Here is a 72,089-nt window from a genome sequence, read left to right as displayed (position 1 = left end):
ATGTTCGCACTGCATTCCTGTTCCTTACCTGCGACGCACGTAAAAGACAGACACGTAAAATAAGAAAGAAGTAAATAAACGAGGGTCCGCTAAGTCGCATCACGTGAGCCAGCTGAAAAACATCTGACACCTACATGACACGATTTAGCATATGCACTGCCACCGCTGGTGATGAAACTCCTCCAGCCCAACCTTCATCACCAAATAAAGTCACCGTAGCTTTAAATAGGTTGGTCCGTTCCGTACGTTGTAGTCCAGCGATTCCACTCACAAAGTCCAGCATTATTCTTTTGGAAGCTTATTTTTCTAACCGTTGGGCTTTCAAAACTGATTTTTTTTTTCAAACAACCGTCAAAGGCGACACCAAAAGACACGGACGAAGGTAGGCAAAGATCCAAGTCTTGGACCACACGCCGTATACACCATCTAAGGCCATTTGAAGCACTGCGTGGTCGGGGATTTTGTGCAGAATTCCGTCTCAAAAATGGAGGAAGGGGTTTCAATTGATGGGCTTTCAATGCTTTTTTGTGGACTCTCTAGCACATGCTTTTTTTTATGTGTGGTGAGTGTAGGAGACCGTTGGTCGTGCAAAGGGGTTGGAGGCGGTGCTGGAAAACTTGGGGTACATGATCGGGGCAAAAGAGCTTTGCTACATCCCTACTGTCCACCCTTCACTATGCAGTAGCCTATCACTAGCCTATCTTGAAGCGATAGCAGTGCACTCGTTTTGCAAGTTGACATCTTATGCTGCATGTCCATAGTATGTGTGGTTCTTGAAGCAGCCGAGTAGGAGGAATAAGAATTCATTGCACCATGGCTAGAGATGCCCCCCCCCCCAAAAAAAAAAAAACACAAAGAAAAACTGAACTTTTCGGAAAAAGTTTTTTTTCTCGTCTCCGGAAAAACTGCGCAGAATTTCCAAAAGACAAAATTCAAAAATTTAAATTTTTGTGCCTTCGATGCGTTCCAACCCGGCAAAGTGCCGTATCTGCCTGTAATCCGTCAGCAACCACCAACTTAGAGCTCCGACTGGTTTCCCGAAGCGATCGCCATCGCGTTCACACAATGTCGGAGTTCTCGTCGGAGAGGACGGGTTGGTTCGTTTACCTATCACTGAGTAAACAGCAGTCTCATGGGATGCTCTGCTCTGAATTTATGCCTAGAGGGTGAACACTATTAAAGTTTCTAGCTCATTGTATACAGCGGCTTGGCCGGCAATGCTTCGACTCAGCAGTAAGCGTGTTTGCATCCGTTTTTCCAATTTTTCGGGGACAAAAATTTTCGGAAATTTTATATCTCTAGCCACGACATCAACACACATCAAACGAACAGTGAAAGCAGCAACCAAAGGCCAACAATAAAGTTCACAAACAGAGAACTATCACAACTATGACGCTAAGGGTCATCTAAATAGTAAGTCAGAGATTGGAAATATCTGCCTTACATATTCTTATGCATCCAATGCACGCACACGTTTTTCGGAAAGCAACTTTGAGAAATACATCGGTAACAACATCATTCACATCTCAACATTGTACAGATTTGCAGGGCTAAAAGGGACAGGTATGATGCTTTTGTGCCCAATGAGTAAAAAAAAAGTTTATGTTCTTGATCAAAACGGTACCAGTACGAGAGCAAAAGGACAAAAAAAAAAAAAACAAAGGGTGTCACATAATGTTACACACTATAAAAATGGAGGCACGTGTATTTCACGCCGAACATTATACAAAGACAAAAAAGTGCCCTTGAAGATAAGGGTAGCATATCAAATCTTGAGGCAAAGAGAAACAAGAAAAATATATATATATATATATATATTTCTTGTGATGTATGAAGGTGATGTTAAAGTGACGAAAAAGAAAGGTGACAAACTGCATATCAAACACGTGCATGCTGATTTTCTACTTAGTACACTTGTTATGTAAATCAAAGCACGCCTTTCACATTTAACAATACATCCTTGCCATGAACAGGCATGTGCATAATCACCAGCAACGTTGACCACGTAAGGTTGTTCACATCCAATATGCAGGAATATGGACGTTTGTGTGTCAAAGCGTTTGCGAGAAGCAACCTCTTCAATGTGTGCAATGAATAAAAAAGTAAATCTCTGTAATCAAAAAGTAATCTTGCTAAGCAAATCACACATTATTAACATAATTAACATTTAAGGTACATCCTTGCCACGAAAAAGACATGTGTACACTCATGAGCGAGTCTGACCCGGTGACGTCACCCACTCTATATATGCAGGAATATGGATGTTTGTGCGTTAAATCATTTGTGAGCAATCCTATGATATGAGTGTTATCACATTATATATACACACATATTATAACACATATCATTATATATAATGTTATGAGTGATATATAATATGAGTGTCCTTTTCAGCGAAGTCTCGCACATACTTGTAGAACACATTCGTCATTGGGTCTGCATCTGCTTGTAGAGCACTTATCTTCCTTCTCCTCGCTGGTGATGCTTTTAACTCATTATGGACATATGGTTCCTGTATGAAGAGAGCCATCATGTAATTGAACATTCCTTTTGGTTATCATCGGAACAGTTGCCAAACGAGCACTGCTGCCTTCCTCACTCGTGGAATAGCTCTGTCTCGTGAACCTTTGCCAGCTACACTTAAGATGCAAACACAATGTTAAATGGAAGATACATGAAGCAGACTTTCTTTTAAAAACCCGCAAGAAAAAGAAAATCACAACATTGTCAACTGGAGCAACAACCCAAGAGAACATGTTGATGCTTCATGCCTCAAATATGCAATGAAAAAAAAAAGTTGCTCCAGGGATACCAGTGCAAGAAGGCACGTTGATGCCTCCCAAATTTAAACACAAAAGTTTCTCCAAGGTTAACAATGCAAAGTACGTATTCATACAGATAACAGACTGAACGCCTGAGAAATAGTGAAAAAGCTTTCCCTCAGGACAACAACAAATTATATATTGATGCAGACGACAGCCTCAACAGCTCGCCACACCTTGTACTCATTTATTCACCTCGTGCGACCTACGCATGGGAGTCGTGACGTACGAGAACTGTAACACGCGATCGATTCCAGTGTCCCGCATCGAGAAGGGGGTAATCGGGAGTCAACTCTTGAGCACGTCCAGCACTTACTCTTAAGCACCACGAGTCAAGGAAACAAACCCACCCACCAGGGTGTCTACCAAACTACAGACTTCAAATTCCCTGACTGTTCCAGGTTTTCCTTGACTATTTCGAGCGAATTCCCTGACGAAAAATAAAAGGGAACTTGGTACATGCTCCTATGTTCTGATACAGATCCCTCAGTCCATCTATATGAAGTATTAGCGAGGCTTTCCCACTTTTCTGCCATCATCATATACTGGCGAACTGCTACTCGCGGTAACACTGCCGCGGTATCGCCTCTCAAGCACCAGTCGACGCTCTTGATCCGCCGCACATCATCTCCGCACTTGCCCGCGATTTTCCCCGATTTTAGCCAGTTTTTGGCCAAATTTCTCTGACAATACCCCCGACTTTTCCGGTCGCGTCAAAATTGCCAGGCAATTCCCTGTTTCCCAGGTCTTCCAGGCTGGTGGTCACCCTGAACCACAGACTTCAACCCTAATCGGCTTCAACCTCATCCGAATGGTACTGTGTCTGATCCTCCCGTACGAGTGCACTCCCACAGACTGAGTAGGTGCTTCTCTTCTCTCTGTCCCGTTTCCAGTACCAGTTCGCCATACAAGGTCAACACCAACACGCCCGGTTTTTCACTCCGAGTAGGTGCGACTCCTCTGAGATTGATGAACTCTTGTTGAATGCCCATGAAAATATTTGGCCCTTGAAGATCACATTATATGATATTTGCATACTGTGTGGTGCTATGTCTGCCCACAGTTTTTGGCATTGTAACGAATGCTATGCATTGTATATCAGCCTACAGCAATGACAACGTTGTTCAGCGTGTACACACCCTGCTGATGACTACTTCTACTTTGATTACAACAGCATTTTTGTATTAAAGGCATGTCAAAGCATCGACAGCGCTCTGTGCTTCTGCTATTTTGTGCACATTTTGCCATGTGGTGTAGATTTCCAAGCTGCACAAGGTGCTTAGCCCTGCACATAAGTGCCCCTACATACTGGCGGTTGTACAGACAATTACTGAACTCAGCGCAGGATTCAAAATATAAAATTACGTGCCAAGGATCTATGTACACAGGTGTACATACACTAAACATAATAGGCACAGACCACTGAACTCTGCATGGCTGTCCATTTACAAATAACACAAGAGCTATGTGCAAAAGTGAACTTTGACAAATCGTGCGCTACACGGGAATGAAAGAATTACGAGAGATCATGTGTGATCTAGGTTACAACTGAAAGCATTGGATAGACAACAGAATCATGCATATCCTTTTGCATGAAAAACAACTTCTGGTTACATAACTGCAACGTGCAGAGATAACGAACTGTCTGGCTGCCTGCTGGAGTGCCTTCTGACATAACGTACTACTTCGTATTTCCTAATTCCTTTGTCGTGCAAACCAGAACAGTCACCTCAGAAAAAAGTTAAATAGATCATCATACACCGATGGAGAACACAAACTCAATGTGTTTGGCACCAGTGTGTCCAACACTTCACGCAGCTTGGACCTGACCGCTTAGGACGTGAGGAATGTCTTGACGTTGGCTTTGAAGGCTTCCTCACACGCACCCACAAACGTCGCAAAGGTAGGAAGAGGAACCGACAGCTCCAAAGTACTGTCCACATTCTTGACACTCAAATAAAGCAATAGCTGGCTACTGTCCTGCATTCCTCCGAAGAATGTCCCGTGTTGGACTTTGTGGTTTGAAATTCAAAAGACGACGATGGCGAAGAAAACGGCTTTGAACAGACACAAAGTGCGCAGTCAACGTACGGCAAACTCACAGCTAACAACATGGAGAGGGACAGGAACCGGAAGCGTACTCGGCGCTGTCTATAATCTTACGTATTACTGGCAGACCGCGCGAATTGCTATATTAAAAACATGCATATTGCATTAGTACACGTACTATTCGCGTCTACGATTAAATTATTTTTGGTTGCCTTCGTAGTTTGCCCCTCAACAACTATGCTCACATGTGTATCACGAAGGGAGCAGGGTTGCTAACACATATTTCGTATTTTTCCCGCCTTCGCTACCATTTATATTTACCTTGCAAGGGGTAGTTAGCCAAGATGAGCCAAACAAGCAGACAATACGAAGGGAAGGGTCTGAAGACGACAGCCACTGATATTTCGAACGGAGACCGTTCACTGTCACAGAGAGTCGAACCGAATCCGAACTTGAACCAAAACCGGAACGGAACCGAACCGAAAGAGCCGACGCCATCTTGGAGCTGAACCGGAACTAAACCGGTAAAAGTACCGGTTATCGGTTCAAATAACGGTTCACACGGAATTAAGTGCAAAACTCGGCGTGTTGTGCATGAACATAAAAACTATTTTTCGTATTTTTTCTTTATTTACTACCTTTTTAGACTTCCTTTCTCTTGCCGAAAAGGTCGTGCCCTGAAACAATGACTGTATTTTCTCGAGTTACGAAATAGCAACAGATAGTAACTGCAAACTGTTAGGAGTACTAATGTCTATGACGTATACATGAATACATATAAGAATTAGGCGAATCAGCGACAGTATTGGGCAGTAGTCCATAAGTGACATATACTATAATATACTAATCACACTCAGCTATACAGAGGGTGCCCACCCTAGCAATAATCGGAATAGAAATAATCGCTGGCACATAGCACCGTTAAAGCGAAACTGACACTCTCCCAGGACGTTTGTGTCACAAACAGGCGCTGTATTGTAAGACCAGTTCGTTTGCAACACAAACATGTCAGTTTTTGTGTTTTTTTTTTTTTTTTTTGACAGGGCTCGTGTGTTCGATATCATACAGGATGTCCACGCTAAGTGTGAACAGATTTTTGAAAAATATATCAATCACTTTTTCCGAGATGAAATCAATTGCAATATAGCATATGCTGAAGGGCACTCCCTAGGGGGGCATTAACAGACTCCTAAGGCAATGTCTTAATTAACTTTCAATAATTAACTTTTTAATTATAAAAGCTACGAAGTTGCTCCAATGAGAACATCTGATCCCTTCGGTCACCAGATACTAAAACCGTTTTCAGAACAAAAATCCGTTCGGTAGATCGTCCGCAAAAAAATCGTGAAGGAGCGCGTTTTTTCTTTATTTGGTTTATTGCGGATCTTCAAAGAAGCGGCTTTCCTTTACCCCCAGTGTGAGAGAGTGAAAGAGCACAGTGCCGCCTCATGCGTCGAAGATTAGCTTTAACTTGCGGAAACAAAACAAAAACACAAATCTATCGGGTGACTCTATCGCGACTGCCCTTATCTTGGGCTGCATTTTCTGTTTTCTTTTAATCTTTTTCCAGGACGTAAGAGGCGATAGCGTGCTCTTTCATCCTCTCGTATTGGGGGCGAAGGAAAGACGCGTCTCTAGAGATGCGCAATGAATAAAATAAAGAAAAAATGGCGTTCCTTCACAAATTTTTTGCGGACGATCTATCGAACGGATTTTTGTTCTGAAAACGGCTTTGGTATCTGGTGACCGATGAGATCAGATGTTCTCATTGGAGCAACTTCGTAGCTTTTATCATAAAAAGTTAATCATTGAAAGTTAATTAAGACACTGCCTTACGAGTCTGCTAATGCCCCCCTAGGGAGTGCCCTCCAGCATATGCTATATTGCAATTGATTTCATCTCGGTTGTAGCTGGAAGCGGTAGTAGTTGCGTCTGGCGGTGGATCGTCTTGGAGGTAGGCGGGCTTGAGCCTATCGATGTCGACTGGTTGCTCTTTACCGTTGACTAGGATACGGAAAGTCTTATCACCGCGGGCGATGACGCGGCAGGGGCCGGTGTAGGGGGCTTCCAAGGATCGGTGTACGGGGGGGCGAACGTACGAAAACGTGGGTGACGAAGGCGAGTTCTCGGGGTATATAGAATGGTCATCCGACGGATTTTCGGACCGGGAGAGGCCGAGGTTGGGAGAGAGTGGACTGGAGTCGGGCGAGGAAGTCCAGGGGCGAGTCCAAGTGGTCTCGAGGGGCAAGAAGCAGCTGCCCCGGAATTCGGAGGCTCGATCCGTAGACCATGTCCGCGGGGGAGGAGTGTGAGTCCGCCTTGGCGGCACAGCGAATACCGAAGAGTATCAAGGGGTGGTGATTATGCCAGTGGGTGCGATGCTCATATGCCATGATGGCAGATTTCAGATGACGATGGAATCTCTCGACGAGCCCGTTGGCGGCGGGATGATAGACGGTTGTGCGATACCTGGTTGTTCCCAACATTTTGAGCATGCAGCGAAATAGGGAGGATTCAAATTGTGCTCCTCGGTCAGTTATGAGTTCGGCTGGGGTCCCGAAACGTGCGACCCAGGTGTGCAGTAAGGTGAAGCATACAGTTTCGGCGGTGGCGTCCACCATAGGAGCGGCATCGGGCCACCGAGTGTACCTGTCTATGCAGGTGAGTAGGTAGCAGTAACCGTGTTATGAAGGAAGCGGGCCGACGATGTCCACGTGAATGTTGTGAAACCTGTGATCCGGGGGCAGGAAGGCGGCAAGGGGGGAGGTCGTGTGACGCTGCACTTTCGCACGCTGGCATGGGACGCAAGACTGGGTCCATTTGCGGATATGATTCCTCATGCCAGGCCAGTCGTATCATGATGAGATGAGGTGGTGGGTGGCACGGACGCCACCATGGGCAAGGGAGTGAAGAGTGTCGAAGACCCTGCGCTGAAGTGTGGCCGGTACGAAGGGGCGCGGCGTAGCGGTGGAAACGTCATGCTAGACGTGTTTTTAATTTAAAATTACGTTCGCTGAGTGACCCCTGGTTTGCCAATTCCGAACGATGCGCAGCTACCCAGAGCTGACGAGCCGCAAACACGGCGAAACACGTGTCCTCTGGTGCTGTCGCATCGTTCCATGAGTATCTGTTTCTCTGCGTGCAGCCATAGAAGCCATCTTAATCTGTAATTTTGAATTAAAAACACGTCTAGCATCATTTACTTGTTTATTTAATGGCTTTTCCCCCTCATTATAATTCACTGGCTTGCACTGTGGCATTGAGGAGTGCTCAGTCACCCTCCCTGGTGTATATCGCTCGCTGAGCGACCCCTGGTTTGCCAATTCTGAACGATGCGCAGCTACCCAGAGCTGACGAGACGCAAACACGGCGAAACACGTGTCCTCTGGTGCTGTCGCATCGTTCCATGAATATATATATATATACGCTGCTACTAGAGAATAGTATCAGCTAGCGGATAGTAGAAGCTGCCATCCGCTATATACTAGAGAAACAATAGCCGGAGCTCTTTGGCTGCTGTGTAAGATAAGGTGGGCCTCATCAGCAGTACGCAGGCAGGCAACGTTTGAGCGGATGGCGTCAGAAGGTCACGTAACACGTGATTCCTCCCGTCAGGGTGAGCTAAGTCACCACTGAAAGCCCAGTGCAAAGCCAGTGAAGTATACTAGGAAAGATTCCCAACTCCGTGTGCTAGCTCCGGCTTTTTTTTTACAGGGAAAAAATTAGCAGGAGTTTGACTTACATACATATGTCATACGTGCAGCCAAAGAGCTAGAAGTCTCATTCATTGCTGATCATTACAAAGCAGGGATAATACAGCTTACATCAACATGTCACCGCCTCCTGCTGTTCATACTGCTCATAGCCACAGTTGCTAGAGGGAAATAAAAAAAAAAGAAATAACTGTCCAGGGTAAGGTGCACATATCTCAGAACACGCTCTATCCACCCACACGAGTGAAGTTGGTTTCACCTGGTTGCATGCGTGCGTAAGGTGAAGCCCATCCCTGTGAACAAGCTTAGGACCGTTTTTCGTACAGTACGTGCTTTGCGCTTCAACATAAAAACTGACTTCAATTGTTATCAAGCAGAATGACAAAGAAAATCCACAAATGATGCTATGGAGTGAAGCGCGTTCATTCTTAGGAACGAAATTTGCCACTGATAGTGCAAGTTCAATGTGCATTAAACACAGGGCAAAAAACTCATCGTGAACCTATGTATTGAAGCTCGCACGCGTTCGAAAAAAAAAAAAAGGCTGAGCAGGAAGACCCACGTGATCGAGAAAATATCCATAGTTGATGCTGTGCAGAGAAGCTGGCTTGAGAGAAAAACAATTTGAATGATCAAGAAACCCTACAGAGCTGTGAAGCTTGGGCTCGTTTTTGTTTTAGACAGCGTGCGTTCACCTGAACCTACGAAATTATCTAAATCAAGCAGAATGACAAAGCATGGTGGTGCTCTGCGCTCTAGCTCAAGATTATTTATCGCACTGACGCGCAAACGCTTATTAAACAAAGTGGTTGATACCATGCAGTGAAGCTTCGCACGTACTCGATATCAAAAAGAAGACTGAACCCAAGCTAACTATAGAGAAACACAATGCACATTGCCTAGAGAGGTCTCCCAGAACATTCCGGGGAAAACATAGCCAGCTTATATTTCACGCAATACACCTCGCACGCGTTCCTTCGAAACAGAGCACAACTGGAAGCACCATTAGAAATATCAGTTCAGGGTGATCACACAACGTCGTATAATGAACAAGTTCATCTCGGAAAAATGGGCTTACCTTAAGAGCATCACAGTTACAAACATCATGCACACAGATTCACGAACCTGTCACGCGACGCTGTACAGCAGGGCAGGGAAAGATTGATTTCCGCCGCGTTGGCAGGTCTCACGGTTTTAGCCTGCCCGCGCACATCTCACACGCCGTAGCTACGCATACACAACACAAGTTTGAATGCATGGTCCGTAGATGATTGCGACACCCATGCGCCGTTACAGACATATCAAAATATCGCGCATCTTCCAGGCTTACAAACCTACCCCGAAGTCTACAAAGCGTAGAAGAATGTCTACAACTTACCGTGCTGGGTGCCATCCGCACAGAAAACTAGATAGCCGGAACACAGGCGCGTAATATACCCCTCGCGGTTCGTTCTCCCAACACGGTCAGTGAGGCCGGCTGTTTAATGTCAATACTGGCACGTTCCCGCGTGGTTGTAAATCACGTTTTCCGAGAAAGTGGGTCACTTTGCGAATGAGCCGACTGCCTGCCACAGTGTGTTCCAGCCATCTGTTTTATATCAAAGCTTCCGCAGTTTGGGGTCATGGAGTCATACAACGTGGAGCGGCGTTTGGTGATGTTGCAGGAGGGTGGTTTCATTTATAATTGAATGAAGTCCGCCGGTCCTATTTTTCATTTCTCTCGAACAGAATATATGTTATCCCACCCACAAAGAGCTGCATAAGGTGCCTGACCGCAGGTCTCTACGATATTTTGTTCTCCGTCCACGGCGCTACGAAGCAACCGGCGCGATTTCGCGGCTTCAATTTTTTCCAACTTTGTGACCTTGTATCTCTTAAACGAGATGTCCCATTTGAACGAAAGTTTTTTTTTTTTTTTTTTTTGCTGACGGAGTGGATGGTGCGCGTTTCACCATTGGTTATTAAATTTATATGGTCAAGAGCAACGTATACGAAAAAAAATCCCGAAAACGCAACATAGAGCCTTTTTACCGCACGTTTGGAAGGTCATGGCCGAGGCCGTAGATCTCCAACTGCGATGTTCTTTGCGTGAGCTGAAAGATCTTTTTTTTTTTTTTTATCTTGGTGTTAAATACATTGCTTTATCTTCTGCCATTACCCCGTAACAATGCTGTAAACACGGAAGTGTAGGGAAAAATTCTCATTTTCGCGACAGTTGTTACACAAAAAGGACATCTTCAAATTTTCCGATATTTTGTTCTGACATAGCTGGGACATATTTCTTTCAGGATATGGAATAAAATTTTTGCTTATTTTGGTCCCAGGGGACGCGCAATTTTCTTTCCGCACCCCAATGGGGCAGCGCTCGCAGGCGTCAGACATGCGTACAAAGGCTGGAATTCTACCCCACCCCCTGTCTTTTTTATATTCATTTTTTGCTTTCGATGAGGGTGCCGTCATGCCGAAGGCCGACTACAGTAATATGCACAGATCACTGTGATGTCCGCAGACAAGCAAAAGTTCGTTGCTTAGGCTTTCCCACTCGGTTAATCCCTTTAAGGTTATGTGCTTGAAGGAAATCGAACATGGGAACATGGCATTTGTAAATACTTTGGCGTAATTTGGTGTAATTACTTTTTGACGAACCGAAGCGCGAGAGGTCTATTCTCTCGTAATTTTGATTTGTTATTTGCTGGTATTCTGGTCTTCCTGGGAATGATAGGACATGTACGGTCCCTTATTTCTTCAAGGTGAACTCCTTTTAGAAATATTATTTGAAGGAGTTAGCCTTTCAATGGGTGAGAAACTCGGGGCGCTGCGTGGGAAAAGACGGTCTTGACGCGTCTGCGGGGTTCCCGCCGCTGTCCACATTGACAAGGGCCTTGCTTTCCTCGATGTTACGTATGGATTTCGTTTTGTCGTCGGCGTAGCGTGTACTTCTGCGCTCCTCATGCCAGCCGTAGCCACACCAGAAGTCGACTATACCGCCCGGACTACATTCAACGACACAAGAAAAAAATACCCTGGAAGTACAAGAACTTCTGGCCGGTATCGTTGATAGTAACAGGGCTTTTGAATACCATCTTGAGCACCTTGGAGGCAGTCACAACACCTACAAAATATGTGTGAACTGCTACAACACGTTTCGACTTCAGGTTGCTCATGCAGGGCCTTCAAGTGAACAAGATCTCCCGGCTTCAATCCCTGACGATGCTGACTTCAGTGACCCCACCGAAATTGAGCAGTCTGTGAACAATAGCATATCAGAGTGGACGGAGAAGAAAATATCGCAGAGATCTGCGGTCATGCACTTTTTGCATCTCTCTGTGGGTGGGACAATTTGTTTTTTTTTTTCAAAAGAAATAAAATATGTGACCGGCGGGCATCATTGGATTATAAATGAAGCTACCCAGTAATTTCGTGTTTGTCAAGGTAATCGAGCGTCTTATCTGGTGAACTAGCCCTGTTGATATAATTCACCCGGGATATGCACCGCACATTCGTTGCTTTATATTATGTATAATCGCTGACAGCCTCGCAGGCTATGCTTGGCAGCCTTATCCGATATCTTTTTTTAAACATAAATTAGTATAAATAAAACAATCCTGTACCTGAAATGATCCAGGGCTTTAATCGTTATTTCTTGGGATGGAACAACCGAAACCGCGAATCTTCAAATCCTAGTCAGGAATTCGAGATCGGGGAACCCGAATCAGAGTGCCCGAAACTCCTAATAGAATATTTTGAATCCACCATCCACGTTTGTTGGCTGCTTTCTCTATAAAATTTGCACCTGTGGAGACCGCCGAAAGCCTGGTTGGCTGGCGGGTGTTTTCTTGTTTGTTTCTGTATTTACTTTGCTCTCGACTGGATCAGTTGAGCCAGCAACCCTTAACTTATCAGTTTAAAACTACCACGATTTTTTGTTTTTCGTTTTGATTGTTTCTTTGTCTTATTTTATGTATGTGTGAGTTTATGTATTTCCTGTAGTCAGATGAGGAACGCCTTAAATAAATTACATTTTAGAAGTATATGGGTATGTTTTCTCCTGAAAGTGAACTATAATTTAGTTTGTTTCTCATTAAACAAACGTCGTAGTCAACACACATTGTTGGTAGAATGCAGAATTAATGTTGAATATGGCTGAACAATGCAGAACGCAAATTGCGAACATTGGTTCCGCGCCGATTTTACGTAGTAAATTCAGCATGTGAAATGTTTTACGTGAATATAACGTGGATTTGTTGCACGCAAATTAACAGTAGATTGTCATACGTAAAAAGAGCGTCGAAAACTGTAATGAAAATTCACAGAAGGACAGACGTCGAATATACAACTTTGCTTTTGCGAAAATTTTGCCTGATACCTTTAGCAAAAAGGCTCAAACAATGTGGGTCAGGTGCGCATGCTGTTCAACAGCGCTTTACCAAGGGTACTTTTGCGTGATTCTGCTACTGTTAACGTTGCAAGAGATTGTACAAAGAAAATATTAATATGGTAGTAGTTCAATACATGAGACACCTATAGCCGATGGGAAACCAGTAACTGCTCTCCCAGTAATCCGTGCACGGTTATTTTATCAAATTCAGAGCGTCTTGAAAACCCTACCTATAATCAAATTCCCTTTATGTCAAGGAAAAATAATTTTTTAAAATAAAAAAAATAAAAATTTTAAAAATAAAAAAAAGAGTTTTTGCGTTCCAACCCCCTTTTCTCAGCATCCGCCTTCATCCCATCCTCTTAACTCTACCCCCCTTCCGTCTGAGACCCCTCACACCACCATACCACCGCCATCCTGGCGCCAGGCCAGCCGGTCACGGGCGAAATCTGCGCAGAAGGCGTATTTTTTCGTCAGGCGCAGAAGAGAGAAGCACGTGATGCCCTAGCCCGTAGCGCGGGTTGTTGCGCCGTTGCAGCATCCGCCGGAAGCTGCCGTTTACGCAATTGTCCAGGGAAAATGGCGGGCGCCCAAACCACGTGATCCCCAGGAGCCACTCACAGCGTCTCTGCTGGCCAGCGCGGGAAAAAAGCTGGGGCCCAGTGCGCATGCGCAGACCGACCTCCTTTCCCAACCTCCTTCACCTTCTCTCCTCAGGCTTTTCGTCTCTCCCCTCGTTCCCCCTATCCCCCCAGCCTCGTCCGTTTGTGGTTTCTCTTCGGCGCTTGCTGTCTTGCTGTAGAGCAACGATCGTGCTGTCCCAAAGCAAACAATCAAAAAGCGGTGGTGTATGACAAATCAACTTTATTTGTCCTCGGGAACTGCCTCGAAAAAGCTACAGTACATATCTTTTTACGTCTTGTAACAGGCTTCACTGTTCACTGTTCTTGTGGAGCTTTAGGTGCTTCGACATCGAAGGGCAGTTCAAAAGCCAACGCTGAGCTATGTGCGTCGTTGTTGCCGATGACTGCGGTAGAACAAAACCCAAAATATATTGATGATGCGTAACTCTGCACGAAAATCACTGCTACGATAGCGCAATCGATCTTGATTTCGTATTTGAACAGCAAGGCATTCGTCACGAATGTTCGTAGATCACAGTGAATGAACGGCTGCGACGCGCATGAGGGGCAGCTAGCATAACCACACATAATTTGATTAACGGCATATCAGAAACGTACAAGTTACGGCAATGCACTGCACAATGAAACGCGGCTAACGTACCGAGTGACTCGTAAATGTTGTACGTAATACACTTAACGTGATAAACCTGCATTACTTCCTTCAGTCACAAAAAAGTAATCAAACTTGTCTTACCGTTCACCTGCAGTACGTCGGAAAGAGCGCAGACTCCCTCTGTGACGATTTCTGCGTCCTTTGGAGGTGCAGGGATTCTATGTCATGTTCGTCTTCCCGCTGTTGTGATGATGAGGTGGATGTTCCATTCCGTTCTCACATTAGCAGTTCGCCACAATCTAAATCTAAAGCATTCAAAACTCTCAAAGTACCCCCTAGCGTCTGCGTGCACAACGGTTGCAGTCCAAGAGAACACGCGTCGCCGGACAGACGCGATGTCTCCTGTCGTTTTTCTCTTTCCTCCGTTCGGCTGCTTCCGTTGAGCGGTTCGCGCGTTCGGATGCTCGCTCCTCAGTCAAATGACTCTCGCCCAATCAGCGCAAAGGAAACTGACGCCAGTTTTTTAGACCAATGAGCATCCAAATATTTACACATATATTGCGCAGCCAATCAGAGATCGTTAGCGTACGCGCGCCGGTGGCGACATTATTTTGGAGGCGGTGCGTTTACTGTTCCAGACGCCGCTGGAGGATGCGGTTGAGGAACATGACGGCGTCTCGATGTCTTGGAGGAGTGCTGTAATTTCCAGCGCGAACAGCTCCAGCACTGGTTAAAGTTCGTGATGCTTTAAGTGATTATACCTCGTGGGTAACGGATGCACCACATGCCGCCACAGTCTATACAGGTAAACGACCGTGGTGTCTTTGTTCATTAGCGTTTGTTTGAGACTCTATCGTTCCTCCAGTCGATTGAGTCCACCGAGTTGAAATGCAAAATGAAAACGATCGTGGCTGTGCTTGTAGGCACATTAGTGTGCGTGTGCTACCTTTAATTTGTGGTCCATTCACTCTACTTTTCATCTTACGTGTTCTTTTAGGACTCGGAAAGTGTGTCTTTGAGCAAGCTTGGAATCATTTACCCTCTAATGCGCTACATGCAAGAATGCTACGTAAATAGTAAAATTATCTAACGCTGACATGCCTCTATCATGTCTGTGTCGTTTTTCTCAGTGTGCTTCGACGGCGGAACTTCTACTTGGCCGGTGAGTTCCAGAGATAGTAAACTACGAAGGAACAATGAAATCGGTAGCCGTTCATAAGGCGACAAGGGACCAGAGACTACAGTGGCGTAGCTAGCAGGAAGGACACGAGCTAATTATGCAGGTGAGTAACATCGATGATCCTTATTTACACAAGGCGGCGATATTGTAATCGTGATCTGTATAAACGGATGCTGTGTGGTTTGCAAACATAAATAACCACTGAGTGATCTTGACACAGGTATGATCAGCTGATCAGTTAGCACTTCACGATTTTTTAGAGATGCAACACCCAAGTGCCTACGTGTACAGATAAGCAGGGGACCCAGCACAACCACAAGCCAATAATACAGAGGATGAACACAAGTGCTATAGCACATTCAAGTCAACACCTTTGTCATATGTGCGGTGGGTAATAAAGTGGTTCTATTCCCCACCTTCCTGCGAAATTATTTCTATACCAGACTTGGGATGTCTAAAGGGACATTTAAAGTGTTAAGGGGGTATACTACAATAGATGCAAAATTACATTGAGCGTGTAATTTTTATCGTCATCACAGCGTTGGAGAAACGTTGTAAAGCGCTGTTTATTTTATGCTCTCATGTCGTACAATCTGGTAAGTTGTATTCACATATAAACATAATTTCATATACGTTAAATTTACGTTGATCGGCACTTGTTAAATTAACGTGTTTTCGAGCGGGCATTTGGCATCATGATTTCACGTTCGCTTTCATCGTCGATCCAACATTCATTTTGTTGATATCCAACGTTTTTTTTTCCAATGTCGATCGATGATCTATGTCGGATTTACAATAGTGTGTTGACTGGGTATTACATTCTACTCCAACAGACTTTTCTGCAGAGATTTTCCCCCTGGCTTTTTAATATCAATTTCTTTTAAAAAAAGGTTCCAAAGATTCGGCATTCGTAAGACTCGTAAATTCGGCCCCGGCAAATTCTAGATCCGTCCTATCCATAGTAATTTTTCGCTCTCGCTTGTTATTTATCCTCGAGTCCTTCCATGCTGTTTTAGAAGTAACTTGCTCACTGCCAAGCCTGTGTGAAATGTGACACTCAGACGAAGGATAACTCTCGCGCTTTGTTTGGATCGCGTCATACACAACTACAGAGATATATGCTAATTGCAACTAAGCAACGGAAGCGGTAGCGTTGCTGCTTACAGTCTACCTATAAGCACCGTATAGAAGGAAAATTCTGGAACACGAGAGAGGACGGCACGAAAATACAATAAATAAATCATTTATTTTAGAATACCGCTGGTTCCTGAAGGGACCATGGAAGGAGTAGGGAAGGTAGATTAATTAGAACATGCACATATAGCACACCCATATTGTGACGTCAATTCGAAAGATACTTGGAAAAGGGTCGCGGTAGAGGGGTCCCAAGTTTCCTTTCGGTGACGATTGGTAACGCGAGTGATCTCTGTACCGGTAGACTCAGCTAAGGAGTAGCATAGTGCACTGTTCTTCTAAGATAGAAGAGCGCCTATTAAGCGCACATGAAAATTGCATCTAAAATTAGAGGGATGGTGACCCCGAGATATTTGTACTAGTGCATCTCCTGCACTAAGCTCCCTTGCAAGTAGAAAAAACATTTTTTTTTTAAGACGGGGATTGGGGAGTTCCATTGCCAGGGAGGATGCTCTTCCTCATTGCACATGGTGATGAAATAATCAGACCTTCGCAATAAGGACCCAAGTCCTATGGTATCCAGAAAGACCTTGAGAGCTTTGAGAGCAGAACGTAGGTGGACCTGATGTGGTCTCGGACCAAACAGTTTTGTGAGGGAGATGCCGGGGGAGAGTCCAGCTCGTTACGGGATTCCGAGAGTACGGGTCGGAAGGTTGGTGGTGTAGGCAGTGGTGAAGACTGCTCTAGATCTAATACAGCTCACCAGAGGAGCGTCAACTGGTCGAAAGCGTCAACTCCACTGCGCTGTAAAAGCGAAATCCAGGCGCATTCGGTGAACCGATGCGGTATCTTGACGAGAGGTTCGGCGAGGCATGCGGAGAGCCAGCTGATGACAGCCCCATCTTAAGTGAGAAAGGTGTTGAATTATAGGAAGCCGTCGCTGCACTTTTTTTTTTCAATGTGCTTAATGTGGCGAGCCAACCGCAGGTCTCAATCCAGGACCACACGAAGGAAGCGTTGGCAACCTACAGGCTCGAGCTTCTTTGCAGCAACCCAAAAAGGGAAATTTCCTCATAGCCTTGTGAGTGAAAGGGAACTCGAGGCACTTTTCGAGCGAAAGGTCCAACGCAAGTCTCGTGAGGTACAGATGGACAGCTAACGACGCTGAAGGGCTGGTCGTAAACTAGCCTGCTGTGCAAAGGGCGAACTCATCGGCATACACAGGGAATGGTACTTTGCGAGGAATTATCGATTTCAAGCCCGCCATTACCGCATTAAACAGCGGATAACTCAGAATGCTTCCCTGGGGTACACCTTGCTGGACAGGATGTTTAGGGCTTTGGCAGGGGGAGTGCGGACAGAGATTGAGACAGGGTCCCAAAGGAAATCTTGAACGCAGCTGAAGGGTGCACTAGATACACCAAAAAAGTGCAAGATATGGTAGCATAGGCGCGTTTGATGTCTAAGAAAATTTATCCAACCACCCTCCCGCGCGCACGAGCATGTTTGCGTGTAGAAACTAGGTCGAGGTGTAAGCGCGGAAACTCTACAATGTTTCAATTGTCTCTTCACAGAAAAATTCGGTACAGCAAAAATCGGTACAGCAGGAATTGACACGCAGTAAGGTCGGCACGAACATAGTGTCACCGCGAGACATCATGCTCCACTGTGGTAGCAGCATGCAAAGCCAGCGAGTACAATACAAAGCGTGCCAAAGTCCCAGTTGTGGACGGCCGTTTCATGCTTGTTGACTCTTGTCGACACAGCGTAGGGATGTGACACGCTTTGACAATCTTTGCATTTACGCTCAGTGGTCATACACGTTGCAAGTCTGTCGTGCGCGTGCTGTGTATTTCAAATAACGCAGGCCGTTGGGCTATTTGGTATTCCATGGCAAAGTGCAAAACGCGCTGCAAAGTGTTGGCAGTTGGCAAAGAGTTGCAAACAGTTGGAAGCGCTTGGACAGTTCGAGGGCGCTTGTTCCTGTTTGTCTCCAACTGTCCGTTTTGTAACGCTTTGCAGCGTCTTTTGCACTTTGCCCGTTTATATCTTATACACACCATCTATGGCGTCATGGCTGTACGGTTAGAAATAATTGATTGTTTTGTGTACCATCTTTTCCAGTATGTTGATTAACGGCGACCATTGCATGCCCTTACGACTCATAGAAAAAGGATGCGAATATCTCGATCTTCTACATGTTACAGGACTGTGGAACAAGCAAATAGCGGAAGGTAAAACACCGGACTTGAACTGTGAGTATACAACGGTAGTGAGACTGATGGACGCATGCTTCATCCTCCATGGTGTCTTCGTGACATTGGTGACGAAAGTATCCACATTTTAGAATCTGTGTATACATGACTGCTGCCATTTCACATCATCACTCGACTTCACGGGAGAAAAAGGATGGGCTGTTAAGGAAGAACGCAAAAACCTAACACGCTAGATCCTGATGAAAGATGGAAGTCAGTGAAAAAGTTAGCCAGCTGTAGGACTCGAATCCACATCTTTTGGATTACCAGTCCCGTACCGAACCCAATACCGAACATCAGTTGTCTCACGGCAGATCCTGTGTGGCGAACGAACTTGTATTTAAGCAGAGAGAGAGAAAAAAAAGAGAGATTACCTGTGCGACAACTAAAAGTAGTGATCTTTTAGTCAAATGTCCGAGTCAGTTTTGAAGTGAGGTGAAATGCGCGTTAGGCTGGGAACAGTACTGAATTATTGCGTACGCGGAGAAATTGTGCGGCGATGCAATCCGTAGGCTGCACTAAAATGCCGCTAAAAATTAGCTGGCGCGTTTTCATGTAGTGTAAGCAATGCGTCCAGAGTACGATAAGGCGAGGGTGCGGCATTTTTGATAGATTCGCTGGCTTTCCCTTGATGCCAGAAGAAAGATGCATGACGCATACCTTACTAGAAAAAGAGAAAAACTTATGCCAAGTGCTCCCAATATGCGTTTGGATTTTTTCCCATCCACATATCCTCCAATTATTTCGTCTGATTAATTAGGCATAATGAAAAATAGCCGAGACTACGGCGCAATACTGATACCGATATCTACTTTCTTTCGTGCAAAGCTCGCGATCAATTTTCCTTTCAGGCGATGTTCCAGTTGCATCCAAGTGCAACAAGGAAACAGTGTCCGCCGCAGACACTGAATGCGACACAAAATACAGGCAGGAACAGAGTCTTGCAACACCAAAGCCTGATGAAAAGCCAGGGCATGCAGATGTGAGCCCTGAGAAGGAACAACAGTGCTGGTAAGTGATTTTCCTCATGAGCGAATGACCGATCCACAGTCATATGATAAGGAACGCAAACCAAACTTTCAAGCACCATAGCGATATTGGACGCGTATTGGACTGATACTGGAAACCGATATAGTCGATAACGGGCCAATACTGGGCACAGATATCGAGCCAGCCAGTTTTCAAATGCCCTGCCGAGGTACCTTACATTCTACCTCTACTGGCAACATACTTCCCTCAGCCTAGCGTTTTCATCTCTAGCAGCAGAGGGTGGTCCACCAGCTGTGATGGAAATTGGTATTAAATAACCTAAGTAACAGGGGGACGTCCGGTCTAGGAGCTTGTTTTTTCAACAACACTAACACTTGTCAGATATCGGTACCACTCCTATTTCAGTTTAATTAGTGGATTTTTTCTAATCGGACTCCGAATTTTCCGAAGTCAATCTAACGTTTTCTTTGCGGAAATGGGTTCCCCGCACCCATTTTACCCAATATACTACCCAATAAGACAGTAACCCTACCGCGACCACTGAAATAAATTCGCCAAAAATTTCAAGAAATGAGGCCATTGACAGGCCATACGACGGGGAGATGGTCGGAGTCCCAACCCGCATAGCAAACAGGCCAGGTAATTGGTCGTGTTAGGTCGTAGCTATGCTATTAAAAGCGAGGCCACCACGACGTTTTCACGGCCAGGGGGGGAAATCAATTGTCTGTGCTCGATCTAGGTGCGGAGCCAAGGGCTGACCTCCGCAATTTCTTTGGCGAACCAATTTCAGCAATTGCTGTAGGGGGGCTTATCAGGGGCTATACTGACTAACCACCTGACCATGAAGAACCCATTTCCGCAAATAAAAAATATGAAATTGATTTATGCGATTTTGGAGTTTCTGACATTAAATCTCGATTAACCAATCAATCAATTGAAATTAAATGAAAATGTGTCAATAAGTGGCGAACGTTCGTGGAGGCCTGAATTTTTACCATGTTTGGGGGCCGCCTAGCATACAGCGTTCACCGAATGTCTTGACCCTTTGAAGGGCTGCAAAAATTAAAACCGTGTGCGAAAGAAGGGTAAGGCTTCATAAGTTATTGATGGTTAAAGGGGCCGTAAACAGGTCACCAAACATTTCTGAAATAATGATACTCCATGAAAGAACGCAGATCATAATACCCAAATATACATTTCGCTCGGCTCTTGCCAGCTCATTGACCCATATAACTGCTTTCAAAGATGAGTAACCAGCGAGCCTCTTTCCACCACGCATACGTCACATGGCTACGTAGCGTTTTGCAGTCCAGTCGGGGGGCCGAGTTGCGCACATGGCGTTTCAAATTACCAGCCAATAAACATACTTCGTTATCAGCTGTGAGTCGGAGCGCTCAGTTTGTTTGTGTGAAACGACGTTTTGTGCTCCGTGGTTCCGAAATTCAACTTCATGACATCTTCGACATCTCCGGCTGGCGCAAACGTCAACAGTTGGGCTGCTATCACATGACGCGCTTCGAACCCGGGTTCCTCCCAGTCACGACGTGACATGGCCAGCACGCTATCCACTGTACCACGCGAGCTGGTGACGCGATGCCGCGTGGTTCAAACCAAAGTACGGCAGCCCAGTTGTGGGAACCATTCCAAGATGACGAAGATGTTCCATCGCGCACCTACCTAAGATTCCGGAACTGTAGTTCCGGATATTCATTCGCGCTCGTGGTGTGCTGCGTGCTACTGCCCAGAAAACGTAGTGCGCGTACGATACCTAAATTAAACGCATTTCTTTTTCAGTTTGAGGCTGTAACTGTTTAGATTTTGAATAGAAGAGGATTCACGTTCATCTAGTCCAATTCCGCATTTGAAATAAAATCACACGTGGAACACTCGATCGTAATTGGTGAGGAAAGTGCTACGTCAAAATGACGTAAAGTTAGAGCGCGGGGCGGAGCTAAAATGCGAAAGAGTGCAGTGAATATTTCATCCGTATGCAAGCGCCTTTTGTTTTTGAGCGTTAGTAATTGCAAGGAGTTTTCACTGCATAAGTTTCAATAATATAACACAAAGAAATGTGCACCTTTTGTACCTGTTTACGGCCCCTTTAACATTAAGAGTGATGTCCTTCTGGTACCTATGTTATGCGTACCATAAAGCAATACAAGGGCCAACGTTTGCCAAGATAATGTGCTGCATACCTGTATTCGGGCCCCACCCCTGTCATTGGTAGGATAAGCGAATCAGCTTGGTATATATGGACTACCTTGCATTAGCCGCCACCCTCCTTGTGTTCGGGGAGATGAGTTACTGGCAAAGACATAGAAAGAATATGAACTTCTAGGACCCTTCACTTGAGCCACTGCAACACACGAGCAGCCATGCCAATGTGGTCGCTATGTGGCGCTAACGAAATGTCCGTTGCCAGTAGAGCCTCAAGACTGGTGATGTTAAGAGAAACGGACATAGTGTTGTCCTCGTTTTCGTTATCTCCATAGTCTCGGGCATATATGCTACCAGGTATTCTAGCCTGGTTTGATACGAGGGTCCTGGCACTTCAGTCATTGACTTTACACCCGTTAATTCTATCCTGTCTCGTGAAAAGCTCCACGCGCTTCTTCTCGTCCGGAAAGAAATCAGAGGCTGCAGTCACACTTTCATTTAATGGCTTTTTGTATGCCTTTGAATGTAATCTTTTCCAGTTCCATGGAGTACAGTAAGGACTGCGTACCGAAAGTACTACAAAACAAAGGATGCGGCGATGAGATTGCAGCGGCTTTCGTTGCACAGAAGAAGAAGTCAATGGTGGTAACGTGTGGAACGTCGATCCGGAACTGTGAATTCAACAAGAGCAAGAATACTGGGCACACAATATATCCCATGTGGACATTGACAACGTTCCTCTTTGTGAAGACCGGCTGGGCTTGGTCTCTAGTAGATTAACTACTTCGCATTCTAATAATTATTGTCAGTCGTATTTTTAATTTTCAATTATTTAGCACGATTGACCACAATAAAGAAGATATTCTCATATTCATCATCAATGCGTAACTCGAAGGAATACATTTTGCATGTGGTTCAGCAAGATTTTCTATCTGACACTCGGTCTTGGGGAACAAATCAGTCTCTAGATAATATCACCATCCTTCCTTATTGTTAGAATGTAACCAGTACGCCTGACCGTCTCCGTCTCCCCTGAGGGAATATCCGCACAGAAAAAGTGGGAGGGTACATCGTGCCAGAGCCGTATATTAAAAGGGAGTCTGGCCATTGGGAGGAGTCACAAAAAGAGGCTCGACCTGTCAATCACAGTTTCGCTCCTCTGATTGGCTTGCTCTTTACCAAGGGGGTCGTCATGACACCATACTGCCACCCAAAATGGCGACCAAACCAACACAGTGAAGCGGGAATTTCGTGACAAAATTTTTTGACAGATTAACCTGATTTTACGCTGCAAATGTACATCCTAATATAAGTTTCTCGGAAATCAGTTTCATCTTATGCTCATCCATCGATATCTAACTGAAAATAATACGTTTTGTCGACGTGTTAGGCCTAGTGAACACGGTGATCACAACGAAACCATAACAAAAACGGCGCTGTGCTGTACAATTAAATATAGATTAAATATCTATATTTAATTGCTGGATTTTATGGATATGAACACTCTGGCCTTTTATATTCAAAGTATTTATGTAGATTTGTTTAAAAACATACCGACGACAGAGTCTGCCCCAGCAGGTGGTTCTGCCGGCAGTGGTACAACGACGGAAGCAGACGACAGTTCCCGATGTGCCTTACGCTCCCTAGGTGGCGCACATCAAATTTGCACCGAAAATCCACTAGTTTTGCAGTTTGCGTGAGGTATCCATTTCAATCCCATCCAATGCACTTGCCACCCAAAATGGCGCTGCCCATGTTGGATACGGGGACAAATAGTGAGGATAGGTTGATTGATAGCGCCCCATATTTCAGAACTCTATTGGTCGCAACGCTGAAAAAGTGGGTGGGGCTTCAGGTATAGGCATGACCCATTAATGGCCTCCCTTTTAATATACGGCTCTGCATCGTGCATGCTCGTGACGTGCCCTTCCGGCACTGTCCTACGATTCGCGGTAAGCGTGCAAAGCCGGACAAGGCACTGCCAGAGTTGGCCACCTAGTGTGAGGGCGTCAGCTATCCCTGTACGAGTACTCAAAACGGCGAACTTGATCGCTATACGCGGGTCCATCCTCCATAGGGATTATATATATTTTAATGGGAACGTAAGAACGATCATTCTACGGGGTATATTGTTGGGCAGATGACCGTTGTGTGCAGCACAGACAGAGCATGCAACTTTGCTATCTCTGTATTTTGTTCACTTTCATTGTAGCGCTTATAATATGAGATGTTCGGTGTGTGATATTAGCGTTCGAAATAAATGTTAACGTGATCTTCGGTAAGGAAGCCATCACTGTTAACGACCCAGCACGCAAATATAGTAGTCGTTTTGTCTTCGCTACCACATGGAAAGGAAAAAGAACCAGGGCAGTACGGTCACGAATGTGTTTGCATCCTGGCAAATGACGCAACTTCCATATCAACTGAATGTACATTAAATGTTCTGAGAAATATTTTCATTATGCATTAGAGGTCGAGGCACAAAACACGTAGGCAGCTGCTCCACGATAAGTGCTAAAAAGGGCTTTACTCTTTACATGCTCTCGCGCAGCACAATGGTTCGCAACAACTTGGGGAGTGGGGGAGGGAGGTTTCGTGGCCATGTGCGGTAGTCTACCCCGTTGCTGGTTATGTTTTTCCGTCTTGTGCTGACGTGTGTCATTTTACTGACGAGGGTTCATGAAACCCGTTCCGGGAACGAGCACATCGGCCAATGCGTAGTTTGGGGTTCACAAGTACGAACTTTGGTTTGCTGGAAGTAAAGACCTGTAGATGCCAACGAGATGCAATTGTTGTAATTAGGCTCCCCACAGTAATAGGGACCATCGTCGGGGAGTAATCAGAGTCATAGCACTAATTGGCCTTCAAGAGCACACTGTCATCCCAGGGACATCCGAAGAGCGTCATGCATGGACACAGATAACATCCCCAGGAGCGCCAAACCTGATTGGTTTTGCTTATTAATTGCTTACTGCTTATAATTGATAATTGCATATTACGCGTCCGTCCATAAATTCGAAGGTCCTGCACGCCTGCGACACAGAAGAGAGGGTGACCTGTCAATGTCAATGTCAATGACCCCAATGTGGGCTGCCAATATTGGATCAATATGGGGAGTGCAACCAGGCTCCATATTGTACCAATATGGGCTGCCCATATTGGCAAGCCCATTTTGCGCCAATGGCCAATATTGCCAATATTTCTGTGATAACAGCAACGGGGAGTCCGTGCACTAACAAAGCATTATCCTGTATAATATTCACCACTGATAATACATTTATCAGATTTTTGCTTTTTTATTTCTGCGGATCTAATTGATCCACGTTGCACATGATTGAGAAAAAAAACACGGCATCGCCCAAAAAGAACGAAGAACTAGGGCCACAAGCAGTCCCACGGAACTGCGAATGCCAAAGATCCCTCAGAAGCCTTCATTGGGATCGCAATATTCTTCCAACCCGCTCCGAGACTACAAAGGAGCGAAACACTTCCATGACAATGAAAAAATGGCTAGGAAAGAAATGGGTAGGAAGCAAGCGAGCTGGTGAAGATGATGCTTAATGTAAAACCCCGAGACTAGGGAACACAAAAGGACAGACACAAACACGAAGTCTTCGTGTTTGTGTCTGTCCTTTCGTGTTCCCTAGTCTCGGGGTTTTACATTATGCACTTTCGTGGCGTTGACGGACATACGCCACGGCAATTCACACTGCTTGCAGCAACTTGAAAGCACCTAATTTTAGAGAAGAGCCATCCCTTCCTATCAGGCATTGTGTTTTTGACTTGACCTGCCGCAATTCCGTTATGATTACAGCAACCAGCGACATTTTAGCCCTATGAAACGTCCGTTCGAGCTGTCGCGCATGCGCATTAGCTGTAGGACGCGTGATTTCGCGCGTGAGTTCGCTCACAACCCGTGCGATCTCAGTCGGCGCGACCGATTGGCATTGGCATCGCGAAGGAAGATGGCGGCTATTTCCAGAACGTGGAATGTTGAGTTGTCGAATTCTAGCGAACCTTACATTCGGATTGCCAAGTACGTTGACTGTTTCGAACAATGTGTATCATCTGCGGGAAGTTGTTGGATGAAACGATGTCCTGAATTGGGTATATCACACTGTTCAACGTTCAATCTTGACGTGCTGCTTGGGCATTTGTGCAACACGGGTACGTACCATTTTCCGTATTTTAGTCAATATGGGGTGTACGCGGGCAATATAGGGCCCATATCGCCAGGTTTTTTCCGATATTGGCTCAAAGTGGGCAATATGGGGCCCATATTGCACATTTTCAGCCAATATGGGGAAAATCTTGGCGAAATGGGTTCCATATTGGACCCGTATCGCCAATGACCAGCCAATATGGGCCCAATCTTGTGTGCTGCTTGGGTTGTTATCGGTTCAGGTAACACAAGTCAAAAGCGGTGCGACAGAGTCCATGATTCATCCTTTCCACGATAAATGCTCCATGTGTCACAGGCAGTCATCCTTTTGGAGGCAGAGAGTTTTACTCTGGAGCATCCCGTTATTTCAGAAAAAAATGTCAATCATGTCCTAGGAGCGGTCCGAAAAACATACGGTGAAATTAACGGTGAAGGTGGAAGTCACTGAAAGAGTTTGCCAGCTGTATTACTCCTCAACTTGGCACTTTCTCAGGCACTTAGGGCTTTGTATGTGTTTGTCCTTTCTATGTGTTCTGGCTCAGATCATCACTTATCTGATGTTCAGCAGTTGCCGCTTGCGTGGATCCCGTCGTATGACAGTGTGTATGAGTGAGAAAAATGTGCGAGTCAAAGGGGGATCAGTGAGAGAGGGTGATTGATTTGTCCCTTCAGATGACGCGCCCTTGGAAGTCGCTATGGAGATGTGTTAGCTTAGCTCAATTGGCAGAGCCCTGGAAGATGTGGGTTCGAGTCCTACATCTGGCAAACCTCTTCAATGACTTCCATCTTTCATCTTTAAAACAGATATGTTTAGGGATTCTGCATGGGCAGCTAAACTAAACAAAGTAATATTGCTCGTCCCGCTACCTGCACACACGTGAATGACTATCTATCTGAATGACCGAAAAACATGTCATCCAGGGAACGTTTACAAGCGACAGCGACTTCTCAGTCATCGTCCTTGCTTTCACTTCTCCATTCTCCATGTCTCCACTCAGACTAAACATCAGTCACGTGGGAGATGCGCTGCGAAGCGGCCATTTAAGCGCAGGAGACACAGGGGATGGGAAGTGCTAGCGACAAGTGATACGTCACGGATAGCTCCAGTTGAATCTGTCTATTTTGGCGGGGTAGTCTGGGTTGCTACTTGCAGCGACTTTGGCTTGGAGGCCGCTCCAAAGCTCAGATTGGAAGATGTCAGCACTTTTTCTTAATCTGGCAATATACAACACGCTTGCCCTCGGCGGACCAGCAGAAACTTGCTCAGGATTTGCAGATAGTTTATTGGTGGATTTTAGGCAACTATTCTTCGTGTTCTTACATACTGTCTTCGAAAGGATGACAGCATGGGCGTATAACTCAAATGCAGAAACGATATCTGTGTTGTTCTTATAGCGTTTAGGTAAAAATTCTGTAACTCATCCAATAGGCATCCTCCATAACTAAATGGGACTTACTTACTTACTAAATGGGTTTTACTTTATATATTTTTTTATTCCCAACGTAAATGGCATTGCAAATGGAGACAACCGCTCGCTTGTATGCCTTGGGACAAATTTAATACTTGCCTCTGTTTCAGCAACGCACAGATATCATTATATTACCTTTACACTGCGGGAACTAGAATGATCCTCTTCCCTGTGGGGTACACATTGTCCCAGCCTCAACAACGTGCTCAAAGCGGCGGAAAGTTGAGCGTCCCATTTAGTTGTGCAATACGGCGCTTAAACGGAATTCAGGTATTCACGGAATTCATTCGGTTTCTGTTTACTAGCAGGTTCCTCGTCTACTCAAAGATACCTTTAAGCTTCTCGACTTGTCAAGTCCTGCAGTCATTCGAGCATTCTCTCGAACTATTACTTGCATCCAGCCTGATGTATCCGTTAGGGACCCACGTCTTTGACAGCCAAGCGTCAAGCATGTAACCCGGCAATTGGAGTGGACTTGTGTTGTTGTTTTCTGTTTTCGACATTGCGCTACGACTCTGTACAACGATAGAACCAAAAAGAAGATTTACTCCATTCTGGCATTTGCAATTACATTTTGCCATGCGTCTGACACTTGTAAAAATATCTTTTTTTTCTTTCCCGCTTAATAGATAATTTACTTGGACGTCAGGAACCATGAATGACGTACGGGATTTTCCACGTAGAAGGGTGTAATGAACAGTCCAACTTCTAATAATTCCCACGAAAATAAAGGTCAGAGAAAACTAACGTTCTGATTGCTGCGTGACTTCGTGCATAACGACAGGAGAAGTCCCACGAAATATGAAAGTCATTGTTCGCTACATAGAAGCTTACCAGCGGAATAGTAGATACGAAAGCAGAAAAATAGGCGATGTCAAGTTGCCGGTTTTGAGTAACTCAAAGAGTGATATTAAACGGTAGAAGGAACTTGTTTATTTACACATGATGACGAGACTCTCGTGCACAAGACAGCACTTCTTCAGGTTACAAGAATATGAACATGGTATCACACATTACACATTGTTCAAAAGATGATCGTATGAAGACAGGCCTTCATACGATCCTCTGCTCTACACCTCTGCTGTGCACACATTTACATCGTCGCAGCTGTCATTAAGCCACTGCCTGTTCAGAACTTGACCACGACTTCATCCCGCGCGAGCAGGAAGACGTTGTGGTGGTTCGTCCACCGACGACGAAATTCCTCGCGACCCAGAGCCCGCACTTCGATCTTCAGGAGAGTCCTCAGGGCGACGCGGCATACGAACATCAAGTTCACAAGGATGACGGGGCAGCGCCGTACACAGTCCGAGTTCGAGCGCACCCCAGGTGTACCCTGTTACCCACTCTTAATAATAAAACTTTTGAAATCCAGGCTAAGAAATCCGCCCTTCAAATTCTAATCCTTTGGAATTCAAGCTGTCAAAATAAAGCACAATGGGCCTATGCAGTCCATCGTTAAGCATGGTTTTACGTGAGAAAATCAGTGCTTAAGAGAGAGAGAGAGAGAGTGCTTACGTGATTACCGTCGTGACAAATGGTCGATCGACCATTTGTCACGACGGTAAACGTGAACATCATGTAAGCGTTTTTTGCGTTCCTCGGCCTCAGCCTACGAAGAACCGCTAATGTTATGTTTAATAAGAGCCGCGAAAAGTGGTTCAGCAAGGTAAAACTGTGCCGGGAACACCATCACATGAGGGAGGTGTTTAATTAAATCAGTGAAAGATAGCAAAGGACTGTTAGTTGTCATGTAGACAGCAGATCTCGTTCACCAACACATTAATGGATTGTATAAATAGTCTTCCTGTCAATGGACAACTGAAGTTTTCCTCCCGTCTATACTGAGCAATGTTGACCCAGAGCTTGGTTTTTGGAAGCCACAAAACACTTCTCGCCAAGATGGTGCACTGTGACTCATGGACTATGACTCAATGGGGCATTTACAGCTCAGTGTCATTACCATCTGAGGCAAGTTGACTGTCTCAGATACTGTCACTGCAGTGCTGTAGAAGACCCAGAGTATATTCTGTGTCACTGCCCACACTACCAAGCTTTCCAAACTGCCATTTTCAGATAAAATTGCTTGGCTTGTGGCTAAATCGAGCCCACGAATGCCTGCTTTCAAAGCTCTTTTGGCAATTGTGGACTCCATGGGACATTATTTCCTTCCTCACACCACAAGCAGTTATGGGGTAGAGTATCGCCCCAGGCAATGAAACTCCCTGTCCATCTCAAAATAAAGTTAATGAACAACATCTGCAACTTCTGCGAGGTGGTTTAAAGCACTGTTATAACTACATGTTACATGAACAAAATACAGAAACCGACACTGAAGATTTTTGTTTAAGTTTAATTTGTAGAATCTTTCGCTTGGAGGTCCACGCTTCCTCAGGTCCTACCTGAGGAAGCGTGAACCTCCACGCGAAAGCTTGTACAAATTAAACTTAAACAAAAACCTTCAGTGTCGGTTTCTGTATGTTGTTTATGTGATCTACAGGACTTGACTCCCCTCTTCGTATACACTTCAACTACATGTTATGTGTAACCTAGCAATGCTGGTATGTGGGTGGAGTGGCTAGTTTGCCACAGTACCACAAATAGGAACACAAATGGCTGATAAATCTGCTGCAGAATCTGGGCCAAGAGGATGAGCACTTGGAATCATCACAGTTTTTAGTACCATGCAGAGGAAGATAAAGTAGAGCACCCTCAAATTTTATACTACTTTTTCTGAATTACTTGTAATTATGCTGCAGCTACATAGGTAGTAGTTCAAATGCTACTCACAATTTCCAAAACTTCATGCTAGCGCTCAATTCTTTTTACAAACTTTGGTTTGTGATGTGATGAATCTTTCGGTGACTTCCATAGGCGCGGTTTCACCAACTCTGGTTAACTGAACCAATATCAAGGGTTGCCAATTCTTGAACTTAACAGACACTTCTTTTTTTTTGCATCGGTGATGTGGTGAATACTTCAGTAATTCACAAACCTTTAGTGAAGCAGATAGTTTAATGACCGTCCATCTTAGTTCAGATGCTGTAAAGGTTTGTGAAACTGGGTCATTATGCAGCCTTTGTGTTCTGGTGCTGTGCAATGGTTTTTCGAGAAATTCAAAGTACAAAAAAGGTTAATAATAAAAAAAAATTCTTGGCATACCTACCTACATACATGTCCCGGACAGCACGTAAGAAACTCAACAGAATACAAATGTCATCATGACATTGGTAGACAGACTGATACCGAAACGAATCGAAAGGGGAGGTCTGGGTTCCACGAATGGGCACTTGTTCGCTGCCTCCTCTTGAAAGAAAGGTAGGACCGAAAGTTGCGTGCTCTCTCAGAGACCACCGTAATCCCCTCAAGACCGTGCCTTTTGGATGCGAACTCGACCCCCCTAGCTTAGAGCGTAGCTCAGCTGTACCAAATTGGTGGCTCTGTTGAACAGTGCGATGTCATTTGTTTTTATGATGAACAGTATGATGTCATTTGTACCATTTCTAAGGCACTTTGTACAAGGGTTTTGTATGCCAGCAGCGTACTGTCTGCGAAAGGTAGTTTTCGTGTCCACTTCAAAAAGAAAATTTTTTAAGAGGCTTAGAGGATGCATAACTACTGTGTGATTTCCACTAAATATCAGAAGAGAGGTGCACAGCTAAATACCTGAAACCCTCAACTCAATTAATTGTAGGATCAAAATTACATGGGAATATATTGAGGTTTGTCTTGTTCACAAAAGATATCATTGCACACTCTGCAAAGTTCATCGGTAATTGCCATGGCCTGCATCAATCATAAACACTGCAAACCACTCTCTGAGCATAGTCAGTCCGCGGTACGCAAAGTGAAAAGAGTCATTGCCCATTGTGAACATGGCCATGCAACAGCGTTTGTGGCTTCGCATTTCTCACTAGTTTCTTTGAGATGACTAATGCTTTGCCAATTCAACACGAACATTCTTTGTAACAACTACTTGGAACTTTGGAACAACTTGCAAAGCTGCTTTGCAACCTGCAAAGCATATGTACTCGTATGCACTTCCTTTAATCGCTTCAGGAGTATTTCTCCCGTAACATATCTCAGCAGATGCAGCATGTCATGTAGGTAACACAATTTTGGCACAGTATTTGCTTGATATTGCCAACCAGCTGAGATATCAAATCTTTGTGCCAAAATGGTGTACCACGTGTCCGTGTAAAGACGAGTCGCTTAGATGGAATAGGTATAGCATCTTGATGTTGAATACAAGAAGTTAATGTTTGACAACATATATGTCATGGGTTAAATAGGGCAGCATATCGTACACCATCAGAAGAATGCCAACACTTCAGTGCTTTACCGTTACCTGTTATTCCAATGTTTACTCTCCCTTCTATTGAAATTATGTATTTCACAATCACTTTTGTATTATTGAATTATAATTTGGCAATCCTTTCACATGTCTTGTGATAGACAGGTTAGCAATGTAAGCAGTGTTGATGTGCCTCTTACAAGCTGCATCTTTATGCAAAAATACTCAAAAAGCCGGGAGACGACACAACTAGACAAAAAAGTAGAGAACTGCGACTTAACAAAATAACAAGGTTTACTCAGACGTTTCATTCGTCATGAGACGGATGTCATCACTGCCAAACTGAATGAGAGATTGCACAACCGGTCGCTATAAGATGGGAGTATTGTTCGGGGAGGGGCCACGGTTTTTGTTACAAACTGAGGGGTCACCGCGTATGTGCCAAGACTCTAGAAGCTTCCTGTGTCCCCATGTTTGTTCTCTCTTGTTATTTTAAGTTGTTGTGGTAAGTACTCTACTTTTTTTCAGCATTTTTATGTCTGAGGCTGTTTTTGTGACAAGGGCAAGGGTGCCGGCAACATGGGACATATTCACAAAAATACAGAACCAGAGATAGACACGCACAAAAAATTTACAGCATGACACAGTCCCAATCTTTTTGTCATGTCCTTTTTGCTGTGTCCTCTGTTCTACATTTTTTTTTTTCGTGTGCAGTTTCTGGATTTTAAGCGAAGAGCAGTTGCTGTAGAGGATGCTGAGAACATGTGAAGCATACATTTTCTCATTCTCACCTTATGCTGTAAGCAGTATGAAATAAACACAAAAGGAATTTAATGAGAGACAACTTGTCACCAAGATTAGTGTGGGTACATCGCAAAGGAAAAATAATTCTAAACCATAATGGATTCCTATCCTATTTAATGGTACGTAATCAGATAAAATTTATTCAAATAATATTAAAGAAGTAACCGTGCAAATCATCAGTCAAATAGTGAAGCTGGCTGCAGTACACTACAATGTGTCACATGTAGCAATATCAGTGTTTCCAAAACTGACACCTAAACCTTAGGGAGGCCGCAATAGTCAAAGCGGGGGCTACACCACTTGGCGAAACGAAAAAGCAGATGAAGTGAACGCAATATGCGACAAAACTAAGGAAACTATCTCGCTACAACTGCACTATATTGAAATTGTTTTTAAAAAAGTCAGTTCAGCGCACAAACACTCGGGAACCGAGCTAACGTGCTTTCCGTCTGGTTCGTCGCATTATTTCTCACTGTATCGTGACGAGACCCCCTAACCTACAGCATACGTCACTTGCGCACACATGCGATGAGGAAAGATATCAGCTGTCGAACACAGCCATCCCGAAAACTATGCCCATCTTCGTTGATGCACCCACGAATCCACAGGAAGACCGCCGAGGCTTTCCCACTCGGATTAAGTATCTGTACCTTGAACAGTAAACAGTTTGGTGTACACTCCAGAGGGAACAGCTGATTGCCGATTTCAAGGGCGCGGCCATGCGAGCCGGCAAGGACAGTTCAGCAGAGGAGCAATTTGAACGCGAATGTGGCGCTAGTGGTAGGCGCAACAATTTCGCACTTCAAACGACGTAAAACACCAAAAAGTGAGCAGCGAGGATGCTTGCGTGCTCATTTGTCATTATTTGGGCCTGTAATCCACATCAGGGTTCAGAAAAGCTGTTAAATGCCGATGGCCGACAAAAGAAAAACGTGTTTGCAATGTTTTTTGTCCCGTTACGGTTCAAGCGAATATACCTTTTTGTGCTTCCTTCCTCTCTTTTCTTTCTTTCTGTTTTCTTTCTTTATCGTTTTTTACTGTTATCGGTTCGTTCCGGAGCCCTAGCTTGGAAAGCTGCTCCTGTTTAGTTTCGGTATAAATCGGAATGTGGGTGCAATGAGGACAGTCCCCCACCCCCGAATTTTCCCTCCGAGGACCTCTTTGTATATGCCGTACTTCTCAATCTCTAACTCCATGTCCTGCAGTGCTCTCCTTCAGGTTAGGTTGGGGCTCGCTCCCCCTTGCCGACTTCCGAGTTAACGCGAGCGAGGTATCTCATAGTGGAAAACCTGAAACGGTGTACTACAAACAAATGTCACATCTGTGGATAATAATTTGAAGCATACAGATGAAGGATTCATCTCATATCTATACCGATTGCGAGCAATTCTGCTCTTTCTGTTTCTCGAAAGAAAGAAAAACAGCTTCATAAAAAAAAAAAAACATCTTAGTGACTTATGGAAATTAGAATGCCAAAAAACCTTGCAGATAAGGTTTTCCTCCACTCGCATACGCGTAGTGCGAAACTAATGTACACGTAATCCTAGTTGTCTTATCTAAAAAAAAATCTCTATTCAAAATGGCTACTACAACGAAGTATGCCTTTGTGGCGCCCCGTTTATTTTGTGTGTGTGTGTGTGTTTCAGCTTGGACACATTCTTATAAAAAAGTCACGAGAGCACGTCATTTTCACAGTTGAGTTCTACGGGCGCATATCTTTTCCAAGAAAGACTATAATGGCTAATAAGGATGACTAATCAATTAGATTCATTAATTAACTCTAATAATGACGTCTTGAGCAAAAGCCAGATACAGATATGGGAGACTGTCCTAGTTAAAATCCACACCACGTTTAAAAATTTTGAACACATAGGTGTATTAAAATATCCATCCCTGAATTTTGACATGCAAATGGGCCAAAACCGAAACCGTAGCAACCGCGTTTGGGGTGGTGGTCTTCACGGTACGGGATACTTCTGTATGTCAACTGCGCTCGCAACTATATTGTCTTGGCTTGGAAACCGTATGTTTCTGGACATAGAGAGGGAAAAATGAATCACAAAACACGAATATACTTCAAGTACTCTTCTCCTTAGGGAAGCGAGGAAGCGAGAGATTTATAGACTCTACGTTGCACTGGTGTCAGCGCGCTGAGCGGTTGAGCTGGAATTGGAATTAGAATTGGAAATGAATCAAAAATAATAATACATAATACTAAAAAGAAGAAGAATGAAAAAGCGTTATCTGAGCTGATCGATATGAGCAGCTCGGGTCACTCTGGAAATTGTTGTACCGACGACTGGCGCCACATTCGAACTTACCTAAGATTGCTCCTCTGTTAAAACTGTCCTTCTCGGCTCGCATGGCCGCGCCCATGAAATCAGCAATCAGCTGTTCTCGTTTTGTGGAGTGTGCACCAAAACTGGTTGTAGTTCAAGCTACAGGTACTTAATACGAGTGGGAGAGCTTCAGCAGTCTTCCTGTGGATTCGTGGATGCATCAACAAAGATGGGCATAGCCTTCAGGATGGCTGTGTGTGTGACAGCCGGTGTCTTTCTCCTCTGTTACGTCGCGAGACAACTGAGATCACAGTCTGTGCGCGCTCAGGAAGCTTGAACACTGCCTTGATACATATACAGTAATATATACCTTCAATATACGCTGATACATATACGGTCAATAAATTGGGACTTGCTCCACTGCAATCTTTCCCAGAGTTCACGAGAGACACTGTTTGTGGATTTATGCCTTACATTTAATCTATCGCAGGTCGCTCCACATCCTACCCGAATAACCCATGCCACACAGTCAACCATTGACCTTGTTTTAACCTCCCATCCTGAGTACATCACTTCTTTGCATGTCACTGATGGTCTCAGTGACCACAAGACATTTTTCTTCGATATCTCTTCAAGTCGTCCAAATGTTCGTAAATTCAACGATAAAACAATATACGACTACGCTCGAGCTAACTTCCAAGCCATCAACGAGGGTCTTGAAGCTCAGTATGAAAATTCCTTTCATGGCACCTCGCCTCACTCCATTGAGGATAACTGGTCCCTCTTTCGTGACAACATAAACTACCTTACTGAGTACTATGTTCCAAAGATGGAGTGAAATCTTATGATCACAATCCTTGGTTCACTAAAGGTCTTAAAATCTTGCTAACCAAGAAAAAGCTTTTATTCAGGAAGGCAAAGCTTCTTGGCGACGACGTATCATGGGCTAAATTTCACTACTGTGAACGGCAATACAGGCCCTCGATCAAGGAAGTGAAACATAAGTTCTTTGCCATCGACCTCCCGCCTCTTTTGGCGAATAAGGGTACATTTATGCTGCAGCATCGCTGCTCGCTGCTCGATGCAGCTTCAAGCACATCGCTGCTCGCATAACCGCTAGGGTGCGTTTACCCTGCAGATTGCTCAAGATGCTGCTCGCTTTCGCTATATCAGTCGCCTAGCAGCGTTCACTGTGGAAGGATGGAAACGAGGAAAAGTGGGAAGGAGGAAACCGACTTCATCACAACCAATCGCAGGTCGGATTTCAAGACGCCAGTCATCAATGATACCAGGAAGACAAACATGTTTACATTCCTAGGTGCAGCGAGCAGAGCGGCAAGCAACGGCGAGGATAAGCGAGCAGCCAGGCTGCAGGGTAAATGCACCAACAGAAAGCTCTGTGTTTGACCTGTCATCGCCAGAAGTCAGGTAGTCCCCGGGCATGTTCAAACATGTTTGGCAGCATTGTTGTGGCGATGATCATGGCGTGCATCTTTGGCAAGCAGCGATGCTGCAGCATGAACGCGCCCACAGAGATACATGTGTTTGTTTCGTCATCGCCAAACAGCGATGTGCCATGTGCCAGCAGCGATGCTGCAGCATAAATGTACCCTAAGCCAAAACAATTTTGGAAAATTTTATCTCCGCCAAAAGCCCATCTTATCAGTGTAACTGACACCCGCCGACAACGACTGCGCCAACGCTTTCGCTTTTTTGTTCTCATCCGTTTTCAACACCGATAACGGGTACACCCAAACTCCATTATCAGTAATCGCCTCCTCACCTGTGGTCCCCATTCATATCAGCACTCATGGCGTTTGTAAAATCATTGAGTTACTTAAGCTGTCGTCAAGTGCTGGACCGGGCTCTATTAACCCGAAGGTCCTATACAGCACGAGATCTATTTCCAGCAAGATTCTATGGTGCGTATTTACTCAGTCACTCTAAGATTCTGCTTTACTGCAGGACTGGAAGATGGCGAAGAGTCTCCCTATTCACAAATCAGGCAGCTGCCACATCGTTAATAACTACCGCCCCATTTCACTCACTTCTATAGTATGTAACATTCTCGAGCACATAATATTTTCCAACGTAGTTAAGTACCTTGAAGAACAATGCTTCTTCTATCCCTTGCAGCACGGGTTTCGAAAGCTCTTTTGGTGTGAAACTCAAGTAGCCAGTTTTGTTCACGACATCTTTCTCCACGCGGACAATAATCATCAGACTGTCGCCGCTTTCTCAGACTTTCGCAAGGCCTTCGATATGGTGCCGCACTCTAAGCTTCTATACAAACTCTATCTGTTTAACCTCGACCCGTATGTCGTCCGTTGGATAGCTCAATTTCTGACTAATCGTACATTCTTTGTTACTTGCAACAGCCACCTATCCCCAAATGTACCTGTGCTTTCTGGTGCCCCTCAGGGTTCAGTCCTCGACCCTCTCCTTTTCCTTATCTATATAAATGACCTTCGTTCAGGCATACCTTCCACGATTCGTCTCTTTGCTGACGACTGTGTAGTGTACAGGCAAATCATCTCTCCTTCTGACCAACTAACCTTACAAAGCGACCTTTCACTAATACGGTGTTGGTGCAATGAGTGGCAAATGCCTCTGAACATTGCAAAGTGTCGCATTTTGTCGTTTTCCTGTCTTCCTCCCTTCCCCTACACTCTAAGTGATATCACATTAACCCGAGCAGATTCTTAGAAATATCTTGGAATCCACCTTTCCTCCAACCTAACTTGGAACGAGCACATCAACCACATAATAACTAACGCTTCTCGCTCCCAAGGCTTTGTTAGACGCAACCTCAGGTTGGTGCCCTCTATCGTAACCTCCTAACCTTCACGGCTGTTGTACGAAGCAAACTGGAATATGCATCACCTATTTGGGACCCTCCCCAAAGGTATCTCTGCGACGCCATAGAAGTCATCCAGAATCGGGCTGCTTCATTTCCAACGACTACTACTTCGATACCTCTGTAACCGCATTAACATCAAATCTTAATCTCGACTGACTGGAACATCGTCGCCGTCTTGCCAGGTTAGCCCTCTTCCATAGGTTCTTTTTCATCTACCAATTTTGCCATATTTGCCACCGCACCAATCGCCCATCACCCGCCCGAGTGTTATTTTTCCTCGCATCGACCACACTAATAAGGTCACACGCTTTCATTGTCCAGATCATTCTTTTGTTCAACTGCCATCGAATGGAACAACCTCCCATCACCTCTCACAACTATTATAGAGCATACAACATTTTGTAACACCCTCTCCCGTTCACTCCACCCACAAGACCACCACGCTTGTGTGTTATTTGCTATGAAATTTTTCACCTCCCCCTTATCATATTTCTTAATTATATTATGTGATTATCTTACGTATCTTATGTGAACGAACTCCCTCTTTCACGCTTTAATACTTGTTTTCATATAAGTTTGTACTGTCGTCGTTTCTTTATTTTCTTGTTTACTTACTGCTAATTGTGTCGGTCTTTTTTGCTTGCTTGTTTGTTTCTATCAAGTTGCTGTAAATGCATCTTTTGCTCCAGTTCCCCCCCCCCCCCCCCCATGTAATGTCTCCGGACCCTTGGATTCTCGAAATAAATAAATAAATAAATATGAATGTTATACTAGTGCGTGCAAGTAGCGTCTGATGTAGGTCCAGGTTCTCGTCATGTTACAGTTAGGAATACTGCGACACACTTGATTGAAAGCATTGCTCTGCACTGCACTGCTGAACTGAACTTGCACTTTTGTAAAACAACTTCAATATAATGCAGTCGTAGAGAGATAGTTTCCTTGGTTTTGTGGCATATTGCGCTCACTTCATCTGCTTTCTCTTGGGCCCCGTTTGGGCTATCGCGGCCTCAATGGGGGTCCTGACACATGGTTTGGGAAACACTGAGGCATACTGTATATTGTTACATGTGACATGTTGTAGTGTACTGAAGCCAGCTTCACTGTTGTATTGTTTCTTCGCATGGTTACTTCTTCAACGTTACTTGAATGAGGAATGCTGAGAATGAGGAAATGGATGCCTTGCATGTTCTGGATGTTCTCTAATTGCTGGCCCCTGCTGTTGGGCTAAAATCCAGCAATTACGCAAAAAGATTAAGAAATGCAAAACAGGAAACAGAAACACGGACACAATGACATGATTGAGATCATGACATGCTGTCAATTTTTTCTGTGTCTCTGGTTCTACATCTTATGAACATGTGCCACACTGCCAGCACCCTTTCCCTCTAGCGACGAAGAAAGCCTCTCAGTAATAAAAATGCAGGTTGTCAAGTGCACGTAAACAGTGCTTACATTTTTTGGGGTCTTCGCTCATCCAATGTTTATGGCAGAAAACGCTCCTCTAGTTCACGTGGCATACTGAATATGAGTGTGCTCCACAGCCACAAACTACATTGTAAATTAGCACTGCAGTATATTTATCGGCACACATGAAATTACACTTCATAAGTGCATCATGCAAGCTCATTGATTCTGATGCTAATTGCTCATGAAATAACGTGGGGTGGGGTGAAAGATACTGGAATCAGATGTTGCGTCACTAGCAGTGCCGTACTCACTCAGCAGTGACATCACAATCAGTGATTTTTCACTGAGGCCTGCAACTCAACGATGTAATTCACATCTTGATTGCAGAAAAATAAGCACATGTTTGTTATTACTTGGTATACAGTTGAAACTTGTTAATGTGATGACGGTCATTCTCGTTGATTTCGGCATTGAAACCATTTTAGGATAAAAAAAAACACCTGTCAAGGTGTAAGCTATGAAAAGTAGTAAATTGAGTGAGGCATTTTAAATTGCCTTTTTTCCTTTATATTTTGAATGCTGACAAAGATCAGCTTGTGTAACTGTCAACCTGGGCTATTCCAGCCAAAACCAGCCAGAGATGAAGCTTGACTCTCTCAGATATCACTGAAAAAAATTGTGTGCATTTTTTAGACGATGTATATATCGAATGTAAATCATCATTTTGTTTTCTTGAACAATGGGGGCACATTAAACTGTGCCGAAATATGAAGTTGTCCCTTACGAGCTTCCTTCTGACATCTACATATACATCATTTGTGCGCTTTCTTTGCCTTGGGTTAGAGGGGAAGCACGGGTCTGCCATCCCAAAGCGTATGTAGAACGAGAATAAATCTGGTGACGTGGTGAGAACTCAAGAACGGAGCACATATGGGGTCAAGTTTACAATAAATTTCTGACAAATTAGCATTCTTGAAGGAGCCCCAGATTATTTATGTTTGTAACTGATTGCTTGTGATTAGCTTCACATAAAAATATCAAGCTGATCTATATTCATTGTTTAACCATGTGTTTGAGAACATCAAGCACGTGCAAAAAAATTACTTTTTTTTCAGACAGTATATTCACATATAGGTCGTCCAAAAGAAATCTTCCCTTATTTGTATAACTAGTCCTCTCCTGCAACATATTGAAAATCTACAGGTTTATTTTTCTTTAAAAAAAGTTAAAAAATTGTCACCATAATGTGCTGCAGCTTGTTCGTCAGTTGAGGCCATCTAGGAAGAAAAAAATAAATAAAGGAGATGCCTATGTGGCTATCTCCGGCGAAAATCGACGCTCTGCTTTTCCATTTTGAGAACCTATAGTGTATTTGTTCTTACGCAAGAAAAATGTTTCGTCAGCTCATTCATATCCCATTTGTATGACGCTATAGCACACTTTGAACAAATTTTGCATTCAACTGTTCTGCCCAGTTCTACAGATTAGTTGCAGTCGCTGATTCATAACAGCTTTGTCAACATTTATGATTGTTTTCACATACCTGAAGTCATCTGGAAAGTGAACAAATCTAATCATTTCAGGGGCATACCCTCTCCTATAGCATGTTCAGAATCTGCTGGCATGTGTTTTCTGTAGATCTATAGCATCAGCTGACCATTTTGGCTCAGATCATGTCAGAATGCGACGTAACAGCTTTTGGAAACAATTTATTATGATCTCGTGTGCCCTTCAACCACAACAGAAAAAAAGCCCACAGTCTTTCTTTCAGTGGAAATAGGTGTTTTTGCTGCATTAACAGAAGGTGGCTCAAACTAATAGTACCTCCTTGTGGCCTGGGTGGAGCATGCCTCACTGTGCTTTGTGTCCAGTAATTTCTTCTCAACCGTATCTCTTTGGCAGTGAGCCACAACCTATGCAGTTTTCAAGCTTTCTTTCACCAGGAGGAACAGCTTACAGCTCTGCAGGCATCAGAATATCTGCACGCAATAGGGGGCTGCAATCTAGCTCTATAGGTGCCAACGTTTTAAATGGTACTGCGAACACAGTTGTAGTACCCTTTATCACGGCACAAAGCAACTATGTCAAAGTCATGCTTGTGGAGGCAAAGCCATGCTTGCCAAAGCCAAAGAGGCAAAATGATGCTTATGGAGGGTTTTATTATGCCCTTCTCCTCAGTGTATGGCTTCTGTTTTTAGCTGGAACAAACCAATAAAAAAATCCGAGGAAAGAAATATGCCACCTTCAGTTGCCATCGAGCAAGCAAATGAAGTCAATAATGGTGGTTGTTATTCACTCTGCTATGTGATTGTGTTCATGTTGATTCACCTGTTTGGGACTGTGGTACCAGCTAGCTTCCTTGTAGTGCAACATATACATATGTGACCGCATGGAGGACAAAGAGGAGGAATTAGCTAGTCTGGCGTAGGAGCACTCACACTGGCATAGCTGGTCAAAAAGAAAATGTGGGCCATACATCACATAAGACACAAATACCAGTATATTTTCAGCAACCACTGGTTAATTTCTAGTAGGTGCGGTGCACATAGCGTGTCCATGGACTGATTTTTTTTATTCTTAGAGAAATCATATTTTTGCAGTTATAAGGGATGACAACATGTTCTACATCCGAAGTGGATGTACTAATTACGTCTCATTTAATTCTTGGAAATAGAAGGTCGGTGCAAATGCAACGTCGGTTTCCCTATGTGCCGCTATAGTTTTCAAAAGTATGCTCGTGACCATTTAGTGCGAGGACATGGCTCCGAAACAATGGTTGTGTGAGAGTAAGTCTCGGAGCGTTCTTTTTGCCTTTTCACTTGAACATCAGGAAGAAACAACGCTGCAGAACTGCAAGCAGCACATTTAATGTAATGTCCTGCAGGATGCAAGTTTTACAGCGATTTCATATTTCAGCACAATATTTCGTCAGTTCCGACATTTGATAACCAGAATTTGCACTGTATATCCACGCGACTAAAAAAGATGAAAACATTTCTGTGAGAAAATTTCATGGTTTTTAAGACCTTGAAAATGTCATTCTTCGGTTCCAGGGTATTCAAAGACCGGTGAAAACAAAGAGCTTGAAGTATTATGTCTAGATACATCTTTTGCAGCTTTTGCATGGCAAATCGTTGTCTAGGAAGGTGCGCGAATCAATGTGGATGTTCCTGAAATTAGAATCTGATTTCGTTACACTTTGAGATTACCGTATGCTGGTTACAAAAAATTAGGGCACCTCTGCTGACTCAAGTTATTCATCCGAGAGAAAATAGCTTTTTCTTGAAAACAAACAAACACTTTCTTCACATTCATATGCAGCTTATTTGCAGAAATGCATTTCGAGAGTCCGTCCAGTACCTGTTCCCTGCGTTTATCAGAACGTAGGCTCACAAGGAAAACCACAGGCAGGTTCCGATTTCACGATTCTACGGTTCTGAGGCTAGAACACACACAAACACAACACATCCACACGGTATCGGAATCAGGCTTTTTCGTCGATCGTCACTTTTCAACTCTACGATTTCACAACCAAGGCAGTCCTTCAGGAGAATGGGTATGTTCGCGACAATGTTCATAATATAGCAGGTGTCCACCATAGCTGCAACCAACACCGGGAACTCATTTGGTGACACGACACGAATTCAGAGTTCGACATACTCAAATTTTACAGGCGAGCAGCAGAACAAATCATTAACTGCAGTGTCAACAGAATCCTGATAGCCGGCGGAGATACAGTAAACGATTCGTCCATGATTCGTCCAGACTCGGTACTCTCGTTCCCAGCCCTCCGCAAAAAGCCTCGTCCTGGGGGAACTATTTTGAGACGCGGGGGCGAAAAGCCTCGCTGCTCTGAGGCTGTCGTGCCTGTCGACCAATCAGAGACGATTCATTTGAAAGTTTGAATCTGAAGCGTTCGTATCGCAAAAGTTGGGTTTTACGGCTTTATCTTTACGCCGTGGATTTTTTCGTGATTTATTTCGAGGAGTTTATTCTCGAAGTTTATTTTGCGAAGTGTAAACCAGAGTGATCCCGTAACAGTCAATACCGTACATGTCGGCGTCTTTGTTTAATCAGTTTATAGATGCGTCAGTAGACGCTTCCTTGTTTTCTAAACGGGAATTCTGTTTGTTTATTTCCAGGGATTAAGTAAATTTCTATTTTTCGTGTGCTTCTTCTGCGTAATTTCTCTGAAATGATGTTGTATGATGTATTCTTGGAAGCAGAGTCTTCTTCAAGGCTTCAGGCTTTTTAATCACTCCCATCCGAAAGGAAATTATGTTGAAATTGAAATGTACATGCAACTACGCACTAACCACATTCGAAGTATGTACTAAAACGTGTACATGCATGTACAGGGTGTCCTAGCTAAATGAAAATATATATTTCAAAGCTATAACGGTGAAAGAGCGCCCTATCGCCTCTTGCGTTCTGGGAAAACGTTAAAAGAAAACAGAACGTCTTGCGCTTTGTGTCTAAATATTTAGGTCTGCCGGTTCCAGGTGAGCTGCGATCATTTGCGGGTTCTTGAATTCGAACGGTGAACTGAAAAATGCCGTTGACTCGCCAATAAGAAATCAAGTTTGTTTTGATGAGTCCATTTCCCAGGCGAAATCTGGACGTAAAAGATTCTGAGAAAACGTTGCGCAGTGCACATTCCTTGTCGCAGTTTTTGTACACAGAATCGTAGTAGCGCTAAAGTTCTCCTCTTTGCCGTTGGTCGGTCAGCGACGAAAGTGCGGTATATCTAAGCAGTGCCGGCCACGCGTTAAAATTTCACGCGTTACCTACGTAAATCTGAAGTCGAAGCTTTGTATTCCAGATTCCATAACCATACCTAACGTTGGATTTCCATTCCATGCGTCATGTGTGTTGCCTGGGACGTGCAGTCCGCTGCGTCCATCAAATTACTCCAGAGCACTCACAGATATAGTTCCAAACCGAATAAAGACAAATTATGTAGTTGTCATACTCTTGAGCTGAGCCTCACACATTTTCCGACGGCTCATTGGAGTCGCCTGAAACGCCCATAAGTGTACTCCAACCATAAGCTCACGATTCAGTGATTAGTTTAGAAGCAACAAAAAAAAAAAAAGAAAGTGAAAATAAAGAAAGCGGGCGTTATTCAACTACAAAAAAATATGAGTAACCAATTTTGGATGTCAGGTCATCAAACAAAGGGCGAGGACGCTCACGCTGATACTAGGAGACAAACAGCTGCTCTCAATGACATCACCTATACTTCGAAAATCCCAATTTGTGGAATTTTGCGGCTCGTTTGGAAAACTCCTGGAAGGGCGCGTCTTTCAGTGACGGATTTTTATATTCTGAATCTTCGCGGCAAATTGATTGTGAAATAACATAACATAACATAATAATAATAGTTTAATGCATCATATTTCAGTCTTCTGTGTGTAGGTGGTGCTGACTGTGTACACATTCCCCCTCCGTTCGCAGTCAGACCATCTTCATGACATGAAACTTATTGTCGTCATTATTTCACCAAATTTTTAGTTTTCTTCTTTCTTTTTAGTTTTTTTTAGTCTTCTCTCTTTACATCTGCATTTTGGCTTCTTATGAAACACTGGAATATTCTGGTGTCAGCGTGTCACTTTCTTAGAGACATCGGCTGACGTCCCGACTGTTGATTTTATCGTGATATCATTACCCTTTCGTTACATATAGACTTCTACGCCACTTTACTGGGAAGCGGAGTTAAAATGGTTGTTTACATAATTAATCGCTTTACAGTATCAATAGTTCAATAGCTGTCTCATAATACGCCATTACAATGTGGTATCCCCATCACCATAGTCGACATTGTGGAAACCTCAGTTCCCACAACCTCGGGGCGTCAGCCCGCGTCCGTTCCGCGCGCGAAGGAACAAGCGGCACAACAGCCTCAATCCAACAGCGTACCAGGTTTATTGTGCGTTCCAGTTGTCGAGATGATTCTGAACCTCGTTTATCGAGACCCCGCCCGCTTTTATAGCCGGTTCATCTGCCACGCCCCCTTCCTGGTCGCCGCGGCACTGTGTGCCCTGCCTTGGCTGATTGGATATATCACATCCCCCCTTAAGATTATGCAGATATTAAGTCGTCAGGAAGATCGAAGAGCATGTCTTCCGCGCGTGTGTGTGTGTGGGGGGGGGGGGGCGTCGTGGTACCTGCGGTACCGGAGTACTTTAAGGGTGGTGGGTGTCTGCCAGCAATTCACGACGGAGGCACCTCAGTGTGGCCAGTGCAGTGTTGACGTGTGGTCGTGAGGACAGCTTCAGTATGGTCCAGAAGGAGGGGTCCCTGGCGGTGTATGGTTCGATGCACGTCCAGGAAGTTGAACACCGGACACAGTAGTCGCCTCTCTTCTGCTGTCAGGGGCTACACGGGGTCGGCCGGGTGCCGCTCGGAGAGAGTTAGTTCCCGGAAACGAGGCCGGGGTGTGTGTGGAGTTGTCCCCCGGAGAGGCCTTGGCTGGGTAGCCCACCGTGAGCGGGATGCCCTGGATACCGGCTGGCCCTGGGACACCACCGTTCAAGTGGATACCGAGTGGTGCTGGGGCGGACCCGGATCTGGGCGATGACCTCCACGAGAGCGAGAGCGGAAGGGTGTACAGTGGGGTTCCGGAGAAATACGGCGAGACTTGTGGTGTAGACGACGTTGCATCTGCGAGAGGAGAAAAGGGAAACGGTAAGGGGGGAAAACCCCAAGCCGTGAATGCCTGAAGAGGCACTCCCTAAATGGAACATAGCAGAAAACTGTGAAATAGAAATCACACTAATGAAGCACTAGATCACAAGCACTATGCTTAGCGATAGAGAGAGTGGCAGCTATGTGCGCCACCTGCGGGGACGCAAGCCATAGCGGCTGGAGGAGGTCCGGGAACGAGATCCGGGTCTAAGTCCTGTAGGGAGGCAGGATGCAAATCGGGCTCATCTCCCTACGGGTCTCGGAGGTGGTAAGACTTCAGGTCCCAGATGTGTCCTCGCCCACTCTCTTCGCCCGCGTCACGACGACGACGCCTGTAAGTGAGGCAGGAGGAGCACGCACTTACCTGGAAGGGGCCATCCCGCCTATCTGCTATGTTCTCCCGAGCCGTCCGAGCTGCAATGTCCAGTCGACTCCGGAGGTCCTCAGCAAACCTTGAATAAGCAAGCCGGGTATTAGGGTTTTAAAACTGAATCGTCGTCGTCGCCGCGTGTCGCTAAGCTGGGGGACTGGCTAACGCTTCCCTTCTTAAAGCTTGTGTCGCACCGGCAAATTTGGATAACTGCCAATGATTATATGGACCCGTGGTCACTCTGCAACTCAGTCCTTATCGCGATATTCGCAGTAACATTTGGGATATTGGAAGCGGGAGGCTTTTTCGACAGTGGCGGGCTCGGCGGGCGCGGGAGAGCCGAGAGGAAATGCAACACCTTCGGCAAATGCTCTCAATTTTGCATTATCAGGGGTCGAGGGGCCCTGGCAACGACAATGATATGCGTATCGGCCTGTTTCCCTACTTAATACGGACTACAAGATAGTTTCGACCGCAATTCTGCGTAGAGTTTCCTTAGTCCTGGGTCTTGTAGTTCCCCCCTGTCAGGTCTGTGCTGTTCCTGGACGGTCAATCAACTTGCACACACAGGCCGTGCATGACACTATCTACTGGGCGCACAGCCGTCAGCAACCCGCAGTACTGGTGTCTTTCGACCAGAATAAGGCGTTTGCCAGGGTGCATCATGGGTATATGTTCCGTGTGCTGGAGGTGGCTGGCTTTCCTCTCGTAGTGGTGGACTGGATTAAGACCCTATACAGAGATTCCTCTGCCGTTGCCGGCGTGAACGGGGGCGTTTCCGGTACGTTCCCCATCATGACTGGTGTGCGGCAAGGCTGTGCTTTGTCCCCGACGTTGTATGCCATGGTGTTTAGTCCTCTCCTAGAAACCTTAGCAACCTGCCTTCGATCTGTTATGTTTCCGTTGCCGGGCTCGTGGAACCTCCCTCTTTTCGCGTATGCAGATGACCTCTCCATAATGCTCAGTAACGAGGACTCCATAGGTCGTGCTCTCGTTATTTTAAAAAGATACGGTCGAGTATCGAATGCACGAATCAACAGAGAAAAAAGCGCTGCGCTGTTCATTAATGTCACTCTCTCCTGTCCGTCTCCATTCGGGATCCCTGTTAGGAATGAGGTGCGGATTCTTGGTATTCACTATATAACAGGGCTGGGGTCTCTTCTCTTTCTTGGTTGCGTGTTCACGAGCGCAGCGTCTCGCTTCTCACGGATTCAAGGGACCTAGTGCTCCCTATCACCTGTAGAGCTCGCCTGGCTGCGTCGTGGTTCCTGAGCAAATATTGGTATCACGGGACAGTCTGCCTTCCTCCTCGTCAGGTTTTCCTTGCAGCAACTCGTACGGCCTTTCGGTTCATCTGGGGCAACGGAGCTGAGTGGGTATCCCGTGCACGTATGTACCAGCCGAAAGAGGTTGGCGGTTTGCGCGTTCCTCACGTAAGAGTCAAGTGCGCTCGGGATAAAGACAATTTTTAACGGCCTTAGTGACCCTGGCCACCCCGCCCACGATCTCCTGCGATACTGCTTAGGTCCAGACGCACGTCTGTTTCGCCCGCTTGTGCCGAATAGATCGCGCTCTGAGTTTGTGGCCTCGCACTTGAGAGAGTACGTTTTGAACGTCCGTCGCCTACGCGCATCATTCCCGTCGGAGGATTTCTTTGTCTAGTCCGTCAAGCAGTTTTATGCCGCTCTTCTGAAGCTCCTTCCGACGGCGAGCTCGGCTGTGCCTCGCCCGATCGCGTGGCGTCATATTACGGCCGGCTGGTTGGATGCGCGCCGTGCAAGCTTGCAGTGTCGTCTTGCGCACGACGTTTTACCCCTCAGGGACAGGTTGTCCCGCTTCGGTTTGACCAGGCCTTTTTGCCCTTTCTGCCCTACCTTTGAAACGTCGGAGCACGCTTTTCGCAATTGTCTGCTCCCGGATTTTTTGTGGCACAAGGCTGAAGTGCTTTACGGCATTCCGTTCATTCCGTGGGGCACGGTCCAGTTACTGAGCTCGCTTCCAGTTCCGGTCTGCGATAGACGCCATTGTACTCCTGGCGATAGAAATCAACTACCAGGTCTGGATAGCACGCTGCATAGCTGTGCACGGTGCGCACCGCCGTTGAGGTACTGAACAGGGTCAGAGCGGGCATCCGTAGAGTGCTATACAGGGAGAGAGCAGTCCTTGGGGCCGTCCAGTTTGGTAGGCGGTGGCAAACATCAGCGACCCTCTTCAAAGAAACGAATGGTAGGTATGTCATCCGCTTGTAATATCCTTCGTGCTGCTGTCCCACGTGCAACTCTCCGCGAGTTTTGGTTTGTTGCGAGGTGGCATTTAGCACGTACATCAATCCCAGACCTGCCGTGAGCTCGTCTTCGGGTGTTGGCGTTGCGATGGTTGTAGACTAGTGCGTTTGTTGCGTTAAAGAGAGCCAGCCAATATGGCTGGTCTTCCACGATGATGCCAATACATTTAGAATGTAATTTTGCTTGGTGTGTCCTGCCAACGCGCGACCGCCTTGGCCGCTGGGGCATTGTTGCATTCTCCACGTGTCCCTTTTGCCGCCTTCCGGAGTCTAACGACCATGTCCTCTACGACTGCCGCGTTGCCAGAGCCTTCTGGCAAGTTCTCCGCAAGGCAACTCGCGTCCGGTGCTAGGTGACTTCCGTGCCGCTCCGACCGGTCTTCGTTCGGCGGATGGCCGTATCCGCATGCTTCTGACCTCCTGCGGAGCCACGGTGCTGTGGATGCCGTGGCACCTCGCTGTCACGCGAAATCTTCGCAATGTCCCCATTCTGCCGCTTGTGCAGCGTGCCAGATGTCTCCTTCTGGCAGTGGTCGAGGAGGAGTTGACGTCGAGTGTTGAAGAGCGCTTCGGTGCACGATGGGGGGGACTGTCCTACCTTGACATGGGGGCGGCCTTGTTTTCTTCCATAACTTCTTGCCGTGAACGTTATTGTGAGTATCATTGTATATACCACTGATAATACCACATACCATTTGTAGATATCTGTCACCTGTCATCTCCTCTCGCCTGTATTTAAGCATTTGGAAGTGAGCCTAGGCCACCCATGAATTAATTTTTCCCGCAACACTAGTGTTCCTGGAGCCTACCTCCATAGGTAGCTCTCCTGTTTGGTGACAATACAGTGGACTCGACTAACCAGTGAACAGTACAAATGTTTCGCTTAGATCCTGTCTCCGTTCCAGGAAGACCTTAATTTCCTCGAGGAAAGGAAAAATTCTCATAACATCCCCATTTCTCTCTCTTTCTTAAAAAGCCATAACCAGGCCACCGAACATTTGACAAATAATGGGACCCCATGTAAGGGCACTGGTCATAATACCCAAATATACCTTTCTTTCGGGTCGTGCAAGCTAAGTAAGCCACATAACTGCTTTCTTTCAAAGATGAGCAACCACACTGTAAACTGAAAAAAACTGCCTTTTGGGTGTATTTGTGGTGTACATAGGGTGGAAACTTGTGTATACTCCTTTTTTACTCCCTTATTACACCTTCTCAAAAAACGAACACCTTTTGGAGGGTGTTAAATGGGAGTTAGAGCTTTCTAACACCTTCTGCACAGCCCGTTTACATCGTTTTGGTGTGAAAAAGGTGTACGAGGTAACAATGATACACATCCGCACTATTGTTGGGGATGATTTTTTGTTCATAACTTTGAAGCAACGGGGACTTCGATCACGTTATTTTGAGATACGGCCAATTTTTCGAGACCGGTTCCCTGGATTTTCCATCTTTCGACAATCCTTGCTAGTTGCACGTTGGATGACTCAAAACCTGTACCCGTCTGTCTTTGGACGGCGAACAAAGGGAGGCCTTCTGAGGAAGATAAGGAAAAGCTCCGGGCCACTGGGGATTCTCCGCTGAACTAGTGTCTACGCTGAACGAAAGGTCTGGTGTAATGTGAAGTACCCTATGAAAACCAAGGAGTGTCTAAAAATATAGTACTGAAGTTTCCGGGTAATAATCAGAGCGTTATGAGACGGAAATCGTGCTCCGAGACATCGTCGCGCGTCAAGTTCTTTTCATTTTATCTTGTCCATTTATACATAAAGGTTGCGTTCAAGGAGTTATTCCGAAATCCTAAGCTGTTTCGAGAAGGTGTTTGATCGAAGACCGCTTGGTCGCAAGCCGTTCGATCGAAAGCCGGTTGATCGACGCCGTTTGTTCGAAAGATGTTTTTTCGAAGGTAGTTCGAAGCTCGCAGCGTGTACTTAGCACCTATTTTTCTGTCACTTTTGATTCGAACATATGGAGCATGAGGCAATGAGTGTCCTCTCCTTTTTTGTTTGTTTCTTGCTTTTTTTTCAGCTAAAGAGGGGAGACCACTGGTCATTTGCTGAAAGCTTTTATTGGTCATTTATGAACAGCACAGCCTTCTGGCTTTTTACTCTCTCCCATCCGAATGGAAATAAAATTGAATAAAACTGAATTGAATTGAATAGAACAATGCGGAAGCATCCCCCGTAGCTGTAGGACACATACCGAAGAAAATGTCTTCAAGTTGGGAGCAGCCAATAGTCTGTGCTTCTTCTGGGCACCCTTTTCATTGCTGGGATCCGAAATGATATAATGATATGTGCACGAAAGGCACTCGAAGTCTGAATGCTAAGAAGGAAATTTCGCCATAGTATAAAATACAGATATTGTATTAACAGCCATATAAAACTTTAGTTCAATCTTGTTTAGAGTATGCATCTGCCCCAAACGAAGCAATAAAAAAATCAATCAAATGACCGCTGCCGTTTCGATCAAACGGTGTTCGATCAAATGACTTTCGACCAAATGTCCCGCCTTCGATCAAACGGCTTTCGTTCTTGCGGAGACGATTTCTACGGGGGACATTTTAACCTGGGGACGGTTCTGCCTGGGGACATTTTTTTTGCGGAGAAGAAAATCTGGCATCTCGGGCAAGCTTTGATGATATGAAACGACTTCTCCGTCATCATTCCTTCATTTGGCAACTAGCGCTCATATTCATCTCTGGAAACCCCAATTTTGTAATTGCATCTGTGTTGCTCTTCAAGAATAGTGATTTTCCTAAAATACGCATACACTTGGCTCACATGGTGTCCAGTTCTTCAGCTTTTCCACGACCGCATTTCACGTTTTCAAGTTTAGATTTAATTAACTGAGACCTCAGCATTCAACACAACGAAATCTGGAGTAAAAATTTACGCTTCTAAAAAAAGGAAGGTATGCATATATTATCCTGTCCCACATAATAAGGAGGCCGAACTGTACTTTTTTGCCACACTCAAACAAGAACCTGTTATGTTGTCAGGTGACCATAGTTATTATTTTTCTCCAATGTGTGCTTTTATTTTTTGTCGAGTCGTTCCTCTTGGCGTTGAGGACAAAAAAGAAAGACAGGGACAAAAGGAAAGGACAGGGAGGACAAAAAAGAAAGTGTAGGGAATATCGCGACTCCCGCTGCGAGGCCTTGCCGCTCGACCTTCCCATATCTTTTTTGGTTGATTTCCGTGTGTCGACCCGAAGCCTTTATCGCCCTTCACCCCCTTTGTACGGTTTTGCAACCTGGTACACCAGAAGAAAAGGGGTCCCCTTTCACTGGGGCTGTTGACTGACATCATTTTTCTGAGCGGGTGTAAGGTAAAAGAAAAAGAAGGGAGAACATGGAGGAAAGGAGCCTTTCAAATATGTTACTGAAGTTTTCGGGTAATAATAAGAAGTCTGTTCTACGACGGAAATTTTGAAAAGTCTTTTGCACAAACGCCTTGTAAATGAATTCAGATATTTGATAATGCTTACTTACCAAAAATATACATATCAAAATGTCATTTTTGCATGAATAATAGAGTTATTATCAAGGTAAATTGCATGTTGTAAAAACATTTTTGGGACCCCTGTTAGCGAATGCTGCCCTTCTAGACGCAGGCGGGTTAACTTTGTTGTGCATTTCTCACGCACAAAATATGGACTTCGTCGCAGACAATGCTATGTACCTCGTAACTTTAACGAGCTCCCCTTCGACAGTTTTTTTTAATCGAAGTACAAACTAAAAAAAAAGCGCTACAGCAACTTTATCATCGGATGTAGTACCTTTATATGTTCATATACCGTCAAACTGTATGCCGCTGGCTGCTTCAGGGCGAGTGCCACAAGCCTTTCGGCTTAGACGGGCCTGTTTTATTATGTTTGGAGTTTGCTTTCTTCGGTAAAATAATAATAATAATAATAATAATATATTTATTATTATTATTATTATTATTATTATTATTATTATTATTATTATTATTATTTATTATTATGTAAGCGAGTGCAAAAAAAAGGGAATACCGTTTCGAGCACTAGATTCTCCAGACTGGCATTGTAAGCGCTGTGTGTAGGCAATGTTTATAGCCTAATTTATAGCCGCTGGTAGATCCAATTGAGAGCCTCCGAGATACTGGCATCCGTACTATCCGATCACACTTGTACATCAGCAACTCGGCATACAGTAAATATGCACTAGTAAAACAATACGAAGAGCAACTAAACATTCCATAATCAGTCAGTACAGGCGGTAGTGACTTGTGAAAACAATAATTGCAGCATAAATATATAAGAACAAAAAAATAAAAATATAGTACTCATGTAGCAATAGGAGACAAGCAAAAGGCGTGAATGTCTCGAATCGAACTGCGGACCTTTCGTGGCAAAGTGCGACACTTTACCACTCGACAAACAACGCAGAGGGTGCGGGCCGCCTTAAACTCGCGAGGTCAACCATGCACAATGGGGATTACTTCGGGAGTCGGAGGCGAACGGCGTGATAAGGACTGCGAGCATGGCGCCATCTAGAATCGTGAAAATCGTGAATCGGAGTTACTCCACGACTGGTATGGCATCTTAAGAGCATCAGCTATTTACTATATACGTCGAAAAGGGGAAAAAAAAGAGAAACACTGTCAAGGAGCCCGCGAATAGGGATCACACACGTAACATGAAAAACGGTTAGGAGCAACTAAGATTTATTTGAACAAGAACTTTCGTGCAAGAGACTGCACTTCTTCAGGTTACACAACTAAGTGCGACACAAGTATATATACCAGGAGAACAGATACAATAAAACAGGTTTCCAGAACTAAGTAAACAACCAGACAGTAATACAATGCATCACGTGAGCAACCGTCACATAAGAATCAGGAAAGAGAAAGTGTACGGGTAAATGAGACATTCGGAGAATTGTGGTTGAAAAGATTTGGTGGTGAAAAAACGGGGGCACAGGTGGATGTCTATCCGCGTACGAGGAGAACACAGCTTTTGTTGAACTGCGTGGGAAGGTCCGGGTGACCTTATGGGCTGAAGGGAAAATGGAGCTAAGAATGCTAAGAACAGAAGGTGAATGAAGTAGCTTAGCTGGATGATGGGTTGAACAACTGCAGAGGACCGCCATGGACGTTTAGTCCCCGTGGTTTTAAAGAAGAAAATTTAGAAATGAAGAAGGACTCGCGATTTTTGCGTTTGCAATCGGTGGTGTATAGCATCTCAAACAACGTGTGTATTGTCATTGTCATCAAGCAAGTCAACGTTTAACGTGTTCCAAATGTTACTTCAGCGATCGCCACCCACTCGAATTGCGTTCGGGCATCTGCTACCCATCATCTGTGCCAGCTATGCAAGTTTGCTGGTGTGGCGGAAGCGTCAACAGTCAAAGTGGTCGCGAGGACGACGACGGTGACGACGATTGAGATTTCAAAAACGAATACATGTCATATTGACATTGTCTGGCTCAAATATATCGCCCTTGTCCTTTTTTTTTCTTCTTCCTGGTATGACTTTTACCTCTCGTGTCCTTAGGTATCGCCGAACGTTTGCGGGAAACCTAGGTCCAGGAAAGAAAAAGCTTGTAGTCCTTGGTGCACTGCCAGACGCGTACCAAATGCGATATCATTACAACAGACGTAGGGTGCGACTCCATTTCGGATGCAGAAGATGCACACTATCGCGTGTTCTAGCAGATCAGCAACATTCTAGTAAACGTACGGTAAAAGAAGATGTAAATTTAACGGTCCACAATGTCATGCAGGGCACTTTGAAGGAATTGGGCGATTGACTTATGTTTTCTGAAGCGTTGCCGTTAAGACCTCCTGATGGGCTAGAACTCCTTATTCCCATGGCAAACAAGCTGAACGCACGAGTGCCAGCGTGCACCACCACTCAGACGATTCTTGTTCGTCCGTGTGGTTCTAAATTCCAGTAACGCAGCGTAAGGTTTGTGAATTATGTGGTAGGACATATTATCCATGCAGCGTAATCTATACAGCTTGGTTCACACTGCTGGGTTTCATTGCGTGCACACGCATGCCTGGGTATACGTACGACGTGTATGTATATCACACACCGGAAACGGAAAGAGGTTATAATATTGCATGAAACAACCGTGTCGTCCCGAGAAGCGTCACTATGTCTCATTTCTAAAGCTATGATACGACAATGACGCAGCTCGATGCGAATATTACGATTCTTCCATTTATTGCGCAAGCTGTATATGTAGAGGCTAAATAGGTACGAAACGGGTCAATTAAGAATCAAGAAATGAACTATATGCAGAATGAGAGGAGTGTGAAGCTAAAGTTCGTTTATTAAGTTTGGCATTTAATTGTCTGACGCTTCAACGGTGTATACTAGACAGATGGGGTGGTTCGTTGTTTGGTTGGTTGGTGAAAAAAGAAAAATATGAAGATGTCGGCCTAACTGGGTGGTGTGCTTTGCATTGTTTTTCATAGGTGTTCTGAAGCAATGCGCGTCTGCCTGTCGGAGCACTGGAGATGACATCCGACGCACATGCAGATGTTTCAGCACCATGATTCTCTTAGTTAGTGTGCGTCAAATGGGGCGCAGCAGAAGCGCAGAAATGTCACCTAAGCAGCTCTATACTGGTCGTGGACGCCGAGGCAGTCGCATGTGGTAGCGAACCTATTGCAACGCAAGCGCATGCGGCAATACATGTCCATGATCACCATCCACTGTGAGGTGACGTTTTTACGTTTACTGCCTGCTCCCACTGACGCTTACTAAGCTGGATGCGGGACACGGTTGAGAGGAAAAATAGCGGGAATTGCTTCGCACTTGCCGTATGTGTAAAGCATTAGCGCTTAAATTAGGTGTCAAGATACGGTCCAGTTTTTTTTAAATATTTATTAAGAGTGATGGACTATATGTAAAGCTTTTTCACCTAAATAAGCATCACGGTAACTTCCGTTAATATTTTACGTAAGTTACTTTTATTGACACGTAATAAGTGTCAAAAATTGAAACTTCGGAACGTCACTAGGAGGTATAACACCAGGAGCTCTCGGTGACTGGACATGGACAATACCAGGTCTGCTTCCTTCCTCAAAGCACGTAAATTAATCGATAAGAAAGCTAGATTTGTGTCTCATCTTCATTACTATTCCGACTGCATAGCACAGAATACTGTTCCCAAAGGTGTGCTTGTTCATGCGTCCCCAGCATTTACATTCCACTCTCCTCGAAGCTCTAGAAGATGGTCTAGCTCATTAAAGCATGCATCGATAGAATTGTTAAAAAATTTGCGTACTGAGAGTTCGTACCGAATTAAGGACATTGACAACCAACTACGGCAACTAGCACTAACACTACGGCCCAACGAAGTGACGGAACTAAGAATATTTGCGTCTGATAATCTCTCAAAACTACAATCTGTAAAATCCAAGAAAGCTAAACGTGACAAGCTAGACCTCACACCCGTTAATGATCTCAATATCTGCAATATTTTAGTTGATATTACATATCCCACGGCATGCTCAAATGACATAGTTTTTAATTTGTCCAGTGCCACGCTAAATCAAGCTGATATTAGTGTTTTGTCTAAGGGTCTTAGCTTTGTCCCCACCCCACCTTCTGTTGATGAGTTCGACATACTGAATGATTTACAAAGCTTAGGTAGGAGGATGCATTTGCAGACATTTTTTCATGGCAGTGCAATTACCAACACGAACCCTTTTAAGAAGCCCTCCATTTGGACCCCTGACGCATCACAAACTAGTCCCATGATCGACAACTACATCAAGGCGGTCTATGACGATATCAATAAGCTAGTCGGTGAGTCAATTAACGTTAAAAATCCTAACTTATCCAAAGCTGAGAGGATTGCTTTACGCAATCTTAAAACACGGGATGACATAGTGATCAGGTCTGCGGATAAAGGAGGGGGAATTGTGGTCATGGACACTTCCGACTATATTAATGAGGCCAATAAACATCTCAACGACACTACTTTCTACAGGGTTCTTGGTAATGATCCTACACCCTTGTTTTGTCAGATAATCAACAAAAAGATTTCGGCACTCGCTAATGACAATTTAATTCCACGCCACATAGCAGAATTCATCAAGCCTAAAAACGTTAATCCTGGTTCATTTTATCTCCTTATAAAAGTCCACAAGGAAAATAACCCTGGCAGACCTATAATATCAGGCATTCACACACCAACAGAAAAGATTTCCCTTCTGATAGACCATTGTATAAAACATGTACCTCCGCTACTTCCTTCATACGTCAAAGACACAAATGATTTTCTCCTTAAAATTAATTCTATCAACAACCAGTTCTCAGATCTGACCAATATGACACTGGTAACCATGGACGTAAAATCACTGTATACTAACATCACCCACGATGAGGGCCTGAATGCAGTGGAATCCTTTCTCCTTTCTTTTCCCTCCGACATCCTCCACACTTCTGCGGTCATCCCACTACTTGAATTGGTCCTAAAGTGTAATAACTTTGAGTTTAATGACAGACATTTTGTCCAAGTACATGGCGCAGCGATGGGATCCCGCGTATCGCCTAACTACGCAAACCTCTTCATGGGTCAATTTGAAAAGAGGGCCCTTGAATCCTTCCCCGTACAGGCGCTCATTTTCCTGAGAGGCATCGACGACATTTTTGTTGTGTGGCCAGGTGACAACTCTTCCTTATTGTCTTTCTTTGAACACTTCAACTCCTTGCATAGCACTATCCAATTCACCTGCAACTATTCCAATGTTTCAATCAATTTTCTTGATGTCACTGTCTCCATTCGGTCTGGAAAACTAGTCACCGACCTTTATAAGAAACCAACCGATAGACGCCAGTATCTTCATTTTAGTAGTTATCACCTCAATGTCCAGAAAAGAAATATTCCTTTTGGGCAGTTCACACGACTCAAGCGCATATGTTCCAATACCGACGATTTCCACAGACGCGCTCACGAAATGTCTGCTGATTTCAGGAAGCGTAACTATCCCAGCAATCTAATTGAAAATGCTTTCACCAATTCATGCTCGCTGGACAGAGAGTTACTTCTTTCCAGCCAACCTAACGAGAAACACAGAAATATTACTTTCGTGACCACCTACAACAAAGCCCTTCGTAACACGAAAACTATTTTCCAGCGCCATCTTAACATTCTACACAGTGACGATAAATTGAAAGAACTATTTCCTTCTGCCCCCATTGTTACCTTCCGCAGGTCAAGGAATATCCGGAATATCCTTACTTCTGCGCGTTTGCGCCGTACTACAAGACCTGGTTCGGGTCCCTGCAACGGCACATGCTGCCAAATTTGTAATCTTATTTCTACCTGCACCTCGGTCTCCAGTACCATAAACAACTACACCTTTCAAATTAAACAATCTTTGCACTGTAACTCCTTTAACATTTGTTATCTAATAACATGTATGAAATGCAATGTTCAGTACATCGGTGAAACCTCCAACACCATGCGTCAGAGGTTTTACGGTCATGAATCCGACATTGTCAATAATCGCCCCACTCCCGTTGCTATACATTTTAATCTTCCCGGGCACGACATGGATACACACCTGTCCATTGCAATTCTGGAATCTGGCTACACCACCGATTGCAAACGCAAAAATCGCGAGTCCTTCTTCATTTCTAAATTTTCTTCTTTAAAACCACGGGGACTGAACGTTCATGGCGGTCCTCTGCAGTTGTTCAACTCATCATCCAGCTAAGCTACTCCATTCACCTTCTGTTCTTAGCATTCTTAGCTCCATTTTCCCTTCTGCCCATAAGGTCACCCGTACCTTCCCACGCAGTTGAACAAAAGCTGTGTTCCCCTCGTACACGGCTAGACATCCACCTGTGCCCCCGTTTTTTCAATTCTCCGAATGTCTCATTTACCCGTACACCTTCTCTTTCCTGATTCTTATGTGACGGTTGCTCACGTGATGCATTGTATTACTGTCTGGTTGTTTTGTGTTTACTTAGTTCTGGAAACCTGTTTTATTGTATCTGTTCACTTGGTATATATACTCGTGTCGCACTTAGTTGTGTAACCTGAAGAAGTGCAGTCTCTTGCACGAAAGTTCTTGTTCGAATAAATATTAGTTGCTCCTAACCGTTTTTCATGTTACGTGTGTGATTCCCTCTTCGCGGGCTCCTTGACAGTGTTTAATTTTTTCCCCTTTTCGACGTGTTAGTTGACACTTAGTATCCCATTTATTTCTGAGAATGTATACTCGTCGGACGCATGCTGTTCTGTGCATCTTAGTCCTGTGGTGGTGGTAGACTCCCTGTATCTTTTCATTGTATGGCGGTATTGCAGGCACTCATAAAGTGCGTTCATGCTGCTAGCGTCTAGACCTATACCACTCTCTAACATCCTAGTAACATCTCACTCACTCTCTGCTGGAATGCCTCACAGTATTTGCACAATTGCATTATTTTGGTCGTCGTAGTAGCATCCAACCGCTCTCAAATTACCTCATGCGATTTTCAAAATATTTCTCTTATTATGATTTTTTTTTTTCCAGCAGGGTTTCTTCTATCACTGAAGTGCTCGCCGCTGATATTTTCACTGTTGGTCTTTTTGATGATATGCCGTTATGGACGTTTTCCGATTCAATCTAATTGCGTGTTTCAAATGCAGTCTCTAGTACATTCTTTTCAGTTTGTGAACTGGTCCGAAATATGATTTCCCCCTTCCGCCTTCCCGTTCGTTACTAACGTCGTATCTACAAGTTCATATTCGCAGGGACGGATTTTTTTCCAGATAGACTGCACTAATAATGTATTTGTGTGCATGTCCACCGTTTTCACTACCAAGGTACTCTTTGATGTCTTCTGCACCCAATCCTTTTGCACTTTCTTCTATCATTTGTAAAAAGTATGGAATACCATGAGGTGCAAGAACACATACGAAAATGCCATTGATATTACTCAACAGACAAAAAAGTGTCTCGTTGTAACGGGACAGTTTTTGGGTCTGTTGAGTAATATTAATGACATTACTCAAACACTCTTACTCAGTGAAAAGCTATTCATCTGGGGCTCATGGTATAACAAACGCGACTCAATACCGACGGAGAGAAGACGCGTCCTCTGCCTATTCACGTTTCCTCTTTGTTACCACGTTACTCAACCAACACACTACTGAGTTCTAAGGATCGTACCCACAAACTGACAACTCTTGCTCAGGTACTGTCTACAACACTGGACATAAGTAGCTGCCGCTGTTTTTGCCCCACTTATTATTTCCACTCCGATGCTTATAACAGTCTGAAATATGTAGATGTAGCTGCCGTTACAATAAAATTCCAGAAAACACGCACAATCGGATATCGAACGCCGTGTTCCGAAAGCAGCCGGCATGGCGCGCCGGAGAAATCTCAAGTCAGCTCAGCAAACTGGCTGCCGACCTCGCCGTTGGGATCGGTCACATGATGTTATGATGTCACAGAAAGATGAACGAAAGAACGAATCTTCTGAAGGGCTTAGTGAACCAAACAAAAGTCTATGAATGATTTCGCCAAATTGAACTGGATTGCCCATGAGGTATAGCCTATACCTCAGGGCCCCATTGACGAAGGAAACCAAAGCACCTTTGTGCGCAAAGGTATTGCCAGAAAATTGACTATTGCTCCTGCAGGGGCAACAGATGTCATGATAGATACTTTCGGCACAACGTCTTAAGGGAAGCAGCTTGGTTCAAAATGTGGTTCATATTGAAAATAATGAAGATGACAGGAAAGTTATTGTTCAATTTAAGGAAACCTTGAAGAAATTTACCCGAAGATATGCCAACATGTTAATAGGTAGGTTATCTATAAGATGTCAGTACACAATATTCACTCTGGCCTCCCACCAAGTCTGCCTACGTTGTGCAAGGAGTGAATGCTGATCCTGATCTTCCTTTTACGACGAGATAACGCGCACCTAATAGCCTGCAAAACTTTTTCTTTTGTTTCTGTAGTGTAGTATGTAACTAGCGCCTGTGTAAACAGATATTTGTGAACATCAGAGCATCGGTATATATCTAGCAAGACTTGCTATAGAATTTTGGATAATAACCCATTCTTGAACGTCATCCGGGACACGTATGTTTCGCTGGCAGTTCCCAGTCATATTAAAGAAATAAAAGAGTCGTTCTGAAAACAAGAAGTTATAAGGGACACTGACCCTTTTTCGCTAAAACCTGACCCGCTAAACTGTGGACGTCTGCTCGAAAACGAGGCTCACTAAACCATACGGGTACCTTAAGATGGAACACACGATTTTCCTTTTGTGTGTTTTTTGTGTGTCTTCTGTTTTCATATGTGTGCACATATGCAGCCTAGAGGCGCTTCCGAGAGCACTGGGCCATTTATTTCCTCCCATGCCCCGATTCAGAAAATCACCAGAGTTATTCTGGTGTTTCCTGGTCTTCCTGGCGCCAACACAAGACTGTTTTGGTGTTTGTAATATGCATATCAAAATGTCTGGCGTGACACCAGGGTGATTCTGGTGCTGTCGAGCTCTCCTTATGTGTCAACACCAGAGTGGCTTAATATGACTCCAGAAGGATTCTGCTGCCTTCTAGTATCCTTGATGTGCACACTAGATAGATGTAGTGTTTTAATGTGACCATAAGATCGGTCTCATGTGATTCGCAGACACCACACCTACAGGAGCCAGAGTACGAGCACTACGCGTTGTTACCATGGAAACCGCAATTTAGAATTATCATGCGTTCATTAGCGCAACTCCTTTTCCAAAAGAATGATACTTCGCTTCGCAAATACGAGTAATTTCCTCGACTGGCGAAATTGACACGCTTTTGCGGCTTTCACCCGAGTTTGAAAACGAAACTTTACGCTCTGATTGTCACATACGATAGCGCCATCGGTATTAGTGTCTGTCTTAAATTCAACGAGCTGGCCGAGGCGGTTGAGGTTTTTAAATTCCGGTTTTCGGTATGGGTTCCGGTTCCGTTCGACGCTCTGGTTTGAAGCATGTTTGAGATACCACACAGGAAGCCGGTCCCTGAGGTCGGGCTTCCTATTTTTTGATGCAAATACACATGCTTTCGAGGTTTCCTTCTTGGATCTTTCTGAGAAGAATTCTTCTGAAACATCATTTCCTTAAAAATATGCTGACACTCGCCGGGTTTGACCAGTGGTTATACCAGCTTACTGTCAGTGGTAATTTATGTTATTTGTCTTTTATCTTCCCAACAGTTTGATTAACATCTTTGCGGGAAAGGAAGACTTCCTGGCTCGATGCAATGTTTCACAGAATGGTGTCAGCAGTACTCACTCGTCGTCTTCGTCGCGTACCGCTAGGGGAGCAGCAGTGGCGAACATTTCTATTCTCAACGCATCCTCCACACTAGCAATGTTGCATACTGGCACTGATGGTATGTAGCAGTCGCCAGACTCGAATTTCGCGTTTGCGGTGATCGCCGCGGTAACAGTTAATGACAATGCGCTCCTCCACAGGTAGTTCGCCTACTTGATGACAATACATTGAATTATATATATTACTACTTGAATTTATATATTTTTTAAGAATCCTCACAGTTGCCAGGTTTAAAATAGACACGACGATAATAATAAGATAATACGACTACGATTGCGATAACGGTAGACGACGTGTTCTCTGCTCGCTGCTGCCTTGATAGAGAATTTTGTGTTCTTTTACTTTGCTTGGGTAAGTATTCGTTGACTTCTTCGGTGTGTTTCTTCTGTGTGTGAGAGAGAGAGAGGCATGTAAAGCGAGTACTGTCGGGGGTTGAGCCGCCTCTGTCTTATGGCAAGCCAGCCTTTAGCGTTCTCCGTGACACAGCCTCCGGGCGTGTCACAGGTAGATTTCCTTCTTCCAGGAGAACTTGTCAAGAGCAAGTGTCACATTGGAGGTCGAGCATGCGACTTGATAGTGAAGTCAAGTGCTTCTGCTGAAAAGCTGAACGCCCTTGTTTCACGTACAGCGAAGGGAAGCGTGATTGAGATGGTCTCGTCCGAGTCCAACTTTGTCAGGGGCCAGTCACATAGAGCGCATATGGGCCAGTCACCAAGGCGATCCATGTGACATTCCTTCAGCACGAATTAGATGGAACTGAAACAGGAAACCGTCGTGTTCATATGGAAATGCGAACCCCTGTTCCGAGTTTCATCAGCGTCCGCGGTAAGCGTTTGACCATCAATTATGATGGCCTAAAGGGCGTGGGCATGCGATGCAATGCGGAAGGCTTTGGACCCGGAAGGCTGTGGCGAGGTGGGGCATAAGGGTTGTGGTGCCTTGTGTAGGCGTTGCGATGGACACCACGCCCTGTACGAGTGTTCGGCTGCGACGTGCGCTTCCCGTGCAGAAGCTGGTGTCGTACCACCAAACGCACCCGTTGTGCCTACCAGTGTGACCAACCCAGCCGTAGGTGTGTCTAGTGAAACTGACTAGTGAATGTGGCTCCGGTTTTTGGCGCTTGAACGTGTCTTTCCTCAATCGCCACGAAATTAAAAACGACGTAAACAATTGACTTCTGGATGTTTGTTCGGCGCGCGATTTTGGGCCCAGTCACTGGGAGGCTCTGAAGCTGGATGCAGCACACCGTTTTCAGCGTTGGGGCAGACAGCGTGCTTGAACACCGGCAGCGGTGAGGTACACTCAGGTGCGTGTTAGTTGTGCTTCGCCACCCTGATTCACGCAGTCCTGAATCTGTGTCCGATATCGAGGACGTGCGGAGGCGACTAGCCTCTCTCCGAATGCAGTCCTGGCGCAAATTTGTTGCGCACCGCAATGTGGTGCGCTAGTGCCGGGAGGCATATTGCTCCCGTATGTTACTCAAGCGCTATGTAGCAGAAAACCCGGACTTAGGAATCACTCAGCTACGGTAAGGTGACGTCTGAATACTGTCTGATCCCAGTGACGCTCATGAAGCAATGCGTGAGCATTGTGCGGCCCTTTATCAGGAGTCACCTCACGACGAGGCTGTTCTCAGCCGAAAGTGCCCACTACTGGCGAAACAAATGGAGCACATTGACTCGGGGCCCCTCACGCAAAATAAAGGTTTTGCGTCTGTTGCTTAAATGACGAGCGGAAGTGTCCTGGCATTGATGGCTTCCCAGTTGAGTTCTATGAGCGCTTCTGGAGTGTAATTGCTTCTTGCATGACTCGGGTTTTTAGCATCTGTTTAAGCCAGGGGTTGCTATGCTCTACTATGCAGAATGGTGGTGTTCTTGTTCCGTGCAATGACACGAGCAGAAAAATGGACCCAGGTGGTGATCGTCCGATTAGTTTACGCTACGTCCACACTACGGCATTGAACACCGCGAAAGCCGCGGACGCCGGTAATGCCGGAAAACTTGTCGTGTCCACACAGCAATCTGCGAGAGCTGGGAAAGCCCCGAACAACGAAGGCCCCGAACAACGCGATGCGAGAGTTGAACTTGCTTCTACTTTTGCCGAGAGCGCCGGGAAAGTCGCGAATGTGGGCTAATCAGCTGGCTCCACGAGCGTTAATGCTGGGAAGGAAGAGCAGCGGCGTGTACTACAAACACGGCGGATGGGCAGCCCGGTCTACGAAATTATAATCAAGCCCCCAATGTAGCGCTAAGTGTTGTACGACAGCAAACGCAAGAGGCGCAGAAACGTTGACATGAAGACCGCATGATTGCAGCTGCTGAGAAAAGACAAGGAAGTAAGTGTGTCGACTGTGTGTATACATGCGTCCGTGTGCAAACGATTGCCATCTGCTGCTCGCAGCGGGCGCCGCCTTCGAGGATGCTGAATTCGTGTTTTGCACACTGAATACGTGTTTTGCAATTTTATCTTGATTGATCAAAACGATATTATACGTATTACACATGCGGAGTTTGAGTACAGTACGAAGAATGAAACGGATCAGATTTTTGTAAGCGGAGGACGGTAGAGCCGGCATTTTCGGCGTTCGGAGCGCAGTGTGGACGAGACGGTCGGGAAAGCCCCCTTAATTGCCCAAAAGAGAAAAAATAGGTACTATGACGTGGCATATAGTTGTTTCACTTGTTTAACAGTGTGGTTGAGGTCTCCCACCATCAATTTATAGTTTGAATGACTCCAGCTCGAGCTACTGGAACGTGACTTCAAAATCACAATAGTCATTTGAGACCACATCGGAAACACATCAAACTGCACCTTTATTGGCCTGAAATTTACAGTGCCGCATGCTCAGTATGAAAAGAAAAAAACAATTTTTCGTAGGCGTGAAACACAAGTTCAGAGTGCATTTGGCGCATACAACCTTGGTTACCCCTTACACCCTGGCATCTTGCACATTCCTCGATTGCCATACTTTGGCCAGTGGGAGGTTTCATCAAGCCGTACGTCTTTTGTTGGTATAGGTGCCGCCGGCCCTCGCTTGCATTTCTCCTTGTGCAGAGTGTCCACGCTTCTTTTCGATGACCTTCAATTGCCACTTCTGCGGGGTTCGTGAATAAGTCTTAGTGTATACTCAATTTCTGCTTTGAAGTCGGAAAGACCCTGCACGTCTTTTTTTGGCGTGTCCGTTTCGCGGCAGTGTCGCTTGTACACAAACCAAGCGATGATACAAATCAGGTCTACTAAGTGGAAGAATATCTTCATGTACCACTTTCTAGACTTGAGGGGCGTGCGGGAGCAAGCTCTCATTTGGTCAACTAAGTCAACTCCGCCCATGAACTTATTGTAGGTCATGACACATGCTGGCGATGGAACGTCAACATAGCTACGTTGTTTCTTGTCATATCGCTGAACTGGCTCGACTGGGTTGGCAGCCACAAATGTGCTAAGAAAGTTCACTGGACGGTTGTCATACCATGTAACTGCGTAGAATGATATGTTCCCATGTGATGCTTTCTTCTCATCACATGAACCCCGACCACTGGTCTTGAGGGCCTTCTCATCTTTCAGACAGCACCCAGGCAGTCGGTTCCGTCTGATTGTACCTAGCGTCCAAATCCCCTTCTTGGCAAGCTCGAAAAAAAGAGGCACACTTAAAAACCAATTGTCACAATACAGTTTGTAGTTCATTCTTGAGGGTATACCAGACGCGAGTGTCAAGACAATATTACCTCTGGCACCAACATCACAATGCCCATTTGCAGGTAGAATTTTTCCAGTATATAGTTCAAAATTGTGCACGATACCAGATGCACCACACAAGACAAATATCTTGTACCCATACTTTTTGGGCTTATTCGGTACATACTGTTTTAGCGAACTTTTGCCTTTGTAAGGTATAATTTGTTCGTCCACCGACAGCATTTCCATCGTGAATGGAATTGCAAGAAATTTCTCACGAACCATCACGAAGAATGGCCGGACCTTGAAAAGCTTGTCCTCACACGGAGTTTTTTGCTTGGAATTGTCGTTGGAATGTATCAGCTTCTTTATTCTTTCGAAGCGGTTTCTTGGCATGGTGTCTGCCACCTAAGGAATCCTGAACCAGCGTGACCAATACTTTCGTGATCCGGACAACCGTAAACCCGACATGAAGATACAAATCGACAAAAAGTCTTGCAGCTCGCTCCGGGTTTGGTTGAGGGGCTGGCTCGGGTCCATTTGCACAGAATACAAGTTCGACTGCTCAACTATGTAATCGAACATTGATTCCTCAAAAAACTTACAAAAGTATTCATATGGCGTCAACATATTTGAAGGCGCTGTCACTGGTGACTCAACCCATACAGGGTACGCTGGGGTTACAGGGCGAGCAGGATTACCCCATTTCAGCTTTCTTGCTGGTGTATCTTGCTGACTGTTTGTTGTCGGGTCACTGCTAACGCTGGCATTTCCTGCCACTTCTGCCACGGCTGCTTCCGTCGCGGCGACGTTGTTTACATTCGGTTCCCAATCCTCGTCCGAATCACTGCTATTGTCGCCGTCATCACTCTCATCTGGAATCGTGCAGGTGTTCCTAAGTGCGTCTCTACGACCATTCTCACGAAGACCATAGAAAAAATTCGGCAGTATTTTCTGAAATTCGAAAAATAGAACTTGTGTGATTTCGTAAACAGTTGGCAACGACATGCCCAATCTTGCACCAAATTCATGTACCTGATTTGGCTCAGGACTTCGTAATTACGGACTCTCGGCACTGGTTTTTGTGCTCGTCGTGTTCCCTGGCGAATACTAAGAACAGAAACAAGAACAGAACAGAACTGAAAAGTACGACCGTAGTGAGTCTCATTAGTAGCCGTGCCACGCTACACACGCAAACACGGACGCCGCCATCTTTAAAGCACTGTGGGCTCTCTTGCGGGCGGCGCAGAAAGCTGCCAGATAGCAAAAGTGAAAGTGCATTGTGATCTGAGTGCAACAACGAGCGTACAAGGGTCGATTTTTCTTGCATGGGTGGGAAACAGGCAGTTTTCGGTGTGTGACTTGAAATTCACAGTGGGTAATTAGCGGCGAAGGAGTTCCGCGCGTTGGCGGCTTTCGATGATGTAGTGTGGACCTAGCATAACTGACGAGCGAATCGTAGCGAAAACTCTACTGTTGCTCGTTTCCCCTCTCCTGGAGAAGGTGTTACATCCCTGCCAAGCGTGTTCTGCCCCCAGCAGGTCCTCAGACGTCTCTTTATAGAATCGCACTTCGCAATGCCATCCACTGGATTAACAGTGGCGATGCCCCCGCTGTGTTGGCATCCTTCGATCAATCCAAGGCATTTGATCGTGTGCGACGCGCATAACTGCTCTCTTGGCTGAGGGCATACGGGTTCGCCATTGCTTGTGTCAGATATCTGGAAACGCCTTATATGGGCGCTAGAAGCGTTGTCTCTGTCGCTGGCGGCCTGTCGTGCCCCTTTGATGTAAATTGTGGTGTCCGTCAGGGGTGTCCTTTCTGACATTGGCACTGTCCAATGGATGCTCTCGAGCTGTTTTTGCGTTCGCGGACGACATCCCTGCGATCCTTTCTCGCCAGTGTTCCCTACGACCTGTTCTCAAGGCGTTTGAAGACTACAAGCTGTTTCAGGGGCAAGACTGAATAGATCAGAAAGTGCAGCAGTGGTTTTGAACCTCCATCCTTCCTGTGGGGACCGTTTCCGTGTTCCAGTGAGACCCGACGTCAAAATTATTGGTGTGACTTTTGATTGCACTCGGATATCTATTGTAAATTAGAACCCATGTGTTTAATCGTTGCAGATCTGTCCTGCTGCAGCTTCAGTTCCTTGATTTGCCCATCACTTTTTGGGTTCACCTGCTAGTGGCCTGGTACTATAGTCGCTTGTGGTTCCTAGGAGTTGTTGCCACGCTGCCACCACTAATCCGTACTGCTATCACTATGCACGTGTCCCGTTTTCTGTTGGGAAAGTCCGGTGGAGTAGGTCGCAAGACCCCGCGTGCACTGTATACATTATGCTGTAGCGTCGTTGTCACAGCCTGCCGTGAAGCAGCGGATGTCTAACACTTTGACACATAAGCTTATGTCACGCAGTCAAATTTGAATAACTCCCAGTGATTACATGTAGCTGTGATCACTCTGTAACTGTCTTTGCAATAACCTTTGCAGTAGCCTTTGTTGTTTGAAGTATGTGTGGCTCGTCTTACGCTCCGATGCCAATACATGGGTTTGGAAGTATGTGAGAGGCTACCTCGATAGGTAGAAATCCAGCGAACCGGTAGAGATGTAGGAAGGGAGTTACATCAGGACAGAAGCCGCCGATACTTCGAACAGAGACTGCTCTTCTTCTGGGCACCGTCCTCATCATTGGCAGGCGATTTAAAGGGTTAGTTGTGACGTGTTAAAGGTTCATGCGAATTGTGGGTCAACAGCCCGGAGGGAAGAAAGGGTCCGTACGGGCTTCTACGGCCGGAGTATATGGCCGCTTTGTTAGAGTGTGGAGGGGATTATGTGAACAGAGTGATCTTGGCTCCAGACCGGTTACAGAAAAATAGGACGTTCACGCACACGTGGAGGAAACCGGACAACAGGCAAGAATTGGCAAACGTAGCAAGAAATAAGGAGGTTAGTGGTTACGTGGGCAAGATTCCAGAGCGAACAAAGTATTTTTTTTTTAAATATATGTAATACAAAGTTGTGGCATGCAATAAAGAAAGCAAAAAGTAGTGGCTATGCAGAACATAACAGATGAAAATGGGGATGGAAGGGAAAGCATACTTTATTTGTGAAGTGTTTCTAGGGTGCCTTGTGATTTGTTGATATCGGACAGGTGAAGAGCGTTGAACTTGTATACGAGATGAGATTTTCTATCACGTCTGTCACGTGTGGATCTAAAATCGGTTCCTAGAATATATAGTTTAATGTTGTCAAAGTTGTGACCAGGAACGTTAAAGTGTTCGGTTCTGTGTCCGTTAAGGGGGTAGTTCATTTGTTGGCCGGTTTTACCAATGTATTGTATAGAGCTGTCGCCGCATTCAATACCGTATATGACATTGGAGCTTGTCTACGTGTTCGTGAACCTCTTATTTTTCTGTAACCGGTCTGGAGCCAAGATCACTCCGTTCACATAATCCCCTCCACACTCTAACAAAGCGGCCATGCACTCTGGGCGCAGAGGCCCGTACGGACCCTTTCTTCCCTCCGGGCTGTTGACCCATAATTCTCATGAACCTTTAACACGTCACAACTAACCCTTTAAATACCAAGCCAATGATGAGGACGGAGCCCAGAAGAACAACAGACTCTGTTCGAAATATCGGCGGATTCTGTCCTGAGGCCAACTCCCTTCCTACCTCCATGGGTATTTATCTTGCTTGATGACAATACACGTTTGAAGTATGGAGTATCGCTGGCGGTGATGTGCCGGGAAGATATTTTCTGAGATTTCCCTTAGGATAGCTGGCAATTCGACACCTCCCTTAAGACCGTTGTTATCTCGCCTTTCAGTATAGTGCGCTTCTAGTGTTCCCGTTTGTGTAAAGGAGCCAACCACCATAGGAAGCTCTCCCACCCAACAGTTGGCAATACGACTGCTTGATGACAATACATGTCGGTGGATCATCCCTTCAACTCCACCTACGCGGTGTAGGAAGGCAAAGGGGAGCCGGTCCTTCATGTATTCGTGATGATGATTATTGAATTTTATTGGCGCAAAAGCAACAAAGGTCACACAGCGCCAAAACTGTGGTAATGAACATAACAGGTTTAAAACAAACCGATTACGTTAAGCATAAAGCATGTAAAAGTGTCATAAAACATGACAGTAGAAATTAAGAAGCAGACAATCGCAGTGCATTTAGAAGCCCGATATCCTTAAAAAAGCTAAAATATCTTGAAGCAGGTATAAGTGGTTCATCACCAGCAAAAGTGGCGAATGTAGCGGTTGTTGTCGATAAAATTCATGAAAATGACGACGACGATGATGTTCGTGTGATGTACAGGTGATCGAGATGTGTAGCGCAGAGAGTTGCACCCCACAGCGCACACATTGGGGTGCATCCTCCCTGCGCAGCAGGAAACCAGGTGTCAAGTGTGTGTGTCTCATCCTGAGAGGGCTCAAAATGACTTCAAACGAACAATTTCTAAAACGGAAACTGGAACTGCCTACCCTTAATCAGACGTAACTTGTCCATTTGCATAGAACACCAGTCTCCCTGCCATGCTTCGTGGATTTTTTTCTGCAGGACCCATAGAAGGTCCTGATAAGGAACATCGAGAAGAGCACTTCGATCGATACTTCTGCAGTGAAGATGGAAAAGTAATTTGTCAGTCAGTGGGAGTTGGTACACTTGTCAGTTACCATTGCGCACGAGATCCCTGTTTGTTGTTGCTTGATCATTGTTTCATGACTACCAATTCCTGTTGGAGCACAACATGTAGCATCTTGCTTTTTAAATTTTCATAATAAACGTTACATCGTGGAAGCGGCTGCCATGGAGGAACTCTTGCTCCGGTTTCCAACACGAAAGAGCTATAATGTGTAAAGCCATAATGTTGGACATTTTGCAAAAGCGCATGCTAAGTGGCGGGACGATCGCGGGTCTATTAATGAACTGTTGTTTAAAGCGCGTGTCCTCAACACATGAGAATGCCGCATGGTCAGGGTATCCTCTTATCATTTGTACATATGAAGTGGCAAGATGAAACATTCGTCGTTCTAGTGACCGTTCATTTCGCTCAACATAGAGCATTGCAACTGGCGAGGTGCGGAACGGCCCCAGAACCAGACGAAATCATTGGTGATGAATAGGATCAAGACACTACCTGTAAAATGAGCTGAAAAATCCCAAGGAGTTACACTTCTAATCGTACCAAGTTAAAAGGCTTCAAAATGCGGCAAAACGGTTGAGGCGCATATACAGCCGCGATTCACCTAGTGGCATATCGCTAAGATTTCAAAGTCGGGACTTGCGACGTTCTTCAGAATAAAGATTCCGTCATAAGATAAAAAGAACAAAATTATTACCGAAATCGATGACCCCATCGGGACCGGCTTGCCCGAACTGAAATGAAATCGCACATGAGTTAGAGAATCGCGTTTTTTACCCGTTTACCTTCTGCTGAAAGTTAATCACTAGAGGTTGACAGATCCAAGACGTATCTCGACTGTTGTGACTGTTAAAACGTAACTGCGATACACGCGTGCAAAATACGAGTATGGAGAGGAATGGGAAAGGCTGAAGTCCCTAAAACCGTTTGACTCGCTGTTCCCTCGTAAAGAACGTGGTTTCTTCGGTGAAGGACATCTTTATGAAACAGATATTTGAGAAACAAAGAACCTACAATGCACCCCCAAAGCAGTATAGAAAGGAGTCCTATAGCCAAGAGTTTTCTCTAATCCAATTCCAATCCAATTCTATGCCATAATCCAGTTCTAATCCAACACAATCCAGTTCTAAGCCAACACAAGCCAAATTCAAAGCCATCTGATTGGCCGCCGTTAGCTCCGCCCACTTCACGTTGATTGGCCCATGCTAAGCCTACTGATCTTTGATTGGCTGACCGTAGCTCCGCTCCTTCATGCTAATTAGTTGGCTTGCCTCCGCCCAGTTCACGCTGAATGGCCCGTGCTAAGCCTACTGATCATTGATTGGTTGACTGTAGCTCCGCCCCTTTATGCTAATTACTCGTCTCTGCCCACTTCACGCTGATTAGTGCATGCGTATCGCTGAGCACAGCTCCGCCCCTTTATGCTAATTAACTGGCTCCGCTGATTGCTCATGTTACGCACCGCATTGAGACCACAGGCCCTCCCATCACGGCGACCTTTCGACGACTATCTGGCGAACGCCTTTCCATTGCTCGTCGTGAGTTCGAACATATGTTGGACCTGGGCATCATCCGTCCGTCATCTAGCAGCTGGGCTTCGCCGCTGCATATGGTGCCCAAAAAGGAGCCCAACGACTGGCGGCCCTGCGGGGATTACCGCGCTCTTAATGCAAGAACAATCCCCGACAGATACCCGCTGCCACACCTCCACGACTTCGCGGAACGCCTTGCTGGTGCCACTACTTTTTCAAAGATAGATCTAGTAAAGGCGTATCACCAAATCCCAGTCGAGCCTGAAGACATACCCAAGACAGCAATTACAACGCCTTTTGGATTGTTTGAGTATGTGCGAATGCCTTTCGGACTAAGAAACGCCGCTCAAACGTTTCAACGTTTTATCAGCGAAGTTGTCCGAGGCCTCGACTT

The sequence above is a fragment of the Ornithodoros turicata genome, unplaced genomic scaffold (genome assembly GCF_037126465.1).
Source record: "Ornithodoros turicata isolate Travis unplaced genomic scaffold, ASM3712646v1 ctg00000952.1, whole genome shotgun sequence".
Lineage (NCBI taxonomy): Eukaryota > Metazoa > Arthropoda > Arachnida > Ixodida > Argasidae > Ornithodoros > Ornithodoros turicata.
The sequence above is the reverse complement of the archived record's forward strand: the minus strand, read 5'-3'. Positions refer to the sequence as shown.